General features: G+C 43.7%; 2 protein-coding genes, 1 long non-coding RNA gene and 4 other non-coding genes across 7 annotated transcripts in view; all 7 read right to left on the bottom strand.

Annotated features, from left to right (window-relative positions):
- Nucleotides 1-4,764: 4,764 nt before the first annotated feature.
- Nucleotides 4,765-5,235, bottom strand: LOC144670384 (histone H2B type 1-M-like). The gene has a single exon (XM_078532865.1). It carries the CDS (start codon nt 5,233-5,235, stop codon nt 4,858-4,860), a length of 378 nt encoding a protein of 125 aa, XP_078388991.1. The 3' UTR covers nt 4,765-4,857.
- A 2,828-nt stretch (nt 5,236-8,063) lies between these two features.
- LOC144670315 (uncharacterized) lies at nt 8,064-11,520 on the bottom strand. The gene is made up of 2 exons (XR_013573850.1): nt 11,423-11,520; nt 8,064-8,215 (listed from the first exon to the last, which is right to left on the bottom strand). It is a non-coding gene; the product is annotated as an uncharacterized LOC144670315 (long non-coding RNA).
- Nucleotides 11,521-17,599: 6,079 nt separating this feature from the next.
- On the bottom strand, nt 17,600-17,681 carry trnas-gcu (transfer RNA serine (anticodon GCU)). The gene has a single exon. It is a non-coding gene; the product is annotated as a tRNA-Ser (tRNA).
- Nucleotides 17,682-25,601: 7,920 nt separating this feature from the next.
- On the bottom strand, nt 25,602-25,684 carry trnal-cag (transfer RNA leucine (anticodon CAG)). The gene has a single exon. It is a non-coding gene; the product is annotated as a tRNA-Leu (tRNA).
- A 12,225-nt stretch (nt 25,685-37,909) lies between these two features.
- Nucleotides 37,910-37,999, bottom strand: trnar-ucg (transfer RNA arginine (anticodon UCG)). The gene is given in 2 exon segments: nt 37,910-37,945; nt 37,963-37,999. It is a non-coding gene; the product is annotated as a tRNA-Arg (tRNA).
- A 6,910-nt stretch (nt 38,000-44,909) lies between these two features.
- On the bottom strand, nt 44,910-45,000 carry trnar-ucu (transfer RNA arginine (anticodon UCU)). Its single transcript is given in 2 exon segments — nt 44,910-44,945; nt 44,964-45,000. It is a non-coding gene; the product is annotated as a tRNA-Arg (tRNA).
- Nucleotides 45,001-71,522: 26,522 nt separating this feature from the next.
- The window catches only part of LOC144670362 (histone H2B-like), a 10,263-nt gene continuing 9,696 nt past the window's right edge, over nt 71,523-72,089 (bottom strand). The window contains exon 2 of the mRNA XM_078532840.1: nt 71,523-72,089. This exon is cut by the window's right edge and continues 71 nt beyond it. Within this exon, the coding sequence (XP_078388966.1) occupies nt 71,713-72,087 (375 nt within the window). The 5' untranslated portion in view covers nt 72,088-72,089 and the 3' untranslated portion in view covers nt 71,523-71,712.

Raw genomic sequence — 72,089 nt, 5'->3', positions numbered from 1 at the left:
GAATGTTAGTGCCTGATTTGTTCTGACGGGGAATGTACTGAGAATCTCAGTTTGCTCGTTGTTTATTTACCCGGATGGCACATTCTGCACTGACACTGAAAAGTCTCTCCACTGCTTCATGTTTACAAAAGGTTTTGTTCTAGATGAATTAAGAATCGGACAGTAATGACTCCATTATTACTAATAATAGAGTATTAGTAATCCGGCGGTTCCTCTGACATCAGCCGTTTAATCCGTCAGTGGAGTTGAGGTTACAATCAGATCAGCCATGATCTCACTGAATGGCGGAGCAGCCTCGATGGGCTGAGTGGCCTCCTCCTGCTCCTAATCTCAATATTCGCACGGATGTTCGTCAAGACTCAGACCGGGAATAGGGGGAGATTCCAGCCGCTCCCTTTCCCCGCTCTTTATCGGCACGAACAGCTCAAAATGAGGACAATGGGAAGGGGTCTGATGCCCCCAGCACCGTTTCTATTTTATTACCCATTCCAGCCCTATAAGCGAGCGGGGGTTTTTAGGGTTGGTTGTGCTGTATGGAGCAATGGACAGTCCTTCAATTTTGCCTGGGAAATTCAGCACTGACTTTACACAGTTCAAACAACAGGATGGTGTTTCTGTCCAAAAAGGAGCAGATTCACCAGGATGATGCCGGGTTTAAAGATTGCCGGGTCAGGTTGAATGAACTGGAATTTCATTGGGGTTAGGGAATAGTGAGTGAGAGTGAAAAATGGTATTTTTAATTTTACAATAAGTGAAGAACGAAGTCTATTGTCGAGACGGGAAACGGCTGCAAAGAAGGCGGAATTTTTGAAACGGACAATTAAAAACACTCGACCAATGGGGACCTGAGTTGCCAGGGATTAAGTCATTGGTTAGATTTTGGATAAAACTGCCTGGGCGTAAGGCTGCAGCCAATTACTGTTCGGGGCGGTTCCTCACAGAGTTTAAAAAGGCGGATTGTAGAGCAGATTGTCTTAATAGTTCTTGTATCTCAGACTGTGGCGAATCTGTTCAGAAAATGGCCAGGACCAAGCAGACAGCGCGCAAATCGACCGGAGGGAAAGCTCCCCGCAAACAGCTGGCTACCAAAGCGGCCCGGAAGAGCGCTCCAGCCACGGGCGGAGTGAAGAAGCCTCATCGCTACAGACCCGGCACTGTGGCTCTGAGGGAGATCCGCCGCTACCAGAAATCCACCGAGCTGCTCATCCGCAAACTGCCCTTCCAGCGCCTGGTGCGAGAGATCGCTCAGGACTTCAAGACAGACCTGCGCTTCCAGAGCTCGGCCGTCATGGCCCTGCAGGAGGCCAGCGAGGCTTACCTGGTGGGGCTCTTTGAGGACACCAACCTGTGTGCCATCCACGCCAAGCGAGTCACCATCATGCCCAAAGACATCCAGCTGGCCCGCCGCATCCGCGGGGAACGCGCCTAAAACCCGGCTTCAGCACCAAGTACAACAACGGCTCTTTTAAGAGCCACTAAGTCGACACATGAAAGAGCTGCGATCTCCTGTTAAACACCAGCTCTTACTCGGCTCGATGACAATTTATTCTCCCTTGCACCAGTTCCTTTGTCTTATCGACATCGCTCTTGTAGAATTGCGAGATTACAATTTGTAGCGCAGATTAGAACTGCCGAAAAGTTCTGGGATTTTTTTTTTCATTGAATTGCGGCATTTACAATGCTGCATAAGTAAATCCCGTGCACAGGGTGAGGTGCGATTTGGAAGTTAATACCCATTGTCATTATAAGGCAACACTGTGAACACGAAGCGAGTGTCCAAGATTAACCCTCCAGTACTCAGATACAGTTGATAGTTGTCATTGGTCACAGTTATACAGCAAAGAATCAGACGGCTCGTGTTGGTAGCGGACTGGCAATCCTTAATTAATCCTTGCCTCTCCAAGTGGAAATTAATTCTGTCCTTCAGAAACTTTTTCAAAAGTTTCCCCGCCACTGATGTTAGATTCACTGGCCTATAGTTCTCCGGTTTATCCCTACAATCCTTCTTGAATAATGGTGCCCATTTACTGTCCACTAGTCCGTTCACCTCTCCTGTGGTCAGAGAAGATTTGAAAATTAATATCAGGGTCCCTGCAATCTCCTCCCTTGCCTCTCACAGCAGCCTGGGATACATCTCATCTGCCCTTATATGATGTTATTGCGCTAGAGTGGTCGTAACATTATACAGCAAAGAAACAGGCCCGTCTGCCCATCCTATCCCTGCCGGCCATCAAGCGCCTATCTATTCTAATCCTTTTCTCCGGCACTTGGCCCCTATCCCTGTCTGCTCTGGTGTTTCGAGTGTTTATCTAAGTACTTCTCAAACCCACTGAGAGTTTCGGCTTCGCTATTATATAGTGGTGCACAATCACTTTCAATTTCGGAATGCAGCGGACATATAATAGTTCACCCTTTCACTGATCCTGTGAGTGGCTCTGAAAAGAGCCTTTGGGTTATTAGATTAAAGAATTGCCGCTTCACTTGGTCTTCGAGCCCGCTGCGGCGCTGGTTTTCTTGGGCAGCAGCACGGCCTGGATATTAGGCAGCACCCCGCCCTGAGCGATGGTCACCCCTCCCAGCAGCTTGTTGAGCTCCTCGTCGTTGCGGACGGCCAGCTGCAGGTGTCTGGGGATGATGCGGGTCTTCTTGTTGTCCCGGGCCGCGTTACCGGCCAGCTCGAGGATTTCAGCCGTCAGATACTCCAGCACAGCAGGCAGATAGACCGGGGCTCCGGCACCCACACGCTCAGCATAGTTGCCCTTTCTCAGGTGCCTGTGAACACGGCCCACCGGGAACTGCAGTCCAGCCCGGGAGGTGCGAGACTTGGCCTTGGAGCGAACTTTACCGCCGGTCTTTCCTCTTCCAGACTTTTTTATTTGCAAAAGTATACTTTATTCATAAAATATCTTCAACAACATTCCAAACCATTTCAAAATCACCATCTTAAAAGTACAATCAGGTTCAACTTTTACAACATGTATCACGAAATGCATCAATACAATAAATGAATATTACAATCATTTGCAGACATTTATTTTGAGCTGTACAGCCCGAGGGGCTCTACACGGTTCCCAGTCCCTCGGTGCACTGTGGCAGAAAGGTCTTAGACAGGAACCCTTCCCCATTGCACCTTTGCGGCGGCTGCCCCAAGCTTCAGTGCTTCCAGACTTTTTTTTTTGCAAAAATATACTTTATTCATAAAATATCTTCAATCACATTCCAAACCATTTCAAAAAAACCATTACAAGGGTACAATCCAGGTTAAACTTTTACAAAATGTATCACCAGGTGCATCAGTACAAACAATATTACAATCATTTACAGCCTTTTATTTTGAGCTGTACAGCCCGAGGGGCTCTAAACAGTTCCCAGTCTCTCGGTGCGCTGTGGCAGAAAGGTCTTAGACAGCGACCCTTCCCCATTGCGCCTTTGCGGCAGCTGCCCCAAGCTTTAGTGCGTCCCTCAGCACGTAGTCCTGGACTTTGGATTGTGCCAATCCGCAACAATCGGTCGGGGACAACTCTTTGTGCTGGAAGACCAACAAGTTTCGGGCAGACCAAAGCGCGTCTTTCACCGAGTTGATGATCCTCCAGCTGCAGTTGATGTTTGTCTCGGTGTGTGTCCCTGGGAACAGCCCGTAGAGTGCTTCCAGACATTCCCACAATCTCACAAACACTTTCACAGTGAAAGAGGAAATCCTCTCACATTCGCTTCCCTTATAGCTTCGGGAGGAATGGTGCTGCGGGCATTGCTGATTGGACACTTTGTGCGACATCTCATAGTGTTGTTCATATCACCAATCAGATATCTACTGAACTCACCGATCCAGAGACTCCACGGAGTGAGGGCGGAAATTACCGGCGCCAAATTATCCGATTCCAACTGTTTTTTTTTCCAAATGCTTAAAGCCCGCCAAAATGTAATGCAACGAATAAAGGAGAGTATCGCACTAACTGGAAATAGGCAATTGAGTATTAAGAATACGAATGTTCGATGTACTTAATCTCGCTCTCTCTTTCCCTAGTCTAGTTTGTCGGTATCTGTCCGTTTCTGATTATCAGTCTGTGTTTATCTGTATATAAAACAAGCCGAAAATAACGGCGCCAAGATTACAGAATCCAAGCAATAGTTTTTATTCGACATCGAAAAGACCACCGATATATTTATAAAACAAGAAATCTATTTCATAAAGAGAAAAAAATCTTTAGTAGCTAACTCGGTCTGACGACAAAGTTTTTAAAATATCCGTCCCTGATGGGACTATTTCACATTTTATCCCAAGTTCCAGATTCACTTTTAAATTCAATTCGCGGTTAATTTCGGTCCTATTATAAATCCGCTAACTAGCGGTCTTAAAGCCTCTCCACATCGTTCTACAAACGGACGGTATAGTGTAGATATTCGTGAGTCAAAAGTGAATATTATTGGTGTAAATTTGCCAGCGTTGAGACTGAAGCTTGCTACACATCTGAGGCTGATAGGAAATGAACTGATCGATTATTGAGACCAAACTTGACCAAAATTGGAAACGGATGCATTTGCGTTCTATTCTCTCTCTCTCCAAAGCCAGGGAAAGAGGCCGAATATAAACCCGTCTGAGAACAAAGCGAAGAGGGTCAGCGGCCAGTCATTATTTAATGGAGAATTATAAACAAGACTCAATGATTGACCAGGCGATAAAGCTACACTACCTAGAATCTCTGTATTGAAGGCTGATTAAAATAACAGTTCGAAACTTATCACATTCGAAACATGACAAATTAAAAAATAGAGATGATATAGCTTTTTCAAGGAGATTGTGGGTGGCTCTTAAAAGAGCCGTTGTGTTTTTAATGTTTTTCAGTCCGTTGTGGGGTTTTACTTGGAGCTGGTGTACTTGGTCACCGCCTTTGTCCCTTCCGACACGGCGTGCTTAGCCAGTTCCCCGGGCAGCAGCAGGCGCACGGCGGTCTGGATCTCCCGGGAGCTGATGGTGCTGCGCTTGTTGTAATGGGCCAGGCGGGAAGCCTCACCCGCGATGCGCTCGAAAATATCGTTCACGAACGAGTTCATGATGCTCATGGCCTTGGAGGAGATGCCGGTGTCGGGGTGAACCTGCTTCATCACTTTGTAGATGTAGATGGAGTAACTTTCTTTCCTGGATCTTTTCCTCTTCTTGCCGCCCTTCGCGGGCAACTTCTTCTGCGCTTTCTTCGCGCCCTTCTTGGAAACCTGCGCTTTCTTCTCATCAACCATGATCACAATCAGCTTCACACAGAATAACTCAAAGCGCGGTCGAAACTCGTCTTTTATAGACTAAACCAGAGGCCTATGCTAATGAAGGATGGGTGAATGTCGTGTTCCCGATTGGCTATTTCACAATGAGGTCAATTCGTGATATTTTACATCTTTCTGATTAGTTTGTTTAAAAACACAATCACATTTATTGGTCCTTCAAGCCACAAAACCTCTCAGCAGTCAAACCTTCCTTTCCCGTTGACCGCCCCATCCGCCCAAATCCCAGACTTCTTCACTCCCTCTGCCGCACCAGCACATTCTCTCTGCTGGGAATACCACATCACTCGATAATCCTGCTGATGCTGTTCATACATTTTCCCTTCCTCATCAGGACCAACTGCTCTTCTTTATTTCCGCCCATCAGCAGGACAGAGCAGTCCCGAATATTAGAGGTCAGACAGGGGCTCATGCGGCCTTTGCTGTGCATGTGAGGTGGAAATAAGTTTGATAAGCAGCAGCCACAAGTCCCACATGTGACATTGATATCGCGGCAATAACAGCATTCAATATTTCTGGCTCAAAACTATTCAGGAAAGCCCACTCACCAAAAAGAAACAGCACGGAGGGTGAAGAGGGGATTGCATTGATGAAATAAACTATTATAATGCTGGAGAGGGATGATGTTACTGAGGGGGGTCAAACACATAATCTATTTGGTTATATTTAGGGAACAAAGCAAGAGCTAGTCCACAACAGGATCCAAACATTCTGTTAAAAATAACTTCTCTATAGGCTACGCTATTGTGGTTTTCATTCTGTGACTATCAGTTTGTGCTTTTTCAGTGAGGATTATAATCTCTACCTCTCGGTCTATGATCAGTGATATTGAGATTTAATTCATAACTTGCTATCTCTAAAAAATGTTTGTTTATTTTCCTCTATATTATTCCGTTTTCAAGTGAGTGTTGCATTTACAATGTGCCTGTCAGTCCCGGGATATTCTTCCGCATTTCATTCACCACACGCTGTTATGATTTAAAAATATTTTTATAATTCTTTTTCTCTCTGTACATCTCTAGTCTTTGGTATGCCTGTGTGTTTTTTTCTCTGCAGATGTTAATATCTGCCATGTGAGTGGGTTTTTAATCTGTCATGTCAATCTTTGGTATAGTGTGTGGCATTTTCCCATCCCTGTCATTTTATTACTTGGAGTGTGTCTCTACAACTGTTTCTGAAGGCCTCAGTTAGTTATTTTGGTCTGATCCCCATCGAGGTTGATAACCTTCATAATATCTTTGAATTCCCAGTGACCATCTCAAAGGATCACACAAGAGGGCTTTACAATATAAGACTTGTACATTAACAAACTGAAATCAATATTCATTAAACATCACTTAGTCAGTAATAAATACACAGAGATACAGAAAATATCCCCCTCCCACTTAACTTCCTAACGTGACTGAAAATCAAATGCCAGTGTATGGTCTGTACTGAATACCGGATAAGCTCGGTGAGTGATCAATGGACTATCTGTCAGTTCCTGATATTTTAATATGGATTTTAATCTGTACAAGACATTTTCTTGGTTAATATGAGGATATTATTCCCTAACCCTCTGTTTCTGGCATCAAGGATGTTTAAAAACTCTGTAGCTCTCAGCCTGTGGTATGTCTTGTGGCTTTACACTGGATATGTTACTTGCTGTAATGCAAGTGTTGTTTTTACTCTGTATATGTCAGTGTGTGAAAGATCTGGGTTGTACTCTGTACCTGTCAGTTTCTGGTATGTGAGAGCTGGATAATACTGTACCGAATATGACAGGCATGTGAATATGTGTTTTTCCCTGACACTGTCAGTTTCTGTCACATTTGTGTTGGCTTTAATTTGTAACAGGGAGTTTCTGATAAGTGAGTGTGAGTTTGGATCTGTACCTTCCCGTTTCTGGTGTGTCATGTGTCCTTGGTTTTCACTCTGTGCCTGCTCAACACTGTTATGAGAACCTGGGTTTTATTGCACATGTCACTTTCAGATGAATGATTGTGAATGATAATCTGTACCACTTAGTTTGCTATAGGCACATTGACTATTTACTTTTTGCCAATTTCTGTTAGGTGAGTGCTTCATTTCCTCTGTCCCTGTCACTTACTGCTGCACTAACTGGAGGTTTTGCATTTGATCTATCAATTGCTGATATGTGAATGTGGGTTTTCCTTTGTACTTGGCACTTTCTAACATGGAAGAAGGGACTTAACTCTGCAACAGTTAATTTCTGGCATGTGGATTTGGGATCACTGTTGAAACTATCAGAGACTGATAAGTTATTTTGGATTTGCACTTTACATGTTAGTCTGTAATATGTGGATCTGGATTCTGCTGAGTACCTGTCAGGTACAGATATTTAAGTATACGTTTCACTCTGCACAAGTCAGTTTATAGTCTGGAAGAAAGATCATTCTTCTATACCTTTTATATTCTGGCAAGTTTATTTGGCGTCATTCTGTATCTGTCAGTTTATTTTTGGTTTCACTCTGTACCTGCCTGTTTCTGATTTGATTCTGTACCTGTCAGTTTTACTATACAAGTATGTATTATTCTGTACCTGTTTTTGGCCCCAATAATAGATTGTGGATTTTAATCCCTATTTCCCTGACTCTGGGATGTGGCTGTAAATGTAAATATTACTTGGTACTTGATTTGTGAAAGTGTGTTTTTTTACTTTCCCTGCCTGTTCCTCACATTTGAATGTGGATCTTACCATGTACCTCTCAGTTATTGGAATGTGAGTAAGGGTAATTATACTTTATCTTAATCTATGACAAGTAAGTTTGCTCTTTTTTTTCTGTCAATCTGATCATCATTCAGTGATGGTTAGTTTATGATAAATGTGTACAAGGTACATTTTATAACCAGTTACAATATTACTGTGGCTTCAAAAACAGGTCAGAGCCTGTCTGCAGCTAGTGATTGACCTCCTAGTCCCCCAAAGCCTTTCCACGACCTAAAAATCACAATTCAGATCAGAGATGGAATATTCTGCACTGGCTTGGATAAGTGCACCTCCAACAACATGAAAGAATCTTGAAAACATCCATAAAGCTGTGGATTTGACTTTCACACCATTCACCAGCTTAAGCATTTACTCCCTCAACCACTGGTGAACAGTGTGTACCATCTATGAGACACACTGCAACAACTTGGTAAAGTAGAGTCCAGGACTCAGGCTGTAACTCTCAATCTGTTGTGCAGAATGAGATTAATGGTGTGTGTCTCAGATTTGGGTGCTTTATATGAAAGAAATTTGAATTGTGTATTTGGCTGTCTATGGTCAGTGTGAATGTGTGAGATGAATTGTGCACCTGTCAGAACAGAACATGATTTTGTGATTCATGGACTATGTCAGTCTCCACTACTGTATGTTAATATGGGGCCAATTCTGCCCCTGCCAGTGTCTGGAAGTGGACGTGAGTTTGACCTTGGTTCTGCAAACATCAGTCTTTGAGTGTCTGATTCATACTGTATATATCAGTCTCTGGTGCTGCCTCTGTATGTTGTTTTTCTTTTGCACCTGTCAGTCTGTGGTGCTGTTTGGGACTGCAGGATTAATTCTATTAATGTCATTTTCTGATACTGTGTGTGTGGAATACATTGTGTATCATCATTTCTCTTACTAATTGAGAAAGTGTGTTTCCCTCTGTGCTTTCACTATTCTGTGTACTGTGATTGTGTTGCATTAATTCTATATTTCTGGCATCTTGTATAGTATGTGAATGTGTGTTTTTGTTCCCTGTATCACTCAGTCTCAGTCTCTGTTACTGCTTGCAAGGGTGCAATTGATTCTACTTGTTACTCTCTGTGAGATTGAGATCCCTTCTGAATCTGTCAACATCTGGAACTAAATGTGAGCTTGAAGTTGATACTGATCCTGTCAAACACTTTGAGTGAGCTTTTTTCTGTGCCAACCTGCGGCAATATTTTGTGACTGTTGGATTGACTCTATGTTTTTCAGGCTTTTTTCTTATGTTTTTGTGTATGCCTGTGGTTTGAGCTCTACATTTCAATTGCTGGTACCCTGTATGAAGTAGGATCAATTCAGTACTTTTCAGTTTCTGGTACATTATGTGAGCGTGGACATTCTTCCAATGTGAGTGTGGATTAACTCCCTTTTCATTAGCAACTTGCTGACAGTGAGTATGTGATTTATTCAAGCTCTCTCTGTCTCTACTATTGTATGCGAATGTACTACTCTCTTTATGTTTTTCAGTGCCTGGTGCAGTGCATGATTTCAATGTTAACTTGTACCAGTCAGTATCTGGTACTTAATGTGATTGTGGGATTCTTTCTGTAGTTTCTAATCTCCACTACTACTTGTTCATGGGATTATTCTTCTATCATTCGGTTTCAGATAGTGTAAATGACTGTGGTATTTATTATATGGTTTTTCAGTCCCGGTTATTTCTATGTGAGTCATAGCTCCATTCTGGATCATTCAGCCTCTGGTACAGCATGTGGATGTAAGAATCATTCTGTATTTGTCATTCTCTGACATGTTTTGCAATTCCTTTATTTTCATCAATCTGTTGGGAGTAGGTTTTTGAGGCGTTAGTTTAACCTCTGTGATTCTCTGGTTATCAGTGTAAGTGTAGGATACATTCTGTTTCTATGTGCCTCTGGTGTTGTATGTAAGTGTCTGACAATTCTGTGCCTGGACTATACATGCACCTCAGGTATCATGTTGGAAACTATTTGTTTAACACGCTCTTAATGTATCAATGTATGTTTACCTTGACATTTAATTTATTAAATGGAATTGATATATTTTATAGCCATAGGTTATATTCAGTAGCTGTGTGGGAGTTGTCAAATGGTATTCAATTTGTAGCTCTGTGAAAACAATTGTGAATGGTGACATCCGCTTCAATTGGATAAATAGCCTGGTATGTAATTCCTGCAGCTTGTAGCAAAGGAACTGCTGTTTGAACTTCTTAATCATGGTGAGATTTTTTGGGTTGGTATGCAATATGTAGCCCTGTCTAAATTATGAGGCAATTAATTGCAAATTATTCATTATGTTACAGTCAGTTAGTTGTTGTCTTTTCTAGCTAAGGTTTTTTTTATTTAATTTGTTACCAAGGTGACTCAGTGTATTTACATCTACTGGTGGGCGTGTATTTTTTTAATCCTGTGGTTGATGTTAGCTGGGTTGGATGGGAATGAAAAGGAATTCAGCTTTGTCTGCTCTGTTGAATCTGGGATTGAAAAGTTGTCTCTTACCTTGGGAACAGTGTGGGACTGAACACTCATTTTCTTTGTGAGAGTGGATCTAATGAGCTGTCTGTGTCTTGTGCATTGTGAGTGATATTGTACCTGCTTCGTGTTGGAACTGGCTTGGTGACATTTCCCTTATGTCAAGGAATAATCTGGTTCCTCCAAATATTTGGCTGCAAGAAGCAAAATAACTCATTTAACCGAAGAATAGATTAAATAAAAGATGCAAAAGTTATCAATGTAACCTTTCAAATAATAATCATTAGGAACCATCGGATAATTAAACCTTTTAGCACAACCAATGTCTGACTCCACTGCAGTAAGACACCAATCTGCTTCTGCTGACCGGGTGTTTTGAACGATTTTACAACAATTTTGTGACATTCAGAAACAGCCCAATCCATGCACTGTTCCCTGAGTTGAGTTGTCCGATGGAGCTTTTACTCTGGTCATGTTTCTAATTCCCACTCCCATTTGAACTAAGTATCCAACCGCAAACAAGCAGCCGCTGTTTTAAATGTGTCCTTCACACGTCTCACCTGATACCTGCAATAGATTTTGTTTGTACAACTTTTCTCATCATTTTTGTGCAGTTATTTTTTTCCACTGTTCATTGTTCAATAACAACAAACAGTGGGAGACGGGAACTAAACGAGGAACCTTGACTGCGGTTTGGGGAGAGAGAACAGCAATGAGCTTCAATAGCGAGTTCTTGCCATTCTGTCTCCCTGGCCCTGTTCAGACACTGGCTGAGAATTGCCTCTCCCTTCCCCCCGCTCACTCCATGTTCCGGGACCAGATCCTGTCCCACTGGGCCGATTGCAAACAGACCCCGACTCCCCCGAACGTGCCCGGCAGTCAATCCCAATCTCTGAGCATCTCTGCGGACGCGGTCCCAAACCGATGTGCTGCTGGAAGCAGATGCTGTTTGTTCACTTACCCGCGGAGCCGCGATGTCTCCGGTCGCTGCTGAATGAAACCATCTTACACTCACTGAGTGAATGACGGTCAGGGACTGGGTTGGGGGAGGGGTGCGCATGCGCTCTTTGCCTTATGACGACTCAGTGGGGGCGGGGTGTTGGTTATTCTGCGCATGCGCAGATCTCTGCAACAATCCAGCGGCCTGAAATTAACGGGAACTTTCCCCATTTCAACCTCATCAAAGAAAGAAGGATGTTTCCGAACCTGGGGTGGGCGTTGGGCAGTTGTGGGCGTGGAGCCAATAGCGTGGGAGCTATATCGTGGGGCCTATATGCTACAATCAAAACCATCCTCCCCTGCCCTCCCCATTCTCCACACTGAATCGCCTCCGCGACCCCTGCTCCCCCGCCAATATCCCCTCCCCTTTTCACCGCGCCTTTCTATGCAAATGCAGGGAACACAACATCAGCTTTTTACCTCCTCAAAACCCAAATACCTCTTCCAAGTGAAACAATGATGCACTTGTTGTAATTTTCAGTTTAATGTAGTGTGTTTGCAGGTGATGGTGTTCCCATGCGTCTGCTGCCCTTGTCCTTCTCGCCAGCAGGAGTCGCGGGTTTGGACTGAGCTGTGGAAGGATAATTAATGTTGGGAGTGGGAATTATACCCACGACTCGAGATAAAATGGGGACCGAAAGATCGCTTAAACCACTCGAACATCCTAACTCACTTGAGCCACAAATGGTTTGAATTCTATTTTCATCTTCATTGTATTTAAAACTCGATGTGATTTTCCTTTTTTCAGCACCTGTCAGGTTCCTGTATCTGAATCCCATCCTTCCCCAAGCCGCCGGGGGATGAGGAGCTTCTCATTGCTGCATTGCTCTGTTTGCTCAAATCAACAAAAACCCAATTCCCACCCGACCTGTTCCTCACACGAAGGTGATGAGAGTGTAAGATCTGAGCGGCGTGAAGTATCCAATTGGAGAGTTACATCCTGGCGACAGGAATCTCTCTCCACAGCTGCTTTCGGAGCTGCTGAATATTCCCCGCATTTCCTGTTTCTAATTTTGTGCCTTCATTACAGGAGTTATATTTTACTGACAACCCAAAACTTGTCTCTCGGGGCAGCTCCAGCCATCGCTTTTCTGTGATCTTCTCACACACAAGTTCGCGCTTCACTTTCCAACTCACATGTTTTAAAGTCGGCTGTTTTCACACTCATCATCCTGCGCCATGGATTTCAAACCCGCCGCCCACTGACGTCTCAGGCAGTCCAAGCGTTTCTGAGGAATGCGCAAAGGCAAGCGGATCACAGAGTCTGTGAGAGAATCTGAGGCTTTAATCCACATTCACATACAGTGGCACTGAGTGATGATGAGTTAATAACACACACACACACCCCTACAGAAACGCATACACAGCGCCAATGAGAGATTCGGAATGATGAGATTTAGAAACTCCATTACAATGCTATAGAATAAAACGCACAGAATAACTGCCAGACTCATTTACAGTACCGGAAGCTGACTGTCAGAACAAATCAATTCTACACGTACAGTTTGCCTGACAGGCTCAACAAGTGACCCAACCCTCATAGAGAATCTGAAACAAGTTGCAGACTGAATAATGCGAAATAATTTGGTATCAGAGATACAGAAAGAAGTAATATCACTGGACGAATAATCCAGCGATCCCAGGCACATGCACTGAGAATATGTGTACAAATCCCACCACAGCTGCTGGAGAATTTGAATTCTGAGTATCTCAGTAATACAGGCCATGAAACCATCGTCGATTGTCACAAAAAAAAATCTGGTTCACTGATATCCTTTTGGGAAGGAAAGTTGCCATCCTTACCGGGCCAACATGTGACTCTGGACCCACAGCAACTTGGTTACATTTTATCTGCCCTCTGATAGCACTATGGGTGTTGAGACACCACATGGATTGTGGATCAAGAAGACAGCTCACCACCACGTTCTCAACGGCATTGAGGGATGGTGAAGGACTTCTGGCCTCGCCTCGCGATGACCACATCCCATGAATGAATAAAAAAAAATCCAGCCAATCAGTAAAAGACTCGTTTATGCAAACCCCTGTTTTCTGCCAGCTATCAAATCTTCCATCAATGGTAACATTTTATCCCCTACACCATGAGCTACCCCCCTCCCAACACACACACACAATAGCATTTGATGAGGCACCTTGTTAAATGCCTTCTGGAAATACAAGTTCAGTACTTCTACAGGTTCCTGTTCATCCACCGCACATGTTCCTCCTTCAACGGACGCTAATAAATTGGTTAAATATGATTTCCCTTTCAGAAAACAATGTTGACGCTCTCTTATTAACTTTAAAAAGAGTATTTGACGAACGGGTCCATGACATTGTTGGTACGACTGAGCATCGCGCAGTACTTGTGGAGACAAGGTCCCATCTTCAAATTGTGTTACGTGGAACAGACGCATTGTTAAATGGGATAAATTTTGAACAGATCTAGGACATCAAAACGGGTAATCCGTGAGTTACTAAGGTCCATCAGCAGCAGCACAATTGTATTCGACCATAATTGCTCAAACCATGGCCTGGTATATCACCCACACTAACATGCCCATCAAGCGGGGCAATCAACCTCTATACCGAGGGTTTGCCTAAAAGTAAGAAGATACCAGAGACATTTAGCTTCTGAATTAGTCCCAATTTCCCTAACAGTAATGGTGGCTGATAGATACAGAATGATTCCCACTTTGACATTCAGTGCCACTGACTGATTCAGAATTTATCCCAACGCTTAGTGTGGGATCCACCAGGGCCATTCAGCTCCTGACTGCACTGCAACCTTGGCTGAAACAGGGACAAAAGAGCTGAACTCAGCGGGCGAAGTGACAGTGACTGCCCTTGACATCAAGGCAGCATCTGACAGGGAACATCATGACTCCAGGAAGGAAATATTTTCTCACAGAAAAAAATCTTCACAGAGCAGAGAATATCTTTACACAACAGGAAACACCTTTACCGAACAGAGAAAATATTTGCACAAGGCAGATCATACTTACACAGGCGGGGTCACATTTGCACAACAGGGATGCATTTTACACAAACACAGTGAAGATGTGTCAGCGGAAGGATCACAGTTCCAAGACAGGAAGAACAGTTGCAAAGCATGAGCCCATTTACACAACAGGGAATACATTTAAAAACAGGGTCTATCTTTATGAAACAAAAAATCACCTTTTCATGAATGATCAGTTTCTCCTTCTCAGTATCTTGCTGGTTTGCTCGGTACCTTTTCCTGTCAGCCATTGTGTGTGTTCTGATAATTTCTTGCTATTTTTGTGCGTGTCTTTCTCTGCGTGTTGCATTCGAGGTGGTGTAAGTGGATTTGTGGAGCCAGGGTGAACTTCCCAATAGTTGTGCTCTTGTTTAAAAAGTACTGAGGAAGTGAATAGGTGTTTGGCTATCAAACAACAGTAATAGGCAGTAGAAACTTGTGCGTCGGAGGAGGCTGGCTTTGTAGAAGCGTGCTGACCTCCTAACCCAGTGATCGATGGATTGAAACCATAGTCAGTTTATTTATTATTCTCATTAACACCAAAAATAAACATTTGGCTGCGACATAAAATGACATTGAATTTGCTTCACAGTAAATTTACATCAGCTTCTTGCTTCCAGTAAACACTTCAAACTGTAACCAATCTCTCAAATCGTTTTATTTCCCACAGGAGGGAGCAGAAGTGCTGCAAAAATACACCAGCCGAGGATTTCCCCTTTCTCTCAGCCCATTTCAGGCCGTGGTCCGAATGGCCTTCCCTTGCTCTCTATCACTCTATGATTATCTGAGTAACAAAAAATAATCTTAACTGGAAACGATATAATGAAGTTTATGTATATGAGCTTCAGTATGTCCGATCTACAGGACAACCTGCAATAATTCCCATATGTCTTTGGACAGCAGCGTCTGGCTTGAGACATGGACCATCGAGAAGGGCAATAGTATCAGCATAGCGGAAACAGACACGTCAAAGACACAGTTAATCATTATTTGAACAGATATGATCGTTCATTCTTAATTGCTTATTTAAAATATGGAATTCCATCCCCAATATCACCATGAACTGGTAAGGTTTCGTCGCTTCAGGTTTGCATTACAGACACAGGGAACACAATACTTTTGTAAGTGTCTCTAGTCAATGAACTGATGATGCACGGAGTTCTCAGATTTTACTCATTGATCTTCGCAAGAGTTGATCGAGTTTTGACGGTTACTTGTTCACTGGTGTTGATTTACTCGAATTCCTCACCTGATTTCTCTGCTGTCCAATGAAGCTCACTCAGCAGAGTTTTCAATAATAATTTGATTTTTCCTCACAGGATTTCAAACACTGCATTTTTGGACAAATTGTTAAAAAAAATTTGCACACAGCCAGGGTCCAGGAACAGCAATGTGATAAAGACAAGATAATCTGTTTTGAAGCGATGTTGATTGAGGGGCAAATGTTGTCTCCGACACCATGGAATAGCACCCCACCCCTGTCCGAAATTGTTCATGGTATATTTTACTTGAGAAGGCAGATGGCACCTCAGTTCACCATATCATCTAAAAGCTGGCACCACTGATCACGCATTCACTCTGCACTGCGCTAGAGTGTCAGCCTGAATTTGTGCTCAGGATTCTGGCGTGAGTTTTGAACTCACAACCTCCTGATCATAAAATGCAAGACAACAACTGACTGGATGATAATCCACAGCATAGCAATGGCGACAGAAGGCATTTCACTCCAAGGACTGGTAGAAGTAGATTGTTAATTGAAGAAATGTCACAGACAATGAGAGCTAGATACCCACAGTTGAAAGAGACGGGCTTGTTATCACAGCAGGGGAGAGAGTGTAACAAGAATTTCGATTCCCAGTGCTTCTTGTCATCACCCCTGTAAAAGCTAAATGCTTTGCACACTACCCGCCAGACTAAATAACGACATAAAAACAAAAAGCTAAACTAGAATATAATTTAATCATTGTAAAATTTTCAATCAGATCAATCCTTAAACATTGATATTCAAGGTATTACAGAGAAATTCGAGACAATCTGTCTGCCCTCATAACTTGGGTCTGATATCACAATGGGAATTTCAGATTTCATTTCTACATAACGCCGTCCCATACAGAAACAGGATTTAAATTCATGCGTGGGATGCACAATGGATTAGCAGCCTTAAACTCTGGACCAACTCGTCACATGCATTATTAACGACGTCATGTAGTTTTAGCATCCATGAACTGTTGAACTAAATGATCCTCTTTGGCACAGGTCCTGAATATTCAGTCAGATGTTCAAAAATGGAAATGCAGTTTCGGTCAGCAGACAAAATTCCCATCGCTGATGTGAATGGACTAATGCGAAACACTTCAACACTATGCTCAACATGTCTCTGCTCAGTGTGAAAACCTACTGCGGAAAGACTGAAACAGACAAACATTTTGCAGCAAAAACAAACCCTTCCCAGAGTTTCCTCACAGAGGAATCCATCGACCATCGAACACACTCTTCCTGACCGACATTGACTGATCATTGAGACACATGTATAGCCTCCTGTCTGGCTTCATTCCGTGAGGGTATAGAAAGTATGTTGTTTCAGTTCCCTGGAACAGATTAACGAGAAGTTCTTGTGTTTCACTGAGATATCCTGGTTTGATTTTCTTTTAAAGTCACAGGGTGTTTGAACATTCAACAGGTCTGTCAATCACTGGACTGATGAAAGGTTCAATCAATGAGATATGCCGTCTCCTTTTTCCATCTTATTTCCTGGGATGTGAGCATCGATCGCAAGGCCAGCATGTGTACCCCATCTCCAATTGCCCTTGAACTGTGTGGCTTGCTCAGCGGGTTGTTTGGAGTCACCTGGCGGCCCGACCAGGTAATGATCGCAGATATCAGTGAACCAGCTTGCTTTTACGACAATCGATGATTGATCGTTGGGATTAGAGCTTAAATTCCACCAGCAGCCATGGTGGGAAACGAACCCATGTCTCCCGGAAGTTTCACTTTACACTTGCCTTCTGTGGATTATTAGCCCAGAGACGTTATCACTGCGCGACTGCCTCTGCAACCTGGCCTCGCAAATTTAACATCAGTGATTCCAGACACACCTTAAGCAAAATCACCGCACTTGCGAAGAAGCAGTTGATAAAGTAACGACGAGGGTGGGATTTGAACCCACGCGTGCAAAGCACAATGGATTAGCAGTCCATCGCCTTAACCTCTCGGCCACCTCGTCACGAAACTCGAATTTATTAAACTTCCTTCTATACTTTTTGCATTCATTAACTGTTGAAATAAATGCTCCTCTTTTGTACAGGTCCTGAATATTCAGCCACATCTCTAATTATGGAAATGTAGTTTGTCAATAGAACAAATTTCCATCACATCAGATCAGGAACTGTGGTAAATGGAATGATGTGAATAACTTCAATATTTCAACATGATATTCAACATGTTTCTACACAGAGTGAAAATCCACCGCGGAAAGTCCGGGACATACATTAATTTGGAAGCAAAAAGAAACTCTTCCTGGCTCACTGCAAGCACCGGAACACAGCCGAAATGCGGTAAGTTGAAATGAAACTGTGGGCCGTAGAGTTCTGCCGTTCTGTTTGACCTTTCAGTCAAGGCTGTAACTGATTAAAATCAGCCTCGGACTGAACCCACAAGGGGAGAGTTGCCTTATTTGACGAATTAGGAGAAACGTTCTCGATGCTTTGTATTCATTTTCTTCGCTTGTGTTGAAGTGATTTATTCTCTGCAATAAATTCCCGGATGTTCAAACCTGGTCCTGATTTCCCCAAATGGCACCACCTCGAGCACACCAATGCATGTATTAAAATGCTGGGGGGGCTCTTCCAGGAATTGATCCCGGGAACTCTTACATGTTAAATCAACACGGCTCTTAAAGCGAGAATCATACCCCTAGACCAAAGAGCCAGCTTTCACTTGGAAAGTATTAAACATGTTCTTTCATTGCCACCCACAGGTTATCAACAAAAAGCGAAATGCTGTAAATCTTTTGGAATGTCTTAGAAACCCCGGGTACGACTCCAAACAGTGGAGCGTTTCCCTCCTTATGTAAATTGATTTTAGTTTTGTTGGGTTTCTCAATGCCACACTCTGCCAAATGCTCCTGTATAGTCAACTGCAGTCTCTTGCACATCACGTCTCGAGTTCAGCCCTTTTGTACATATTTGGATCAAGGCTACAATGAGATCGGGAGCTGAGTGGCCCTGGCGGAAACAACATTGAACTTCAGTGAGCAGGTTTATTGGTGAGTTAGCGCCACATGATCGCTTTGTCGAAGCGAGAGCAATGTGGTTGACTCTTAAATGCCCTCTGAAATGGCCTACCAAGCCTCTCAGTTGTAATAACCGCTACAAATTCACAAAAAAGGAATGAAACTGGACGGACCACGCGGAATCGAACTCGGCACCGGCAATCTCAGCCCTATCCACCCTGCAAAGTCCCCCTTACTAACTCCTGGGGGCTAGTGCCGAAATTGGGATAGCTGCCTCACAGCCTAGGCAAGCAACAGCCAGACATAGTGATCCTCACGGGATCATAACTTACAGATAATTTCCCAGACACGACCATCACCATCCCTGGGTATGTCCTGTCCCTCAGGCAGGACAGACCCAACAGAGATGGCGGCACAGTGACATACAGTCGGCAGGCTGTTGTCCTGGGATTCTTCAACATCGACTCCAGGACCCATGAAGTCTCATGGCATCAGGTCAAAAATGGGCAAGGAAACCTGCTGATTACCAAGTACCGCCCTTGCTCAGCTATTGAATCCGTGTTCCTCCATGTTGAACACCACTTGGAGGAAACACTGAGGGTGGCAAGGGCACAGAATGTCCTCTGAGTGGGGGGGGGGCTTTAATGTGCAAATCCAAAAATGGCTCGGTAGCACCATTACTGATCAAGCTGAGCGAGGCCTAAATGACATTGCTGTGAGATTGTGTCTGCGGCAGGTACTGAGGGAACCAACAAGAGGGAAAATCATACTTGACCTCATCCTCACCAATCTGCCTGCCGCAGATGCATCTGTCCACGACATTTCGGTCGGCATGACCACTGCACAGATGTTGTGCAGACAAAGTCCCGCCTTCACGTTGGGGACAGTCTCCATCGTGTTCTGTGGCACTACCACCGTGCTAAACGGGATAGGTTGCGAATAGATTTAGCAACACAAGGTTGGTCATCCATGAGACCCTGTGAGCGATCACCAGCAGCAGAATTGCACTCGAACACAATATGAAAAATCATGGGCTGGCATATCCCCCACTTTATCATTACCACCAGGCCAGGATATCTACCCTGGTTCAATGATGAGTGAGGAGGGCATGTCAGGAGCTGCACCAGGCATACCTAAAACTGAGCTGTCAACCTGGTGAAGCTATAATACAAGACTATTTGCGTGCCAAACAGCATTAACAGCAAGTGATAGAGCTAAGTGATCTAGCGGAACTGATCTAAGCTCTGCAGTACTGTCACATCCAGTCACGAATGCTGGAGAACAATTAAACAAATCACTGGAGGAGGGGAATATCCCCATCCACAATATTGGAGGAACCCAGAACATCAGTGCAAAAGATAACATTCGCTACAATCTCCAGCCAGAAGTGCCGAGTGGATGATTCATCTTGACCCCGTCCAGAGGTCCCAAGCATCCCAGATGCCAGTCTTCAGCCAGTTCAATTCACTCCATGATTCTTTACTTCACTTCTTGATATCAAGAAACAGCTGGAGGCACGAGATAGTGCAATGGCAATGGGCCCTGACAATATTCTGGCAATAGTATTGAATGCTTGAACCCCAGAACTTGCCGTACCCCTAGCCAAGCTATTCCATTGCAATTGCCACACTGGCACCTACCCGGCTATGTGGAAAACTGCCCAGGTATTTCCTGTACACAAAAAGCAGGACAAATACAACCTGACCAAGTACCTCCCCACCAGTCAACTCTCGATCATCAGTTATGTAATGGAAGGGGTCATCAATAGTAATATCAAGCGGCACCTGCTTAGCAATAACCTACTCACTGACGCCCAGTTTGGATTCTGCCAGAGCCACCAAGCTCCTGGCTTCGTTACAGCCTTTGATAAAACATAGACAAAAGAGCTGAACTCCCGAGCTGAGGTGAGAGTGACTGCCCTCGGCAGCAAGGCCGTATTTGACCGAGTGTGGCATCAAGGAGCCCTCGGAAAACTGGAGTCAAAGGGGATCAGGGAGAAAACTCCACTGGTTGCATTCATAACTAATGCAAAGGAAGATGGTTGTAGTTGTTGACAGTCAGTCATCTCAGCTCCAGGACGTCACTGCAGGAGTTACTCAGGGTAATGTTCTCGGCCCAACCATCTTCAGTTGCTTCATCAATGACCTTCCTTCTAACATAAGGTCAGAAGTGGAGATGTTCGCTGGATCGGGTGCTGGAAAGTGGGTTTTGACTGAGAAATTAGAATTTTTCATCTTTTTTTCTGTCCAGGCAAGATGTGCTGAATGGCCTCTTTCTGCGCAGTAACTTTTCTCTGGTTCTATCTGCCGCTTATCCGCCCATTCCACCAACCTGCCTATGTCTTTTAGAAGTTCTACTGAATTTCTATAGCTCTTTTCGCAACCACAGGACATTCAAAATATTTTACAGACAATGAGGACTTTTAAAATATGGTCACTGTTCAAATTGCTGAAGTTTTGAACCGTCTGTTTGACAATGTCAGAAATTCCCATTTCATTGGTGTAAATCATTGGTGTAGATCTTTGACGCAACAGATAGCATTAGACTTGCAATCGGTCTAAACAGAGGCATTTAAAAGATGGGGGTTCGAATGCTTTAGATAAGCATTGAAGAAAGTCAGCAAGAGGTTAATCAATATTCTCAGAAAATAGAAACTGCCGTCCCCAACTTCCTTCTATACAGGTCACTCCCCACTTTCCCACCTAAACCACTGAGCAGACGAAAATTCATCACCATCTCAGGACAAAAGAAAAATATTTGAAAGATGCTGATCAGAGTCAGTCTGCTCAGCCCTCAGACAGACTTCAACTGGACATATACAGCCTCCTCGGTAACTGCTCAGTCATCTTTCAAGACTGTTTCTGGCAGACAGCACTAAACACGGATGATGTGAACCTGCACCACTGAATACCAAGACCAACGCGGTTATCACAGCTGTAATGAACAACGCCTGTTGCAGCTTCAGTTCAGGCAGTGGGAGAATATCACAGGCGCTCTGTCAGGATGCATGTTCCTTCAGACAGGTTTCCAGCTGGCAACATGGAATGAGCGGCTGTGTGAACATTAGTGGTTCAGGGGGAGATTTCTCACTGGCTGGACTGGAGTTCCAGTTCCATTCCCAGACATGCCCCTTTCGCTTTCAGATTCCAACTCTGACCTCTTGATCCTTTAAACTTTTCATTTTTTCATCATTGGCGGCCACGTCTTCAGCTGTCTGAGCCATTAGCTTTACAATTCCTTCTAGAAACATCCTCACTCCACTCTCCCCCTTAACACCCTCTTTAAGTCTGTCAATTTTACGAAGGTTTCATTCAGTTGTCCAAATATGTGACTTGGTGGCGAGTGTTGCTTGATAAAGCTCCATTGAAGCGCTTTGGGGAGTTTTATTAAATCACGGCGCTGTTGCTGAAATCACTCGAATTTGGATAACTTCGCATTCGGCTTCAATCTTCTTAAAGATTCGCGTGTATTGTCTCCACTTGCTTTGCATCGAAAAAAACATCTGCCATGAGGTGTTCAAAATGATGACCAGTTTGGTAGAGTAAATAAGGAGAAACTGTTTCCACTAACAGAAGGGTCGCTAACCAAAGGACACAGTTTGAAGCTGATTGGGAAAAGAACCAGGAGCGGGATGAGGAGAATATATTTTACAGAGTGGGTTGTTGTGAAATGGAAGCTACCTGGGAGGGTGGTGGAAGCAGATTCATGATTAACTTTTAAAGAAAATTGGAGAAAAAAAGTCTTGAAGGAAGGAAAGACAGGACAATGGGGACAGGGCACGGATCTAAGAGTAATTATATCACACAACCAAATACCCACCACAGGCGGGATGAGCTCTTTCTGTCCTTAATAAAAACAAAAAACTACTGCGGATGCTGGAAATCCAAAACAAAACAGAATTACCTGGAAAAACTCAGCAGGTCTGGCAGCATTGAGGGAGAAGAAAAGAGTCGATGTTTCGAGTCCTCATGACCCTTCAGCAGAACTGAGTATAGTTAGGAGAGGGGTGAAATATAAGCTGGTTTAAGGTGGGGGGGGGGGGGGGGGTGGGGGGGTGGAGGGGAAGGGGGGGGAAGAGAAGTTGAGGGGGGGAGGTGTTTGTAGGGACAAGCAAGCAGTGATAGGAGCAGATAATCAAAAGATGTCACAGACAAAAGGATCAAAGAGGTGTTGAAGGTGGTGATACATTACATGGACTGCAGCGACTAAAAAAGGCAGCTCACCACCAGCTTCTTAAGGGCAACTAGGGAGGGGGAAGAAATGCTGGCCCAGCCAGCGTTCTGTCCTTTCTGTCCTTTATCATTCTATGTTTCATGGATTGAAATCAGTCCTACATTCTGTAGAGCAGGAAGGGTGTGAGAAGCTGGCATGGGAATTGATCCCGTGGGCACACAATGGAAGCCGTAAAATGTTGTCTTTTGTCAGGGAATCGAAGCTGTGTAAATATGACTCTGTCTGTTTAAAAGTGGTTTGTTACCAGTTCCAGATAATTCACGCTGTCCTTAAAAGGGATGTGTTATCAGTCAAGGAGCAGACTATAATATAAAAACGGAAAATGCTGGAAATATTCAGCAGCATCTGTGGAGTTAAAACGAATTAATGTTTAAGGTTGATGACACTTCATCTGAACTGAGGAAAGATAGAAATGTAAGAGGTTTTGAGCAAGTGAACGAGTCCCGGTTTTGGGAATAGGTTGAAGAGAAGCGAAGATCTGTAATGGTGTGGGAGCCCAGGGAGATTAAATTTAAAAAAGGTTTCACAGTGCCAAATCCAAAGGGAGATTTACTGGAACAGGCAAAGAAACAAAAGGTGGGTCCAGATGAGGTGAGAATGGCTAGAGAGCAGGCTTCCAAGTGCAATGTATGTATTTTTATTCATACACGAGATGAGGTTTTCGCTGGCTGGGCCAGCATTTCTTCCCCCTCCCTAGTTGCCCTTAAGAAGCTGGTAGTGAGCTGCCTTTTTTAGTCGCTGCAGTCCATGTAATGTAGGGACACTCACAGTGCTGTTAGGAAGGGAGTCCCAGGATTTTGACCCAGCGACGGAACGTCAATGTATTTCCAAATCAGGATGGTGAGTGAAGTAGCTTGGATGGAAATTTCTAGGTGTTCCCACCTATCTACTGCCCTTGTCCTTCTAGGTCGTAGCAGGTGCTTTGTTGAATTCCTACAGTTCATTTTGTAGATGCTACACACTGCTGCTACTGTGCACCGATGGTGGAGGGAGTGAATGTTTGTGGATGTGGTGCCAATCAAGCGGATGGTGTCCAGCTTCTTGAGTGTTGAAGGAGTTGCACTTTCCAATGCAAGTGCAGAGTATTCCATCCTTGTAGATTCCTAGCCTCTAACCTGCTCTTGTAGCCCTCCCAAATGTATGCCATTGTGCTACCTCTGCTCAGTCTATTCTGCCGGTGGGACAGGACATACCCATTGATGGTGATGGTGGAGACTGGGACATTATCTGCAAGCTATGAGTCCGTGACGATGTCAGACACGCTGTTGCTAAACTAATCTATCACACAGCTCCCCCACTGTTAGTAAGGAGGACTTCCCAGGGTCGGACAGAGAGCTGTGATTGCCATTGTCGAGATCGATGGTGGGTTTCGTTTCTTTCTTCTTCTCTTTGTAAGACCTTGTTACAACTGAGTGGAGAAGGTGTTTGAAGAGTCAACCACATTGCTGGGGGTCTGGGATCACATGCAGCCGGACCAGGTCATTAGATTTCATTGCCCTAGCGAACAACAGACATTTATTTCATGGTCATCATTAGGCTTTGCATTTTTGAATTCTACTGAATCCAAATTCCATTGTATGCCGTGGCAGGATTCGAAACCAGCATTATTCTGGAATATCAGTACAGCAGCAATTCCACTACGCTACTGCCTCACCAAAGTAAGGAGGTTAAATCAGAAACTAAAATTGGAAAAAAAACCTGAAAGAAACAAATGAAACAAGAGGGAGGCTGAGTTTACAATCTAAAATTATTGAACTCGATGTTGAGGCCAGAAATGCGTAGGGTGAGGTGTTCTTCCTCGAGCTTATATTATTCTTCACCCTGGAACACTGCAGCAGACCAAGGACAGAAAGGTCAGAGTGGGAGCAAGGTGGAGAATTGAAATGACAAGTGACAGGAAGCTCAGAGTCAGGCTTGCGGATTGAACGGAGATTCCTCAAAGCGCTCACTCCCCTGAAGCAGATGAGAACATATTGTGGCAGCAAATGCAGCACATTAAACTGAAAGAAGAACAAGTGTATCACTGTTTCACTTGGAAGGAGTATTTGAGGCCTTGGATATTGAGGTACAAAGGCAAGTGTTGTGCGTCGTGCACTTGCATAGAAAGGTGCCGTAGAAAGGGGAGGGGATATTGACTGGTGATTGGCTTCCTTGCTGTTTGTCAGCTGAATGATTGAAAGAGAAGGAAATGGTCATATCACAGACCTGAATTGCTAGTTCTGTTTTTCTCTCCACAGATGCTGTTTAATTGTTGTGTATTTCCAACATTTTCTGTTTGTTATTATTTCTGATTTTCAGCATTCGCACAATTTTGCTCTGGTATCAGTGAACTTTCTGAGCTGTGTTCCGGTGGCCAAGAGTTTTTGTTTTATTCTTTCACAGGATGTGGGCGTCGATGGCTCGGTCAGCATTTATTACCCCAACCAAAATTGCCCTTGAGAAGCTGGCGATGAGCTGCCTTATTGAACCGCTGCAGTCCATGTGGTGTAGGTACACCCACAGAGGGATTTCCAGGATTTTGCCCCAGCGACAGTGAAGGGACAGCGACACAGTTCCAAGTCAGGATGGTGTGTGGCTCAGAGGGGAGCTTGCTGCTGGGGGTGTTCTCATGCATCTGCTGCCCTTTTCCTTCCAGCTGGTGGAGGTCCCGGGTTTGAAAGGTGCTGAGAGAAAAATTATTGTCAGGAGTGGGATTCGAACCCACGCCTCCAGAGGAGACTGCGACCTGAACGCAGCGCCTTAGACCGCTCGGCCATCCTGACTGCGGTAATGCAGCAGATGGGCCACTAATCCATTGCGCTCTCCCCACAGCTGCTTTGGATCTGCTAAATGTTCCCAGCATTTACTGTTCCTGATTTTGCACCTTCATTATGGGAGTTTTTTTTTTTTACTGACAGCCCAAAACTTGTCTCTAGGGGCAGCTCCAGACACCGCTTTTCTGTGAGCTTTAAAGTCGGCTGTTTGCGCACTCATCACTCTGCGCCATGGCTTCCATCCTCCGCGCCCCCCGCCCCACCGCTTCCCCCAAACAGCATCAGCACTATCCACCCCCACCCTCCCCACTCGGCCTGGCTGCGGTGTCTGGAACATGCTCCCCCGGCGTCACGAGCCAGCGGTTGCTGTGCTGCTTCCTCCCCATTTCCATAAAGTGTGGTTGTTGAGAGCGAGTTACTGGATCTGTGCTCATCTTGGCTGTTCTGAACCACAGTGAGTCGAGCCTAAACTGGCAACTGGTCCCGAGGGGTCGATCATCACTTGGCATTTGATGGAGTGATCTTCGGAATTCGACTGGCCGAGATCAGCCTTTAAGCCTGAGGTCTGTCAAACACCTAAAAAAGGGGAGGTTCCATACAACGGAAAATACTCTTTCATAAATGGTCAATCTCTCCATTTTAGTACCTTGCTGGTTTGCGTAACTTTTTCCTGTCTGTCACTGCGTGTGTCCTGATAGTCTCTAACTGCTTTTCTGTGTCTTTCTCTGCTGCATTCGGAGTTGTGTGAAGCGCAATTGCGTAGCCAGGGTGAGCTTCCCAACACGTGTGCTCTTGATTTAAAAAAAGTACCGAGTAAGTGAATATTTTCCTGTCTAACATGCAACACTACGAGGCAGGAAGGAATCCGTTTTTGTAGGAAAGTAGCGCTGCGAAAGCGTGCTGGACCCATAACCCATGGATCGAGACCTTTTTCTGCTAGTTTTGTTCTCATTCACACCAAAAGGAAACAACTGGCTACGATCGAAAAAAAAAAAGCTTAATTTTCCTTTACAGTAAATTTGCATTAGCTTCTTACTTCCAGTAAACAATTCAATCTGCAACCAACCTCTCTAATCGCTTTTATTCACACACGGACACAAGCAGTAAGTGCTGAAAAAATTCACCAGCCGAGGATTTCCCCGTTCTTCGGCCCATTTCAGCCCATGGTCCGAGTGGCCTTCCCTTGTTCTCAGTCACTCCATGATGACTTGAATAGAAAAAGAAAATGAGACAAATCTCTTCTGCGGAAGCATTTGGTGCAGTTTCTCGTATTAGCTGCTGTAGGTCCGATCCATACGACACCCTGCAGTAATTCATCATGCTAATTTGAACAACAGCGTCCTCCCTGCTACATGGACCATCGAGAAGGACAAGAGTGTCAGCAGAGCGGAAACAGCATCACGTCAAAGACACAGTAAATCATTATTTGGACAGATATGATTATTCATTCTTAATCCATTGTTCAGAATATGGAATTCCATCCCCAATATCACCATGAACTGGGAAGGTTTCGTTCCTTCAGGTTTGCATTAGAGTCGCATTGTGCAAAACACTCTGTGAGCGTCTCTGGTCAATGAACTGATGATGCGCGGACCTTTTAGTCATTGATCATCGCAAGAGTTGATCCAGTTTTGACGGTGACTTGTTCTCTGGTGTCGATTTACTCGAATTTCTCACCTGATTTCTCTGCTGTCCAATGAAGCTCTCTTGGCAGAATTTTGAATATTCGCTTGACTTTTTCTCACAGCATTCCAATCCCAACCCTTTTGAACAATTTGTTAAAGGATTTGCACACAGCCAGTTTCCAGGAACAGCAATGTGATAAAGACTATGGAATATGTTTTGAAGTGATGTTAATGGAGGGACAGATGGCTCCGACACCATGTAATAACTCCACCACCGCCCCCCCCCTCTCCATAATTGTGCAGGGTATAATTTACCTGAGAAGGCAGGTGGCACCTCAGTTTACCATATCATCTAAAAGCTGGCACCACTAACAGTGAAGCATTCACTGATTACTGCACTCGAGGGTCAGTCTGAATTTGTGCTCAGGATTCTGGAGTGAGTTTTGAACTCGCAGACCCCTGATTGTAAAAAGCAAGAGAACAACTGACTGAATCATAACTCACAGCAAAGTAAAAAATGGAGAAGAGATTGCCCTCTGTAAGGAAAAGCAGATATAGATTGTTAATTGAAGAGGTGTTACAGAAAATGAGACACAGACACCCACAGTTGAAAGAGATGGGGGAGAGAGTGTAGCTGGAATTTCAATTCCCAGTGTAGATAATAGAAAATATTATCTTTGGATCAAATATCGGATCTGATAAGGGGTCAGATGTTGACTGGACTTAATGATAACACTTGTCTCAGCCGGATTCAGGCAGGGAGGAAGTGATGATCTCTGATTACCACATGTTCCCAGGAATGAATGAGGCAGCATTACAATACTGAGAAACTCAAAGTGACAAAGGAAGGATAACTCTTCAATCGACTCTCCCTGAGGGAAATAAAACAACATCTGCTGTGGTGTGTGAGTATTTTTGGTGTCCATATTACATCTCCACTGACTGGAAGAGTTCATGATTTATTATCACAGGTTGCGTGATTTCGTAAAGATAGAGCCACGACTTCAGTGTTTCCAGCTGCTTGAGCTTCTATAAGAGGAAAGTATGTATCGCAATATTGTGTAATACCCCACAGAGGGGTGATTAAGATACTTCACTATATCCAGCTACAAACCACAGTGGAAACCGAAACCCCATCTTCTCCTCTCGGACGGATGTGAACAATCCAACCAGACTAGTTACAACAAAAGAAGCGGATTCTTACCCGGAGCCCTGGGATCAATATTAATCCATCGGAATCTCTGAAACAGATTATATAGCCATTGATCAGGTTGCTGTGGTGGCATGTTGCTGTGCACATTGAAGCAGCAATCTCACTTACCAAGACACACCTCCGCTCCCGCACCATTGGCCGTGAGGTTTTCGGTGTGCCTGAGGTTGAAAAATGTGGTGGAAAAATTCCAGTTCCTCCTATCACTGCCTCTCTTCTTCAAGCTCCGTCCCTCTCTTCCTCCCTAGTTCTCTCCCTCGCTTCCTACTAAGCTGTTCCCCCCTCCCCCCTCCCTCCTTGGATCTCCCTCCCTGACTCCCCACAACTCCCTCTCCCGCCCCGCCCGCACCCCTCTCTCTTTCAAATCTTATTTCCTTTCTCTGGGACCTGTCTTCTCCCCAGGCTGCCGCTGGCCCCGGGCTCGGGGACTTTCAGGCCGGCCAGGGCTCTTTAACCGGCTCCATTCACAGGAAAAGCGACTTCAGTTTCCACAAAAACATCTTTACCCCCAAAACTGAAATTCAGGTCAACGTGAACGTGAAGATTGCGGACTGCGATTTCCTCTCCTGCTGTTTAATACAAATCGCTATGTGTGTGTACAGTGAGCAGAAAGAAATTGCTGTTGTTTGTAAACATTTCTTACTGAAATCACTGTCATTCTGCTTTAACAGGACGAATTTGAATCTCTTGATATATTGGAAAAATAATAACGCGTGATTGTAGCTTACATAATAAAATATTAACACCGCGCTCTCACCCAGTAACTGACTGAAACGACTGTATAGACGGAGGCGGTTGTGGTTTTAAACTCCACGATGGACAGTTTGTGTTTTAATTCTGATACTGGGCAACAGAGCAATTGCAGAAACAATAGACACACCACATCCCTGAAACATTGATATAAAACTGTGCAAAATAAAAACTGAGTGTGTATTTCGCAAGCAGCTGGAAAAGATGACTTTCATCATGCTTTTGAAACGCATCATTTCGTCAATATCCCCAAACAATGATTATTTTCCACATCTAAAATTCAGGATTTCAGTAAAACCCTGTGATCTGAACACAGAATCTTCTACTCTACAGTCAAAAGCGCTACCGTTTTACCCACCAGCCCAGCCACAAGGACGGGTTGAATCATAATCTGATTGAGGCCACGGATGATCGAGTTTTGTTTTGTTTTGTTTTAATTGGTGAGATGCTGCAAACTGTGGAGGAGCCGAGGCCCAAATACAAAGAGTGAAAGTGAGCGGAGAAGTTGATAAAATAATGATACTGGATTTGTGAGAGACCATTAAAGAATGATCCAGCGCGGACTCGGTTATTCACGTCAAAAATATAAATAAAATGCTGGAAACACTCAGCCCATCAGGTAACATCTGTGGAGAGAATAAAACAAAGTCAACGCTTGAAATTTGTGACCTTTACTCCGAACTTTTGTATTCGATAAACAACAATTCGATGTCACATATCAACAATTCGCTGTTTGAGCAGCAACATTCAGAATAATTTCCCGGCCCCGCTCTCTGGTATCAGGTCTGGCAGTATCTCTCGCAAAGAATCAAACATTAACTCTGTCCCTCTCTCCACTGATGCTGCCAGACCTGGAACAGGGTGAACGTTTCGATTCCAATGTGACTTCTTCGCCAGTTCCGGGAGGCTCTGTTTCACTCGCCGCAGATGCTGCCGGAGCTGCCGAGTTATTTTCAACAGCTTCTTTGTTTTTATTTCAGAATGTCAACAAAGCCGGGCCATTCAGGAGAGACTTTAAAAATATTGTTTCACGCAAAGATAGAGGTGAGAAACTGTCTTCCCTAATAAGCAGTAAATGCGGCCTCAATGAATAATTTCAAATCCGTGAGTGATAGGTTTTTGCGAGGCAACAGTAGAATAGGATATGGAATCAAGGCAGCTGGATGGAGCTAAGGCACAGATCAGCCATTGTCTAACTGAGTGGTGGAACAGGAAGGAGGGGCTGAATGACCTTCTCCTGTCCCCCGACAGATACCCGGAACTATTGGCTCAGACACTCTCTGTCTTCATGGATCCCCGTCATTCTAGACTCGGGCACTCGCGTCAGGATCACACTTCACACTTCACCTGCATGATCGGATTCTCCCGCCTTTATTGCTATATTTTCAGCTGCAGTACTTTTAAAACTCCTGTTTCATAATTAGAGTGAATTTTACTGTTTTTATAAAACGAACAACTTTGAACTTGCGCCTAGCACAGGGATCCAGGCAGGGATGGAAAGTCCAACTTAGAGTGAGTGAAGAAGAGTCTCTGAGGTTGAAAAGTGCGCCGATGTCTTCAGCATCTCAGGAGGGCTGGTCCGGGAATTAAACCTGACAACTCGAGCAAACTAATTTAAAGAATACCCCTAAATGAGAATAATACCACTAAAGACTGGAACAACGAGGCAGCCAGGGACGCTACATCAACCAAAGATAACTTTCATTGTCTCCCCAATCCTTTTAACCAACCTGTCACATCACAATTGTTAAGTCAGAAAATGTAAAAGTTACACCACAGCTCAGGTAGTAACAAAGAATGTGAAACTGGGTCCATGTCTCACATCAATGACCTTTCACCCGAACTGGGAAAAGTTAGTTTTGTAATTAGTTGTAAGCCTGTTTGTGGGAAAAAAAATTAAAAGCGACAGCCTGTGATATGTTGGAAATCGGTTAAAAAAATGAGAAAATAGTTTATGCTGCATGGCCAGAGAGAGGGAAACATAAGCTCTTAGATTTTCAACAGCACAAAATGAGGCCCGTGGTGCCCCTGAAAACTCTCTGTAAGATCAATGGAACAAGTAAAGAAACAAAGGATGTTTCTGGAGGAGGAGTGAATGGCAGATTGATGAACAACTGCCATCCGAAAATAACAACACGTGGAAAAGGAATCTCGAAATAACCTCTGTAAACAGGAAAAGCGAAGTCAAAATGGGGCGCGGGAGGGAGGGAGAATGGGTGGTTGGGTTGGGGACACTTTTCCAGAGCGATATTGTTGATCTCAATGATCTCACTGGAAAGCTGTAAAGTGTCTAATTGAAAGATGAGGCGCTGTTCTTCGAGCGTACCTGAGCTTCATAGGAACATTGCAGGAGGCCGAGAGCCGAGTGATCTGCGGAAGAGCCAGGCCGCCAGTCATTTTGTTTCACCAGCTTGACTGTGTGGATGAGTTGGATCGAGTTCCTGCTGATTTACCGGCGGAACTTGGGTATCAATTCTGTCACGAGAAACTGACACCCCGACACCTTCTGTCCAAAGACACTCCAACTCCAACATTTACTGTCCTACTGTGTCCCTGAGTCACATTCTGCTGAGTAATTTATTTCATTCCTGCTCAAATCCCTGATTGTTAATTCCCTCTGAACCGGATTGCTCAAACACAAGAAAAGGCTCAAACTCGTCTCAGTGTAAATACCACAATACAGTTAAAGTGTGGATAAAATCAAATTAAACTGCGGGACTCCAGTTCTGTCGGTTTCTATGTTCATTCAGGCACGATTGAAACCGACTGATTTCAGCATCAGGATCAATCCAGATTCCCGTTACATGGACAAACCTTCTTTAACATTTGTGTTCATTTTCGTCACGTGTGTTGCAGTGATATACTGCCTGCAATGATTTCTCGGGCTCTAAAACATGCTCCTAATTTCAATAAATGTCACCATCTCGAACGCAAAGACGTTTGAAAAACCTCTTGGGCAACGCACCCTGATCCGGCCAAAACAAAATCAAACTGTAGGACTCTCAGGCTGTGTTTAAACTTAAGAAAGTCTCTAGGACTGAGGTAATGGCAATCAGCACGTAAATGCATTGAATGGGTACATTAATGCTGATAAACTTCCAGCAAACTCTGGTGAACTCACTTCGGTGACTCTTCATGCTCTATCCGGACCTGGAAAAATATATCAAATTTGCTTCCAATTTCCACCCCTCCATCACCGTCACTTCGTCCACCTCCAATACTTCCCTTGCCTACCTTGACCTCTCTGTCTCCATTTCTGGTAATAGACTGTCCACCAATATTCAATACAAGCTCAGCGACCCCCACAGCTACCTCAACTACAGCTCCTCACACCCCGCTTCCTGTAAGGGCTCTATCCCATTCTCTCAGTTCCTTCACCGCCTTCACATGTGTCCCGATGATGCAACTTTCCAAAACCGCGCTTCTGACATGACTTCCTTCTTCCTTAACCCAGGTTTCCCACCCACTGTGTTTGGCAGTGCCCTCAACCATGTCCCTCCCATTTCCCGCGCCTCTCTCCTCACACCTTCCTCTCCCTCGCACAACCACGATAGGGTCCCCCTTGTCCTCACTTTCCACCCCACCAACCTCCATATTCAAAGGATCATCCTCCGCCATTTCGTCCAACTCAATCATGATGCCACCACCTTCCCCTCATCCTCCCCGACCACCACCCCCCCAACCCGCCAGCACCCCAGAGGGACCGTTCCCTCAGGGACAACCTGGATCACTCCTCCATCACTCCCAACACCTCATCCCTATCCCATGGCACCATCCCATGCAATCGAAGACGGTGCAACAATTGCCCCTTTACCTCCTCCCTCCTCACCATCGAATGGCCAGAACACTCCTTTCAGGTGAAGCAGGGCTTCACTTGCACCTCTTCCAATTTGGTCGACTGCATTTGTTGCTCCCAATGCGGCCTCGTCTACACTTGGGACATCAAACCCAAACGGTGTCACTGCTTTGTGGAACACCTTTTGTCTGTCTGCAAGCATGACCCAGACATGTCTGTCGCTTGCCATTTCAACACACCACCCTGCTCTCATGCCCACATGTCCCTCCTTGTCCTGCTGCAATTTTTCAGTGAAGCCCAATGCAAACTGGAGGAACAGCAACTCATCTTGAGATTAGGCAGTTTACAGCGTTCTGGACTTAACTTGAGTTCAACAACTTCAGACCAGGAACTCTCTCCTCAATTCGCACCCCCTTTTTAGTCCCCTTTTTTACTAAATTATTTTTAAAAACTTTTTATCCACTTAGTTTTATTTTTATTCATTTATCCACAGTTTAATACGCTTTTTACCCCCCTTCTGTCCCATTTTCTAATTTTTTTGTTCTTCACCACCGCCCCCATCCCCACCCCATCCCCCAAAGGGTCACCTGTTACGTGTTCCATGTTGTTCTTTCACACGATGCTACCCTTGTTTCCCATGATCACATTCTGCTTCCTTTCCTTTGCACCACTATCAACATCTTTTTTCTTAGCCCTTATCACTGCCATTAAAACTCCCTTCATCCTTTAATTTGTGGCACCCTTGTCAATCTGTCATTTGTCCCCACTATCGCTGACCTTCTATCCAGCTTCACTTCCTCCGCACTCCACCCCCCCACTCCCCACCCCCACTCTGCCCCCAACCACCTGATACAATATAAATGTCATCACGTTTGCGCTTCTCTTCAGCTGTGAAGAAGTGTCACACGGTCCTGAAACGTTAACTCTGTTTCTCTCCCCACTGATGCTGCTAGACCTGCTGAGATTTTCCAGCATTTTCTGTTTTTGTTTCAGTTTTGCAGCAGCTGCAGTATTTTGCTTTAATCTACGGCATTTAACAAATCGACTCATGTACTTTGGCATCCATGAGCTGTTGGCACATGCCCTGAATATTCAGTCTGGTGTTTAATGATGGAAATATAGTTTCAACACCATGTCCAAAATGTCTATGCGCAGTGTGAAAACCCACCTCTGAAGGACTGGAACAGACAATCATTTGGTAACAAAAACAAACCCCTTCCGGCTTCACAGAGGAATCGATGCAATAGGAAAACAAACTTCATGAACGACATTTGAAATTTAACCATATCAGAAATTGCTCTAATATTCAGTTGGTCTGTCCGCCACTGGACTGATGAAAGATCAACTCCTGTGTCCAATCGGTAAGATATGCAGCCACCGAGAAAGAGGTTTAACAGAGAGGGAAAAGCCCGGTTGATTGGATTTGGTTATTGTTAACAAAATCATCATCGGACTGATTTTTCATGGTTAATATTCCCCAAAACTGATGGAAGAATTTGCAGCTGGGGAAATATAGAGAATGCAGGGTTACAGGATTCTTTGTGTATCAGCAGCAGTTACTGGTAACTGACTGGTGGATGGGGTTCTAGTGTTCAACAGGAAATCGTTAATCGTGAGAGGAAAATGTTCTCAATAAAGGAATGAGCCTCGTTTCAGTTCCCTCCAGGTTTAGTTTTTCGTTATGAAGATGGGGAGGAGAAATTAACTTTGACTGTCAAAAAAAAAGAGAGTGGGTGATGATTTGTTTAGTCCAGGAAGATGTGAATATAGGAACGGACGGAGACTGTCCTCCACTCAATCCTGTTCAGCTCGTGACTGATCTGTATTTGAACTTCATCCATCCACCGTGTTTTTGTAACCCTTAAAATACTTACTGAACAAACAAAAACTATCAGATGCAGTTTCTAAATGTTCAGTTTGACCTCCAGGTTCAAAAGCATTTTGCGGGAGAGGGTTGCAGATTTGCACGATCCTTTGTGTGAAGATCTTCCTGATATCACCCTTGATCGACTTAGCTCAAATTTTATGTTAGGCCCACTTGTCTTGTAGAAATGGGGATCGTAAACTAAGCCCCTATTGCTCGTTTTCTCTCCTCACCATTCCCCTGAATTTTTCTGCTCTCTGTAACTCTCGTTGGCCCTTGAGCTCCCTCCAGGAGCTTCTTAGTTCCAGAAATTAAATCACCACTCAGTCCCTTCATTAAAACCAATGACTGATTCTTTAAGGAAGTTCTTCATCCCGATTTATCAAGTAATTTGATGGAACATGCGAACAAAGAGCAGGGGTAGGCCAAGAAGTTTTCCGATGTTGCAGGGATGGGGTCAGACTGAGAAACCATGCCTGACGGTCGGGAATACAGGTCGACGAGGCCGCGACGGATTGAGACAGATTAGACAGTGAGGAACAGTTTCTCTTTGTGCAAGGCACCGGCTTTAAACGAATCAATGGGAACATGAGGATTCATTTTCCATGGTGGGTGGTAAGGATCGGGAATGCCCTGTCTGGGGCAAGTGGGAGAGGCAGGTTAAAATCGGTGCTTTCAGAGTGGAACTGGACAACTGCCTGAAGAGAAACATTTACATGGCTATGGAGACAGGGCTGGGGACTGGGGTAGCTGAGTTCCTGTTGAAGAATCTCAGGACAGACAACAGGCCGAATGGTCTCCTTCTCTGCTGTAACTTTTCCACTTGTACGGGTGTGAGGTTCACTCTATCGGGGATCTGTCAGTTTCTGATGATGTGCCCGTGTGTATGAATCATTCTGTATCGCTCGGTCTCTTGCACACCGTGAGAGTGTGCGATTCAATGTGTATCAGTCAGTCACTGATACCAGGCCTGAGTTAATGATTCATTCTGGATCTCTCTGTCTTTTACTCGCAGTTTGAGTGTGGGATTCATTACATGTCTGTCAGTCCCTGAGACACTTTGCAAATCTGGATACATTCAACCCAGAACATACCTCACTGAAAGTGGGCCATTTGTTCTAACAGGTAAACTGCCCGACAAGATCCTCCGCCTAGAATACTTCATGTAACATTCTCTGTTTATCCCTGAAATTCATTTTCCCTCCTATACTAATCTAGACTTCCTTTAAATGCAGTTTATCTAATCGTCTCAGTTGCTTCAGGCGATAGTTGTCCTGTAACTGCTGCCGATTCAATGGGAATAAATTAATTAATCATGTTTTCTAAATTGTATTTCATATTTGCATTTCTTTGTCTGCCCCATCACATCACATCACAAATTCCTCACATTGACCTGTTCCCGCGACACCGACAATGTGAATTTCTACCGCTGCGTTGCGGCCAGTAGATGGCAGCACATTCTGATTTAATGAAGTTGACAGATCAGAGACAATAGAGAATATTTGTTCACATTATTTGGAAAGGGACAGTTTTAGAAATACTACGAGAGTGGAGATGACCTTTTCTTATATGTATTTTGTAACAAGCAATAGTTATCGTCTGTTCCTCGATACGATGATGACATCCACTCAGGGCCGTGAGTTTCTGCCATGGGTCTTCATGTGAGTGAACAGGTCAATTCTTGGTTCACAGATCTTTGGACACATGGGACAGGATGTCCCAAGAGGTAGTGAGATCCGGAGTGCAGGATTTGCTTCCTGTCACTTCTCCTCAGCCGCCGTTCTGCCTCATCATTGAGACCTTGTGACTCAGAGTGTGCTGCAGCTTGTGGGATAAGTTTTGGTCATTTTGAATGATGAGAAGCAAGCTCCTCGCAGTCATTAATATGAATGCTGCAGCGCCTGAATGAACCTTTCAGAGAATCTTTGAAGCGTTTTATTTGTCCTCCCCTGGAATGTTGGCCATTTGAGAGTTGAGAAAACAGGACCTGGAGGGTGCAACACTTTTCGACCATCCGGACACAGCGTGCAGTCCATCCAAGTTAATGTTTCAGGAGTTTGGCCTGAATGATTGATGAGCTGCCTTCAAGAACGCCACTCCAGTTTGTTCGGCAGCGCTCCCATGGAATCTGGAGAGTGCCGCGGAGACATTGCGGATGGAATTTATCCAACACTCTTATGAGTCGCCGATGCACAGTTAAGTAATTATAATGTTGTATTCGACCCGTCAGCCGTTGTCTTGTGTGTGAGAGCGAGATACAGGCTTATCGTCCCTTCTCTACTCCATTATTGTTGCATTCAGCCTCCCAAAATCTTTCATAAGTTTAAAGACCTGTATGAGACCACCCCTCAGCTTTCCTTTTTCAAGGAATATGGGCGCTTTTTGCAAGCTCAGCATTTGTTGAGCATCTCACATTATCCTCGAAGTGACGAGTGAAGCAAATTACTGTGGGTCTGGAGTCACATGTACGGCAGGCAAGGGAAGGGCGGATGATTTATTTCCGTAAAGGGCATTCGTGAACCGGGTGGGTTTTTACTGCAATCGATGATAGTTTCATAGCCGCCATTACTGAGCCTAGGTTTCAATTCCAAATTTAGGAAATATTTTAATTTAAATCTGCTCTGGTGGGATTTAGACCCGTGCCCACAGAGATTAACCTGGCCCTCTGTATTGTTAGTCCAGTGACAGCAGATTCAGCTAATTCAGATTCATGCGAACATTGGAAATATCTCAAAGCATTTTATTAAACCGATTGATGCAAAGATTTTTGTTCCAGTTGGACAAATCAATAACTTAACGAACATGATCAGATATTGTGGGTCTGTTAGGAACTACACAAAATACAAAGTTGAGTTTGAAATTAATGCACAAATTAACAAAAGCAGAGAGTGTGAGAAAGAGCCCTGAAATGTTTGGAAGGTAACGCAGAAACTTCAGCTGACGAATGAGGCCGCGGTGTTCAGTAAGTTTGACAGATTTCTGTATAAAACGACCGCGGCAGGACTCGAACCTGCAATCTTCTGATAACCTCAGCCAACACCACCGAAGTCAGACGCCTTATCCATTAGGCTACGCGGCCAGCTCTCGCACTACATCTCGTGGCCTCCCCTCTACCGTTGCTAAATTGCCGAAAATAAACCACAGAACTTTCCTTTCATATAAACCATTACCAAAGGAAGCCGTTCTTCCCGAATTAATGAGCAATTTTATCTATGTTTCCAACATGTTAAGACGATAGTGTCAGAGAGAGAAACTTCTGCCAATTTCGGCATTGGGGGAGTGGGAGGGGTGTGGGGGCGTTGGGGCGCAGTCAAAAAACATGATGTTTCCTGAGTGAAATTAGGAAACATCTCTCCCAGCAAAGGGGACTGGAATTTCAGAGATCCCGTCGGGAAACAGCACTTTAATTTTAAATCTCAGTTTGATAGAATTGTATACATCAAATATATGATGGATCAGTAAGAAAATGGGTATTTCTCTGTATCGGAAATATGTTCTTTGAAACATTATTGAAGACATTGAGTTATGCATTCACTGCAATCGAACCCAGGTCTCTATGACGATAAATAAGAATTTCACTCCTGAATCACCAGATATGCTGAAATCAATTTATTTACCGAACTACAAGATCACTGCCCTAAAACAGAAAGCAAACTGAAAGTAACCTGACCTCGAAGAAAATGAAATAATTTAGGGACTGTGATGCTGTAACAAAATAGGCAACTTGTATGTAGGCGTCGAGAATCTAATCCGAGTTTCCCACGCCCTAGTGACGCATTATGCTCCTGAACCAGCAATGCACAGGTTTGGACGGATTTCATAACTTTCAAACTATTTCCTAATGTGATTATCAAAGTATCACTTCCCTTATCATTGATCTACAGTCCCTCATTGTTCAAATCCCACGTCTGGCTTTCGGTATTTTTAATCACTCCACAGACAGAACTGTCAAGAGGGTTTAGAGAAAGTAAATAAAGATGAACTGTTCCCACTGGCGCAAGGGTCAGTAACCAAACAGGGCAGATTTTATTTCATTCAAAAAGGATCCAAAGACAACGTGGGGAAAAGATTTTCTCGTATTAAATTGTAAGTATTTGGGTGGACTGCCTAATCGGCAGGGAAACCCACGACTGTTACCATCTAGATGGACATTAATTCGGGAAGAACGGCTTCCTTTGGTAATAGTTTAAATGATGGGGCTGTTCTGTGGTTTATTTTCTGGAATTTAGCTGCGGTAGAGGGGAGGCCACGAGGCAGAGGGTCAGAGAGCTTCAAAACGTTGCAGGAGAATGATGACATGTTAAGACGATAGTGTCAGAGAGAGAAACTTCTGCGAATTTCGGAATTGGGGGAAGGGGAGGGGTGTGGGGGCGTTGGGGCGCCGTCGAAAAACATGACATTTCCGGAGTGAAATTAGGAAACATCTCTCTCAACAAAGGGTCCTGGAATTTCAGAGATCCAATCGGGAAACAACACATTAATTTTAAATCTCAGTTTGATAGATTTGTATTAATCAAATATATGATGGTTCAGTGATAAAATGGTTATTTATCTGTATCTGAAATTTGCTCCTTGAAATATTATTGAAGACATTGAGTTATGCATTCACTGCAATCAAACCTAGGTTTGGGATAAATTAACTTTTACACTTCTCTTATTAGGATAAATTAACCGTCCGATTACATGAGCAACAGTTTCTTCATTTACTCCACGTGTTTTACAGAGATAATTTCGCTGTAGTTACTTCTCAGCTATTGAAACCTCGCCCCGGTTTAAATAAAATCCGCCTTTTCGCTCGCAAAGAAATTTGGATTTTAAGTGGTGAAACACGAGGGATCGTCGGGGATTTGAACCCGAGATGCATAATCATTTAATGAAAACCCCGAAGCGAGAATCATACCTCTAGACCAATGAGCCTTCCACAAGTAAGCGAGATAACCGCTATGTGCATTCATTGTCCTCCAGAGTGCGTCAACCCTCCTTTTGGGTTTCTGTCGTAACACCAGAAAACAATTAAGAATTACACCTCATGGCAGGCAGCAGCGTGGTCAGTGAAAGGGTGTTCACGTTTCAGGTCGATGACATTTCATCAGAACTCAGCAATGCTAGAATTGTGATCAGTTTTACACTGTAACTCCTGACACCGAGCTGGAACAGGAACTCGGCACCCACTCAATCTGCCGGTGCGTGCGCCCTTCCTCCCACCGCTGACGTCCTCGTTGTTCAGCCATTGACGGTCGCCCACTTGCTGCCTCCCACTCACTCCCCTGCTCCCGAATGCCAGGTGCACAGACCCCAGACCCTCGCCGCCTCGCTTACTGCGCTACACGCCAACCCTTATACCGCACCGCTCGATACCCGACTACCAAGCCGCTCACCTCCCACTCGGCACCTCCCTCCTGACCCCTGTCGCCGCCCATCTCACCACAAGAACTGAGGAGATGGTGACAAGCAGAACAGCAAGTAAGGCGGTGAGGGGTAGGGAGCAGGCCGGAGAGCGGGAGCTTACTGAGGCGCCGAGCAGTGCGGCATGCGAGACGGTGAGCAGGACAGGGACAGCAGAGCCGAGAGAGGCACACAAGAACAAGAACACGAAAATCAGGAGCAGCAAGAGGCCATTCAGCCCCTCGAAGCTGCTCCAGCATGGCTGATCTGAATGTGGCCGCAACTCCACTTTCCTTTCTGCCCCCCATAATTCTTTACTCATTCCTTTGTCAAAAATATCTCCAACTCAGCCGTGAACATTTTCAATAACCCAGCCTCCACTGCTCTCTGGGGAAGAGAAATCCACAGATTAATGTCCCACTGAGAGAGATAGAAACAAAACAAATTACCTTCTGTCAGTCTGAAATGGGAGAGGCCGATATTTTTAAACTGAGTCACCTGATTGTAGAGTCCCCCACAAAAGGAAACATAGTCTCAGCAGCCACCCTGTCAAGTCCCCTCAGGATTTTACATCTTTCAGTAAGATCACCTCCCATTCTTCAAAACTCCAATGGGTATAGGTCCAACCTCCTCAACCTTTCCTCATAAGGAAACCCTTCCATTCCAGGAATCAGTCGACTGAATCTCCTCTGACCTGCTGTAATGCAATTATATCCTTTCTAAACTAAGGAGGCTAAAACTGTACACAGTCTGTACACAGAAACTGCTTCACCATCTCACCCAGTCAGTCATGTATTCGCTCACCCACAGTCAATGACTCGATATTTAAACTACCAGAATAAGGCAGCTAATGCTGTAAACAGGGGCCACGTCCTTTCGTTCCATGACTCTGCCGCTGGGTTGAGATGGGGGAGTTAGATGGGAGCGGGACTGTTCATTTCTCTGACATCAGGACGGCAAGATCCTTGGAGAAATGTGCAGGAACATCGGGGAGGCAAAATCTTTATGTGAGGTGGTAATTGTTGCTGACCGGGAAATGCGGATTATTGTGTCCTGTGTAAGTTGAGCGGAGTTGATTCAGTGGCGCTTGTTTTCACCGTCCAGCCCGCCCGTTTCCATATTCAACACATTATCCTCCGACATTTCCACCACAACCAACATGATATGACCACCAAAAACACCCTCCCTTCTCCTCCACAATCACCATTCCAAAGCGACCATTCACTCGACGACAGCTGGTGCTCCCCCAGTACACCTTCCCTTTTCTAGGGCACAATCCCAGGAAACTGCATGAATTGAATGTCTTCTTTTACCTCTTCCATTCTCAACATTCAAGGCCCCACACACTCCTTCCAAGTGTAACAGTGATACACTTGTCCTGCTTTCAATTTAATATAATGTATTTGGTGTTCACAATATGGCCTCCGCTACTTGATAAGGCCCCACAGACTGAGTGACTGCTTTGACACCACCTCCTTTCAGTCCGCAAGCCTGACTCCGACTTTCCTGTCACTCGTAATTTCAATTCGCCACCTTGCTCCCACTCTGACCTTTCTGTCCTTAGTCTGCTGCACCGTTCCAATGAAGATTAACGTAAACCAGAGGAAGAACACGGTCATCTTTCAACTCGGCACCCTACAGATTTCAGGACTCACACTGCGTTCAATATTTTTAGATTATAAACTCTATCTCCATCTTGTTTCATGTGTTTTTTGCTGTTTCGTCTTTTCCCTCATTCTCTATTCTTTCTCATTGCAATTGGACGGCTGCTATCCAGCCATTCACACCTCATCTGAGCCAATCGTTCGTTTCTTTGTCTGTTCCCTTTGGCTTTTGCCCCGTGATACTTTTTTTCTGTAATTTCATCTCTCCGGGCGCCTACACCATCACAGACCTGCGCTTTTCTTCAACCTCTTCCCAGCCCCCGAATCATTCACTTCTTCAAAACCTATTACATTTCTCTCTTTCCTCAGTTCTGCTGGAGTATCGTTAACTTGAAACATTAATCCGTTTTCCAATTACAGTTGTTGCTGAGTGTTTCCAGCATTTCCGGTTTTTATATCATAGTAAGCTCCTTGCCTGATAACACAACCCGTTAAATTCAATAATCTGGAACTGGTAACAAACCACATTTAAACAGACATAGTCATACCTGCATTTCAGTTTGTATTTCCTGAAAGAAGACAATATTTTACCGTTTCCATTCCGCTCCCAAGGGATCAATTCTCATGCCAGCTTCTCACACCCTTCATGCCCCAAAGGATGTAGGACTGATTTCTATCCATGAATCATAGAAGGATACAGGACAGACAGAGGTCATTCCGCCTGTGCTGGGTCTTTGGTTGAGCGATATGATTGCTCCCACATCCAAGTCTCTCCCCATATTCCTGTATTGTTTTTCCTTTCAGATATTTCTCCAAAAGTCTTTTTAAAGTTATTATTGAATCTGCTTCCACCACCCGTCCAGAAAGCTTCCATTTCACAACAACGCTCTGTGTAAAATATATTCTCCTCATCTCTCTCCTGGCTATTTTCCCAATCAGCGTCAAACTGTGCCCTCTGGTCAGCGGCCCTTCCGTCAGTGGGAACAGTTTCTCCTGATTTACTCTATCAAACTGATCATCATGTGAACACCTCATGGCAGGAGTTTCACAACGCGAAACAATTGGAGAAAATTCGAGGAAAATTTTAACAAAATTGATTCTGAAAATTAATTTATCCAAATTTGAACAATTTCAACAACAGCACTGCAATTGAATAAAACTTCCCAAAGCTCTTCAAAGGAGCTCAGTCAAGCAACATTCTACACTGAGTCATAAATTTGGGAAGCTGAACAAAACCTTGGTCAAAGGGGTGGATTTAAAGAGGGTCTTAAGCGGGGTGGGGGTGGGGGTGGGGGTCGGGGTGGGGGTGGTGGTTGGCAATTGGGGGCGTTTCTAGAAGGAATTGCAGAGTGAAAGGCTCAGACAGATAGAAACGTGGCCGGTGATGAAACAATGAAAAGTGGAAATGAATAAGGGACCAAGTTTGGATTCAGAAAGAGAAAGGGAAATGTCTGGGAATGGAACTGAGAATCCAGTCTGGCAAAAATGAAATCTACCCCTGGACCATTAATATCCACACAGCCGCTCATTCCAAGTGTCCAACTGGAAATTTGACTGAAGTAAAACATGCAGTTTGACAGAGCGCCTGTGATAATCTAATGTCTGATCTGAAGCTGCAACAGGAACTGTTCATTCCAGCTGTGATAATCGTGTTGGCGTTGATGTTCAGGGCTGTAGACTCACATCAATCTTGTTTCGAGCTGTCTGTCAGAAACAGTTTGGAAAGATGACGGAGCAGTTATGGGAAGTAGTGTTATGCTGCATGTCACTGATGCTCGTTGGCTATATATCAACGAAAAACTACATTGTTACAGCACAGAAAGAGGGCATTTGGCCCATCATGTCTTCACAGACTCTCCGAATGAACAACTCTTGAACCATTCCCCTACCTTCTCCCCGTAACCCTACACATTCTTCATTTTCAGATAACATAATTCCCTTTTGAATGATTCAGTTGACCCTGCCTCCATCATACTCTTAGACATCAAAATAATAATTTTTTTAAAAAACTTCTGAAAACATTCCACTTTTTTTTTACTAATCAAATATCATTTTCGATCCTCTCACGAGTGAAAAGAATTTCTCCCTATCTACTATGTCCAGACTTCTAATGATTTTGAACACCTCTATCAAATCTCCTCCTAACCTTTTTTTTCTCTGAGTAAAACAGCCATATCTTCTCCAACATATCCTCGTAACCGAAGCTCCTCGTCCCTGGAACCATTCACGTGAATCTTTTCTGCAATTTCTCCAGCACCTTCACATCCTCCCTAAAGAGTGGCGCCCGGAACCGGACGCAATACTCTTGTTGAGGCTGAACTCATGAATTATACAAATTCAACATAGCCTCTTACTCTTGCACTCTATCCTTTTGTCCATAAAGCCCAGGATACTGTATGGTTGATGGAAAAACTCTCTCAACCTGTCCTGCCACCTTCAATAAATTAGGTACATAAACATCCAAGTCCCTCTGCTTTTCCTCTTCCGTTAGAGTTGTACCCTTCATTTTATGTTGTCTCTCCATGTTCTACCAACCAAACCTCTCTCCATTGAACTTCATCTGCCACCCGTCTCTCCATTTCCACCAAAAGGTCCAAGTCCATTTGAAGTTCTACACTATTCTCCACACTCTCCACAATGCTTCCAAGCTTTGTATCCTCCGCAAACGTTGAAATTTTGTCCTGGGCACAAAGGTCTCGGTCATTGATATTTATCAGGAAAAACAAAGGTCCCAACCCTTCCGCCAGGCCGAAAAACATCCATTTACCACCAACCTCTGTTTCCTGCCACTCAGCCAATTCTGTATCCTTGTAGCGGCGAAGCGGCTCTACTCCTTTTGCCACTCGTTTCATTGTTAGGTGGCGAATTTTCTTCTGTTAAGTGGTTCAGGTTGGAAAGCGGGGAGAGACTGGATTTACCTGTACAGAAGGAGGTTGGTGACGGCAACTGAGAACATGGATGAACCAGTTGCTGATTTGCTTCAAACCTTTATCTAAAAATCGACTCTGGTGGGACTCGAACCCACAACCTTTGAATCTCTTATATGACAACAGCTAGAAGTCCAACACGCTATCCGTTGCACCACAGAGCCAGAGACATGCAAGTCCTATTTGCCATTCGACACAAGGGAATTTCAGAGACTGCAGAACACAAGGTTCAAACGGTCAGCAATTTCCACCATTTGAACAATGGCGACATTTCAAAAGCACTCATGGCCTGTGAAGTGTTTTGGACGTCCTGTGGCTGTGAACAGAGCTATAGAAGTTCGAAAGAAATAGCAACTTCCTTCAAAGAGACATAGGTTGGAAAGCAGGGAGGACAAATGGTGGCTAAATTTTGTTTACAGAGAACTGTGAAGTGATTCATTTTGGTCGGAAGAACACGAGGAGAAAAGACAAAATAAAGTTTAAAATTCCAAAGACGGTGCCGGAATAGCGGGAAATGATGTACATCTGCTTAAATCATTAAAGGAGGCAGTGCAGGTTGAAAGAATCGTTCACGAAGCATACAATATCCTCGGCCTTATGGCGAGGAACATAAATTACCTCGACACATTGTAGCGGTAGGGGATATTTACCTTGGAGATGAGGAATTTGAAAGAAGATTTCTTAGAGTTCTTTGCAGTCCCGAGTCTTCTGGACAGAGGGTGGGTGATGATTTGGACATGGGCTGTTTCAGTATCGGAGCTGTTGAAAATGGTGCTGAACATTGAGAAATCATCAGCGAACATTCCCAATTCTGCTGGAAGGAAGGTCAATGGTGAAGCAGCTGAAGATGGTTGGGCCTAGGACACCACACCGAGGAACACCCGCAGTGATGTCCTGGAACTGAGATAATTGGCCTCCACAACCACAATCATCTTTCTTTGAGCTGGGTTTGACTCCAACCAGCAGGGAGCTCCCGCACCCCAGCCCAACACCAGCCCCGCGCACCCCCCCACCCATCCCCCCCCCCCGCCACCCAACCTCCCCCCGATTCCCATTGTCTCCAGGTTTGCTGGGGATCCATAATGCCACACAGTCAAATGCTGCCTTGATGTCAAGGGTAGTCACTCTCACCTCACCTCTGGAGTTCAGTTTGCGTTGGAGGACGAGGGGAATCAGGTTGTTTTATTTGCCCAACCAAGCTGAATGTTGGGCTTGAGGTGGCGATCAGATTCGGACGGGACGGTGACAACCTTTCACTGAGTTTCAAGGTTGCAGATCAGACCTTGGCGAGATTGCTGCTGTGTTCCCAGGACGTGGTGATCTCATTCTTAGAGGAACACAGTTACATCGAGGAGAAGTTGTTCCTTTTAAAATAAAATGGAGTTGAGGGATGTCAGAATCTGTTCAACACTGATTCACTTTTATTCATTTCTGCATCCTAGAGTAACAAAGTGGTTTGTAACTGGGTGAAAAAAATCAAATTCAGAAGGTTCAGGCCAGTACTTTCACAATTTCCACCAATACAACCCTCAACATTATCAGATGCATTCCATTTGGTCCCACTGACTTATCAACATTAAGCACAGCCAGACCTTCTAGTACCTCTTCTTTAACATGGGTTACATGTAAAATAAGTAATTTGCAAATTGTCGATGGAGGAAGGGACACTTTTATTGTTGAGGGTTTAAAGGAGAGGAGCGAAGCATTTGTGCTGAAGAAGTAGGATTGTGAAAATAAAAATAACAATAAGTGGAATGAAGAGGGCGGGCTGTTCATGGGTTGATTGGAAAATTTCATTAGGGCTTATTCATTGGAGATTGGAAGGTCGTTTTTCCACAACTTTAAGGAGACTAATGTTGAAGGAAGCTCTCATCTATAAGGAATCGTTACCTTAGTTTATAAAAATAACGCAGATAAATGGGTTGAAAGAATTGGAGGGGTATCACGTTGTAATGTGGAATAGAAGATCGTGGTGAGGGCTCGGGCAAACATTTAGCAAGAACACAAAGACCCTGGAGAGCGTGCAGTGGAAATTTACTGCAATGGGATCAGTGGTGAGGGATTCGGTATGTGGGTGGACTTAAAAATAAAAACTGGAGATGCTCTTATCAAAGGAATGTGAAGGGGAGTTTTAGTACAGGTACTTAAGATCAGCCCAAGTCTTTGTTTGTTATACTCATTAAACAATATTTTTTCCCATTGATGAAAAGTTTGAAAGCCAATGAATAAAAAAAAAAATCTTCAGGAAATGTTTCACACTGCTCCATTCTAAACAGTTCCTGACTTGATGAGATAGATTTTTAGTTTTGTTTACAGTAACCGCATTTCCAACATTGCACACCTGGCTGCAATTTCAGAACCTTCTTGCCAACTCTTCATGGCTGGAAAAAAAAAAGATATGAGACCATGACTTAAAGCTGAGATCGGTGCTGAGGGGAGGGAAAATGAAACAGTTGTGCTTTTCACACGTGGGTTAGAATCAAGTTGTTGGGTATTTTTAGTTAATTGCTTTTTCCTGTTTGGGTACGTTTTGCATAAAAATGGCTTGGAATCGGATGCTTATCAATGTCTCACTGGAGATGACAAGTGACAAGTAAAATTCGCGCCACACAAGTGTCAGGCAATAATCATCTCCAAGAAGTGAGAATCCAAACATTGCCTTGATGTTCAGTGGCATTACCATAACTGAATCCCCCAGCAACAACATCCTGGGGGCGACCATTGACCATAAACTGAACTGGAATAGCCATAATGGCTATAATAGAAGGTCAGAGGCTAGGAATCGTGAGGTGAATAACTCACCTCCTAACTCCCCAAACCCTGTCCACCATTTACAAGACACAGGTCAGGAGTGTGATGGAATACTAACCACTTGCCTGGATAAGTGCAGCTCCCACAACACTCAAGATGCTTGATACCATCCAAGACAAAGCAGCTCGCATGACAGAGACCAATTCCACAAACATTCAATCTCTCCACCGCCAACGCACAGTAGCAGCAGCGTGTACCATCTACAAGGTGCACTGCAGAAACTCACCAAGGCTCCTTCGGCAGTACCTTCCACACCCTCGACCACTACCATGTAGAAGGGCAAGGTCAGCAAATAGATGGGAACACCATCACCTGGAAATTCACCTCCAAGCCACACACCACCTTGACTTGGAAATATACCGCCGTTCCTTCATTGTCGGTGCTAAAAATCCTGGAACTCCCTTCCTGACAGTACTGTGGACGTAGCTACACCACATGGACTGCAGCGGTTCAAAAAGGAAGGTCACCACCACATTCTCAAGGCGAATTAGGGATGGGAAATCAATGCTGTCCAAACCAGCGAAGCTCACATCGCTGGAATGAATTTTTTTAAATTGGAAATTTTCAGACTTAATCAAAATTGATACTGAGCTATTACAGTCCTTTCCCCAGGTTTTATTGGAATGATGAACAAATAGGATTCAGGAAAGGGAGCAGGACTTTTCCTTCCCTTTCATTCTCCGGATTTACAGTGGCTGAAAGAGCAACTGGAAAAGTTAATGGCGATGGAGCAGAGAAAAAAAATAACATTGTCCTTGCTGAAAACATTTAGTTTGACATTTTCTTGATAAGTTCAGTGAGTGAGCAAGTTTTAGCAAATGACATTTAAAATGAAGGGCCACCTAATTAAACCTATAATGTATTGAAAAGGCTGTTTATTTTTGTGGTGAGATGCTTGAAACTGTGGAGGAGCCGAGAGAGATGTACAAACATCATTAAAAGCTAGTGGACAGGAAGGTAAAAATAACCTCTAAGGCTAATAGAATACGAAGTATTGGGAATCATATTACAGGTGAATAAAACTCTGTTTTGATCAATGGGTTCTATTCCTGACAATAGACGGCAGGAACGATTGTCCTTGGAGTGGGAGCGGCAGAATTTCATCAGAGTGATACCAGATTCAAACGACGAGGACAGATTGTAAATACTAGTATTGTAATACCTTCAATATCAGAGACTAAGGGGTGATCCAACTGAGATGTTTACAGTGCTTGAATGATTTGACAGGGTAGATAGAGGGAAACTATTACCTCTGGTACGACAGGGAATGGGATGGGTGGAGTTGTCCTCATCAAGGGGAATTAACCTTTAAATTAGAATGAAGCACTTCAGAGGTAACTTCAGGAAGCACGTCTTCACACAAAGGATGGTGGAAACTCCCTCCCCCAAACAACTGTAAACGCTGGGCGTCAACTGAAAAGTTCCAAACTGAAATCGATAGCTCTTGTTTGTTCAGTGTTTTAAGGATTATGAAACGAAGAGGGGTAAATGGAGCAAAAATGCAGACCAGTCATGAGTTCATTAAATGGGTAAGTCAGAGTTGGGGGAAGAATAGTTTACTTCTGTTCCTCCACCCCCTCTACATAAAGAAAAACTAAATCCAGAAGGAACTGAAATGAGGTGTCATCGCTTGTTGGTCCCATTATTATCTCAACATTGACGATCTATACTGCTGAGCTACATTTCCACACACAACTCATCTCCCAGAAAATTCTACAAAGAGGGAAATTTTCCTCTCCTACCTGCATTTCCCACATTTTACCAGCTTCCAATCCTTTGATCAGCATTTGGGAGTTTACATCCTTAAAAATCGGTCTATTGACCCACTTCCGTTGTGATTTTGGGAAAAATCAGCAGGGGAGCGTAATTAGAAACCAATTGTTTCCCTCTCTGTTAATATCCCCCAAATGTCTACATGCCTCACTGATTGGATGGAGGAGTGAGCTTGTATTAATCCTGTGATGAGCAAACCTCTTCCGTGTTACAAGCATTTTCTGTGATTTTTAAAAAAAATCAGGTGACAATTCCTCATTGAAACACAGGAAATGCTGTTCAAACTGCTCCCATGTACTTTCATGAGCTGTGAAACAAGAAAATTCCAATTTCCACACATAATGAAGCCAAACGGGAGGAGACACCTGTTTCTCAATGATCTGATATTGGAGTTGATGAAGATGGTTTTCTGAAGATCAATGTGTTCCTTTTTGAAGCCCGGGAGGGGTTTGGTTTTCTATATTAAACTTTGACCCTTCAGTAAGTTCTTTGTGTGCAGCTGTTTCTGGTGGTGTTACTGATTCAGGGATGTTGGTCAGGGCAGCAGGAGAATTCACTGTGCTTCTTCAATAGCGCTAGGCAATTTTTCATCACTTTAAAAATCTGCCACCAGTTATTGCTCAGGATTACACAGAAGTGGTACACCGAGGATATTTATTTACTGAAATCAATACTTTACACAGAAAGAATTACTTCTTGTCATGAAAGTATAATAGTTTTCACAATATTTTTCTGCCTTATTGTTAAGTAATTTCATGGGGTAAGTATAGTTGGGTCTGTCTGTGTGTAATGTAATTACATTTGGAGACAAGTAGACTGATAGATTAAACTCATCAAAAGAAGTTAGGTGCTTGACATGCGAATGAGTAAACATGGAAGCTGGATTAGCATGTAAGGTGTGAAGGGAATTTGCATTGTTGGATAAATGAAGGGATGTTTGATTTCAAAGGGATCTCAGTCAGTTTACAACTAGCCAGATAAGCAAGGCTAAGGAATATGTTTACTTTTCCCAAAGGTTACTGAAAATAGTGACGACATGGGAGTTTTTTTTTATATTGTGAACAAGATACAATTTCAACGACATAAGGGACTTTAGAATTTACATATTAAAAAGAGAGGAACATATATAAAGGAGAATGAAATGTTATGTTGGAAAAGGACATTTAAAACCTAACAGGAGTGTGTGAAATGGCCTCAATGAAGCCTCCAGCATTTTTGTGTAAGTCTGCTGTCTAACTAAACGGGAGTTGGAGAAAAGCCATAAGGCATTCCACTGTCCAGGGTATTGTGTTAACTTGCTGAGCCTGCTTTAATTCTAAAATCTATTTCAGACCTTAAGATCAGTGTATCTGGGGGGTCAGGTTAATTAGTAACTTGAGGAGTTTTTAATCGTAGTATTTGTAGTCTTATGTATGTGCTTGACATCTTTTACTTTTAATAAACATATTAATTTAATTTTTCAAATTTCGAAGTGTCCTGTCAGGCATATTGCTCCTGAATTCAGTGCACACATCTCGTAATACATATAAATTGCAAAACCTTTGAGGTTACATGACCGGGAATCCCTCGACGAATGGGTCTGCCTGGTACACATCATCTGCCACGTCATAACAGTCCCTCACACACTCTGATCAATTAATGCCTGTGCCCTTTATTGCTGATGGATTTCTTTTCATTTTGAATCCCACCTGAGTTGAGTTTTAAGTCAGATTTCATGTTTTCTGGAGCAAAACTGAAACTGATTCAGGAAAAATGAACAGACACTTTCTGTCAGAAAGGGGCAGCTAATTTCTGCGCAGGAAACACCCACAAACAACAATGTGAACATGTTTTGGGATAATGATTGAGTGCTCGGGGGCATAACTCCACTGCTCGTGTGCCTCCGGCACAGCGCCATGGGGGTCACTTATGATAAAATAAGAGGTTGGGCAGGACCTTGGTTTATCATCATTATTTGAGGACAGCACCAACAATAGTGCAGCCCTCCCTCAATACAGTACTGGAGTGTCAACCTTCTTTGTTACACACAAATTCTGGCACGGGTTTCGGGGACATTCACTTATGTTTCAAAGCCAAATGCGACCAAATCAGGCCCACTGAAAGTTTTTAACAAATCACCGAATCCACAGCTACAGGACTGGGGTCTGTAACGTGACCTGCCGGGACATCCCCTGACAGGTCACGTGACAGATGAGGCCACAATGCATCACAACCAGATTTGTGACTTCATTCAAACCCAAAATCCTGTCACAATAACGTGTCAAATAAATCTGTCATCTGCTTGGCAACACAGCAGTAACACCTTCTGCATGACCATGTGGAGAGCTAGGGAGACATGCACAACACAAAATCCTTGAATAAAATAGTTCAAAAATCATTTCGACTGAAATTCTGAGAGGAAAAGTGAAGTTCAGAGAGCTTCATTGGACAGGAGAGAAATCAGTTGAAGAATCCGAGTAAATCAACACCAGCAAACAAGTTGACATCAAAACTGGATCAACTCCTGTAAACATTAATGTGTAAAAGCTGAGACTTCAGTGCAGCATCAGTTGAACAAGTAGAGATGTTGCCTGGATAAAGTATTCTGACAGGGTTTATTGAACTGAGTGGAATAGACAGATCTTTGCAGAACAACTCAATTATCTCTAGATTTTTAATTGAAAACTTCCAGTTTGTTGAAAAATGGAATCCATATAAATTATAATTACAGTACAAATGAGTTGATAATTCAAACACAAACGTTACTTTCAGGTAAATTAAGTGGGACAATTAAATTACATCCAAAAACTCGATTAACCTGGGAGCTCAAACACAGAAAAAGTAAATTGCAGAGTGAAGAGTTTATAATGTGGATTTGTTGAAAGTGGGAGTTAGGTGCAGAGGGGGAATGAGCTGCTGTGTAAATTAAACTGAGAGACAACAGCAAAGGTACAAGCCAGAAGGAGCAGAACATTCTAAATAACGAAAACTTTAATTAAACAGGCAGCTCATTTCAGTGTAATTTTGGGTAAGCTGAGAGCTGTTGCCTACACATCCTGTGCTTTGTGGGACATCAGAAAAAAGGCTAATGATAAATGTCAGATTCATAATAAATTAGAGAACCAAGCAGAATTCAGAAAATACAGAAGATAGCTCAAAAAGGAAACTTGAACAGCAGAGACAGTGTATGAAAAAAGATTAGCAGGTGACACTGAAGACTATTACCAAAAATGGGCAGTCAATGAAAGGGAGGCTGTGGGGGCAGAGGAGATGGCTGAAGCTCTACGTGGCAGAAGATATTAAATTAAGAAAGAATTGGTGCTGCAAGGCAAAAGGGACAGTTAAAGGAACACGTAACAAAAAGCAGAGATGTATCGAAAAGAGGTGTGAATGGAAAAATGAGGAGCAGCTGCCACCCAAAAGCAAAAACAAACGACAGAAAAGTGATTTTAAACCAAATGTGAAAACAGAATCAAAATAGGGACAGAGGGTACAGTACAAAGAACGTTAGAGATTGGAGCAGCAATAGGCCATTCAGTCCTTCAAGCCTATTTTGCCATTAAACACGATCATGGCTGATCTGATTGTGGCCTCAACTCCACTTTCCTGTCTGTGCCCCACAACCCTTGACTCCCTCATAGAATCTAACTCAGCCTTGAATATATTTAATGATTCAGCCTCCACCGCTCTCTTGGGAAGATAATTCAAAGACTAACGATCCTTTGAAAATAAATTACTCATCTCCATCGTAAATAGGGGACCCATTACTTTATAAACTGTGTGCCCTAGTTCACACTGCAAGTGTAATCCTTAGCACAATTGGGATTGTTTATTAAGTGTTGTCCAATTGTGGAATGAGAGTGTGGAGTAATGAACTGCCTGGTGGAGTATAGGGTAGGATTTGCCCTCATGGTTCACTGTGTCCACGTATACATGGGCTACCAAAGACTCAAAAAAGTGATGTCCCTTTACATCCTATCTCATCTCTGACTGATTCGTCACAACATGAATTGGCCAAAAGATTGAGTGACTTGCTGCAAACAGTTCTGAGCGAGTTTTCCACATACACGGTGAAGGGATTCTTCTCCTTTGTGAAGCCCATACAGGACTTGCATATCGATAGCAATGGCGTGTGCATGTGCTTGTTGCTTGTTTGACGTTGCTAGCCTCTTGATTAATGTACCACTCAAGGAAGCCATTCACATTTGAACCAGATCATTATTTCATGATCTAGTCTCACTGCCGTGGTCTGAATCTGTATTCATTGAACATATGAACTCAGCAACTCATGAAGTTGATTTCAGTTTTAATTGCACCATGTATGCCCAAAGAGATGATGTTGCCATGGGATACGGTCTAGGCCCAGCTCTTGTAAACATCTTTGCCCATTACCACAAGAAACATGTCTTCAATGAAATGACCCCTAACATCCTATCCCTTTCATGTCTCTGATACATAAGTTACACATTTTCTATATCTGCACCTGCAGCTACATGTAAAAAAAAAGTCCTGTGACACCTTAATGGGCTCTAACCTGCTCTATTCTCATTGAAATTGACCCGCCAAAGGAGCCCCCTTTCCTCAATGTACTACTTGAGAAATCTGCCAATGTGTCCTCTACTACTGTCTACTGCTAGCCCACCGCCACTGTTGGGGATTCCTACAGTTCCATGAGGTATAAGATAGGTCTTGTCGGCAAACTGATAGGTAGGGACCAGGCCATTTGCTAATAATGCAACATGGTGCCAAAATCAGGCACTTCAAAGTTATCCCGCGGAATAATGGCTCCATCGATCAAATAATTGCTCACTGTATATCACACAAACTCAACAATGGGCCTAAGTCCACCACTTTATTTTCTGAAAAGTGTCCAGTCTACCTCAGATAATTCTGGAATGGTTGAGGTATCTCAAAAACGTGAACAACTAATAAAGCTTCCCGTTTCACAATGCTGCTATGCAGTAGCAACACGAGTGACATTCTCCACTAACAGGATGCTGCTGTCAAGACTAAAACTATGTTCTGCCGACAAGACAAATGACTAATATCACATATGAATTTCAGTGCCAGTGTGATGTGAGGTCTGTGACCATTTGCCCCAATGACTGTTGGATCGTACCAAACAGCTTAGGCCTTCAGCTCTTCACAACAGGCAAAGTACTGAGCATACTCAAGATCCTGCTTGAAAAGCTCAGAACATAGTGTCCAACATTCGATGTGTTTCACAGAAGGACAATACTTACTGACCAATCCTGATTGTGCTAAGAATTACAGTAACAACTGTTACGATCCCGGCTGATGGTAAAACTGGATAAACCAGTTCCAGGAGTGAAACCCGGCTTGATAGAACCCAACATTTGAAGGATGTGACAAAAGCTGCTGAAGAAATTCACATGTTTCTGCTCATGACCTTTGAACACAAATAATAAAATATTTATTAAAACAAGAAAAACAAAGTACATTAACCAGACAAAACAGTCAGAAAGATCTCAATACAAACAAAAGAAGGTGATTCAATTTCCCAATATTCCTTTGCCCAGCAATATCTTTACAGATGGACAAACCAGTGAAGAGTTACCACGGGCTTGTCACAAAGGCTTCTTGCTTGGGGCTGGCACACGTGCAAACTGTTTTCTTGTGGTGAATTCTTGAGCATTCACTTGATCCTTCTCAACCAAGAGTTATCTCACCCAAAATAACTGCACTTTATACTCACTGTTTCAGTAGCAACACCACCGAACTGATGACGACAATGAGTCCTATAACTGACTCTGCAGTTCACTATTGTCCCAGTAGCCTTGTACTTATCTCTTCTCAAGAGCCTAAAACATCCCTGCTTAACTCTTTGATGCACATTGAACTCGTCCGTGTTTTTCTCTGTCTCTGTGTCACTTGAACACTGTCAGTAGGTAGCAGCCCAGATTTTTTTTTTCTATTGTGTGTTTCTTTTTTCCCCAAAATTACTAAACATCTAACCCCTTTACTGACATGTCAGCCAGGGATCCACCCCAAGGCTCATTAAAAAAACACTTATGAAACTGGAACCACTCTACATTTCTGACACAAAAAATGCACATACACTATCTATCTATACATAACATATATACATATATACACACACGCATTAAAATTATACATAGTTCCTAACAACCAATTAAAGATTATCTGTCATGCTCACTGTGCGCCTCACTTACACATGCACGGGGATACATTTCTTCACGCACAGGGCCACTACCTTGGCAACCAAAATGGACATGTCCACGCATTGCACTTCCTGCAACTGAAGAAAAACTTGGTGGACAATCATTCCCTGATTCCTTCCCAGGGAAATGGCTGGAGCAATCAGAGTTGACTTGGTTGTTTGAAATAAGACAAAAGCTTGGCAGTTAACTCTTCCCTGTTGCATTCCCATGGCAAAGCCTCTACCAATCAGCAAATACTTGTCAACCAATCAGCACCTCCTTCTCATGCAGTATAAATTTTTGTTCCCTTCAAGATTTGGTATACTTGTATCTGCTCTGAAAGTTAATGCCTTTTCAATTAGTTATTTAAGGTTTGTTAACATAATATCAATTACATTGCTTAGCTTAGGAAAAGATGGTATTATTTGTCGTTGAGCACATATACATAGAGGTTAGCTGGGAAATAGAGTTGTGAAGCAGCAGAGCTGTGAGACTAAACAAGTAAATAAAATCTCTCGATAAATACAAACTATGTGACTTGGCTCAGCTTCTTCAACTGGTTTGGATCCCATTAACACTGAAGAGGGGAAGACAAAAAATTTCGACATCATGTCCCTTTTATTCAGGAACACTCACGTTCTGTATTCTTAAGTGACAATTTCCACATAAATCTGTTACATTTATCACCATTCCCAGTTCCAATAAAATGTCATGACCTGAAGCCACAGGTGCTTCCAGATCTGCTGTGCATTTCCAGCATTTCCTGTGTTTATTTCAGATTCCCAGCATCCAGAATATTTTGCTTTTATATTTCCATTTTTTTATTGGTTGTTACTATGGGATAAATTTTATATCTGCCTGGCTCTTGCACTGTGTCTGTGTCGGATATGAGGTGCACATGTCAGTCTCTAACATACATGTGTGCCTATGGAAAAGGGCTGTCTGTGCAGACAGTTACTACCCTGATCCTTACAACTCCTCCCACACCAAGTGAGATCAGACAGATACAGGCCCCCTTGCACAGATACAGAAAGATGTCACACAGACACTAATATTAGTCTAATTTTCAGCACCAAACCTTTGGAAATACGTGAAGGTTTTAGAAAGAGTGCAGAAAAGCTTTACAAGAATGGTTGTAAGGGTGAGGGGCTTTAGTTACATTGATAGATTGGAGAAGATGTGGTTACTCTCCTTCAAAAAGAGAAGGCTGTGAGGAGATTTTGTAGAAATGTTCAAAATAACGAGTGTTCTAAACAGAGTAGATAACGATAAATTGGTCCTGTGGGCAGTAGGCATCGATTTATGGTGGTTGGCAAAAGTACAAATGGAGACATCGGGAAAAATCTATTTATGCAGGAAGCCATTAGGATCTGCAACTCACTGCCTGAGAATGTGCTAGAGACAGGAGAAACTGGGGTTGTCAAAAGGGAATTGGATAAGCACCTGAAGGGAAAAGGTTTGCCAGGCTGTAATAAGAGGGCTGGGGATCAAAAGTAGCTGAGTGGCTGTGGTGGAGAATGACAACAGACACGAAGGGCCGAATGGCCTCTTGCTGTGCTGTACCTATTCTAAGCTTGTATGTATTTAAGTGTAGGATTCATTCTGTCTCACTATCTCTCTGGTAAAGGATTTGAGTGTCTGATTCATTATATATCTGTCAGTCTCTAGGGATGTGTGTGAATGTATGATTCACTCTGTATTGCTGTCTCTGGTACACTGTGAGATTCAATACGTATCTCTCAAACTCTGAAACACTTTGGAAGTCGGTGTTTATTCTACCCAGAATATACTTAATTGGGCATCTGGTCGAATTGGTACATTATTCCACAAGATGTTCCACCCAGAATACTTCATGCACCATTATCTGCTGATCCATGAAAGTCATTCTCCCTCCTATACTTAGCTAGCTTTCCCTTAAATACAGCTGTGCTCAGCTGCTCAAGAGGACAACAACTTCCAAATTCTACAGATTCCATAAGTTATATTGAATTTTTTTATCGGATTCCAATACTCATATCTTTGTGTCGACCGTATCACATCCCATCACTTGTTCCTCATATTGTGCTGCTTCTGCAACACCAACAGTTCATGTGAATTCCCTCCGCTATGTTGCAGTTCTCGGTTCTGGCCAGCAGAGGTCAGCACACTCTGCTAGGTCGAAGTTTACAGATCAGGGATGGACACAACAGGCAAGAATTGTTCACATTATATTGGGAGGGGAAGGGATTTATTCTGTATCTGTCACTCACTGGTGCTTTGTGAAAGACACTCTGAACCTATTAGTCTTGTTTACCGTATGTGAGTGTGGATACATTCTCTGTGGAACTGTAGATGAATGTTGAATTCATTCTGCTTCTGTTGATATCTGGTACAATATATCTGAGTCACAGTCAGTCTGTATCTTGCATTTCCAGGTGCTGCATGAGTGTTGGGTCACGTTTTGAGCCTGGCAGTGGAATGGTGCGTGTGCAATGGATGTGTTCTATCAGTCACTTTCTGGTATTGCAAGTGAGCTCGATACTCACTCTGAATTTCTTAATGGTGATGGTGGTTTGTGAGTGTGCATGTGTTTCACTCTTTGCCAGTCAGTGTTACAGTATGTGAATGTGGAAACCATTCGGAATCTGATTGTCTCTGGCATTCCTGGGAGTGAAGTTTCAGACTACATTTGTTATTCCCTGGAACTGTGTATGAGTTTGGCAGGCATTCTGATCTGTCACTAGGGGAGTAGGTGAGTGTAGGATTCATATTCCAAATTTCATTGTCTGGCACTCTCTTGGAACTGGGGATGATTTTGTACCTGAATGTCTCTGGTGTTGTTTTTGAGCATGACAATCATATATATCTGTCAGGCTCTCCGAATGTGTGGGTGGGGGTTTAATTCTGGACCTGTCAATGGCATTCTATGTCTGTGGTATTGTTATGTAGGTTGGGAATCATATGTATCTTTCAGTCCCTCATGCTGTTTGTGAGCATGAGATTATTCTGTATCTGTCAGTGGGATTAATTCTGTATCTGTCAGTGTCTGCTACTGTATGAAATTGTGCGATTCATTTGGTATATTTCATTCACTGGTAATGTATGCGGAAGTGGATTTATTGTGTGTTTGTGCATGTGTCTGTGTGTGTGTGCGTGTGGACTTCCATTTGTTTCTGTCAGCACTTGTTACTCTATGTGACTCCTGGACCCTTTCTACAGCCTCTCAGTGGTATCATTGGTGTGTCAGAAAAATTTTGTATCATGCACACTCAAATATTGTGAGTGTGTGCAGTGAACAGCTTGTGTCTCTCAGCATCTGGCACTGAACATGTGTTTGAGAATTATTCTCTATCTGTCAGTCTCTGGTACTCTGGGTGGGAATGGGATTTATCATGTAACCTTCAGTGTCTGGGACTGTTTGTAAGATTGGGTTATTTGTATATAAATTTCCAGCACAGCCACAGGCCCCTAATGTGGTCGGCTGAAGCAAACTATATGTGGGAGTTTTGGCCCAGTATTAAATATCTGTCACTTTGAACACAATTGGGAAAGATAATGCATCCTTCAATCTGATACTGGATGGGTGTGTAAGTGTAACTCAATTTGCACTAAACAAGTTGATATGTGACATTCAGTCTGATTCTGAGTAAGAACTTTGACATGGATGTAAAATGGAGCTCAGTCTGGAATTGTTACAGTATTTCCATTTGCCACTGTGTGAGGATGGAGGATTAGTATGTAATCTATAGCTCAGTTCATATTCATCAAATTGATACTGTCTATTTTAGTTTCATAATCAGGGTGAGTTTTAAACTAGAATCTTAATTTCCGTCTCAGGTTATACTAGCTTTCAGGATATCTCAAACTGATAATGTACTTGGGATTTGAACTTGTATCTCAGATATATGTCAGGACACATTATGGGAATTAATAGTGCAATTTACAAACTCATGACATGTGCGAATACTGGACTGGTAATTAACATGAATCTCAGCGTGCATCATTAACGTTAAGCCTGTGAGCTTGTAACTGGAAACATGTCAGTTTCACCTGATATTTAACTTGTAGCGAAGGCAGCACTATTGTGGGATTGACCTAGTGATAATTTGATAGCGGGTGAGAATTTGGGCTGGGATTTATGGACACTCCCGTCTGCGGGTGACATGGATACTACGTCTATCTCTCCTGCTCTGTTTGATTCGTGGATGGAAAATGACTCTGGAAGTATTTATGCTGTCTGAGACTGTGAAACTGATGACCTGTCTGTGTCTCTGTGCTCGGTTAGTGATAATGTACATACTGTGTGTGAGAAGGAACTGGCGGGAATCTTCATTCTAATTTGGCTGGAGAAAACATCACATTTATTCTGGTTCTTTCAATTATTTGCCTGCTGGAAAAAGGATATTTTAGAATTCATGTACAGGTGAGGTATAAGATACTGATTCCATGAGTTTAATCTCTCTATCAATAATCATATTAATTGGTCTGGGAAGAGTGTTCTCTGTAGTTACCGTCGCCGTGAAGCAGTCTGGGAAGAGTGCCCTTAAATTTGGCCAGTGGTCAGGGACAGGAGTGTGTGACTATGAGTGAGGCAGGTAGACAAATCCAGGAAGTAGCACTGCAGGAGCCTCAGTCCTTGTCCTTAACCAACAGGTTTGAGATTCTTGCTCCCCGTGTGGACAAGAGCGGGGACTGTAGGAAGGATGAGCAAACTGACCATAGCACCATGGCACAGGGAGCCATTCAAGTCGGGGGAGAAAAGAGAAATGTAGCTGTACTCGGGGATAGTATAGTTAGGGGAATGATACTGTTCTCTATAGCCAGGATCGAGAGTCCCGAAGGCTGTGTTGCCTACCTGGTGCCAGGGTTAGGGATATCTCATCTGGGCTGCAGAGGAACTTGGAGTGGGTGGGGAAAGATCCAGTTGTCATGGTCCATGGAGGCACCAATGATATAGGTGGAACAAGGAAAGAGGTTCTGCTGAGGGAATACAAGCAGCTAGGGGCTAAATTAAAAAGCAGAACCAAAAAGGTAATAATCTCCGGATTCCGACCTGAGCCACGAGCTAATTGGCAGCGGGTCAATAAGATTAAAGAGGTGAATGTGTGGCTCAAAGTGTGGTGTGGGAGAAATGGGTTCAAATTCATGGGACATTGGCACTAGTACTGGGGAAAGAGGGAGCTATTCCATTCGGATGGGCTCCACTTTAATCAGGCTGGGACCAGTGTCCTGGCGAATTGTATAACCAGGGTTGTAGATAGGGCTTTAAACTATATAGTGGCGGGGGCCGGGGGGGTTCAGTTGCATGGAAATATAAAAAATCAAAGTTTAAGGAGAGGGTAAGAGTGCAGGTTAGTGACGAGGCTGATTGTTCCAAAAAGTGAAAGGAAGGGACAGAGTCTGTGAACAACATATTGCACCAAAGATTCAAATAAGAGTAGGGAAAATTGACAACAGGGCAAACTTAAAGGCTTTGTATCTGAATGTGTGTAGCATTCAGAATAAAACTAATGAGTTAAAAGCACAAATAGAGATAAATAGGTTTGACTTGGTGGCGATTACTGAGACGTGGTTACAGGGGGAACAGGTTTAGGAGCTGAATATCCAAGGGTACTCAGTGTTTCAGAAGGATAGGCAGGAAGGAAAAGGAGGTGATGTAGCTTTGTTAGTAAAGGAAGAGATCAGTGCTATAGTGAGGAATCAAATAGGCACTGGAGAGCAAGATGTAGAGTCAGTCTGGGTAGAAATAAGAAATAGCAAGGAAAAGAAATCCCTGGTTGGAGTAACCTTAGGTCCCCAAACAATAGTTCAGCAGTAGTGCACACTATAAACCAGGAAATACTAGGAGCATGTAAGAAAGGCACGGCAATAATCATGGGTGATTTTAATATGTATATAGACTGGGCTAATCAAATTGGTAAGGGTAGCCTCGAGGGAGAGTTCATAGAGTGTGTTAGAAATTGTTTCTTGGAGCAATACGTTGTGGAATAGGAAGCTTTTAAAGATCAACAACGGGTTACTAAACAAATACTAAAATGAGTAAAGGTAAATTATGAAAGAAAACTAGAGCAAAATGTGAAAGCTGATAGCAAAAGCTTCTTCAAGTATATAAAAAGAAAGAGAGTAACTAAAGTGAATGTTGGATCCTTGGGGGATGAGGCTGGGAGTTAATAGTGGTAAACGCAGAAATGGCAGAGACACTTAAACCATATTTTGCCTCAGTTTTCATGGAGGAGGAAGCTAGTACCACCCCAATAGTAACAGGTAGAGCAGAGGGTATAGAGAAGGAGGGGCTTAGAACAATCACCATCACTAGAGAAAAAGCACTGGGCAAACATTGGATTAAAGGGTGACAAGTCCCCAGGACCTAATGGTCTACATCCCAGGGCCTTAAAGTAAGTGGCAGTGGAGATAGTGGATGCATTGGCTATAATATTCCAAAATTCCCTGGATTCTGGAAAGGTTCCAGTGAACTGGAAAAATGCTAATATAACACCATTATTCAAAAAAGGTGTGGAAATGTAGGAAACTATAGACCAGTTAGTTTAATGTCTGTCACTGGGAAATTGTTGGAATCCATCATTAAGGAAGTAGTAATGGGGCATTTGGAAAGTCAAAATGCAATCCATCAGGGTTAGCATGGTTTCATGAAGAGTAAGTCATATTTGACTAATTTGCTAGAGTTATCTGAAGATGTGACAAGCAAAGTGGATGCAGTATATCTGAACTTCAAGAAGGCCTTTGATAAGGTGTCGCACAAAAGATCAATACACAAGATAAGATCACAGAGAGTTAGGGGTTATATTAGCTTGGATATAGGATTGGCTAACCAACAGAAAGCAAGGAGTCGGGTAAATGAGTCTTTTTCTGGATGGCAAGCTGTAACTAGTTGGGTGCCACAGGGTTCGGTCCTTGGGCCCCAACTATTTACAATCTACATGAATGACTTGGATTCAGGGATAGAAGGTACTATAGCTAAATTTGCAGATGACACCAAAATAGGTGGGAAAGTAAGTTGCAATGAAGAAATAAGAAATTTACAAATAGATATGGACAGGTTAGGTGAATGGGCCAAAATTTGGCAGATGGAGTTTAAAGTAGATCAATGTGAGGTTATCCATTTTGGTCAGAGGAATAAAAAATGGTGACTTATTATTGAAGGAGAGAAGCTTCAGAATGCTTCAGTGCAGAGGGATCTGGGTGTCCATTTGCATGAATCGCTGAAAGCTAATATACAGGTACAGCAGGTAATAAGAAAGGCAAATGGATTTTTGGCATTTATTGCTAAAGGAATAGGGTATAAGAATAGGGAAGTGTTGTGGCAACTTTACAAGGCATTGGTGAGACTGCACCTGGAGTACTGTGCACTGTCTTGGTCCCCTTACTCGAGGAAGGATGTATTTGCATTGGAAGCAGTTCAGAGGTGGTTCACTAGATTGATTCCAGAGATGCAGGTCTTGTCTTAAGAGGAGGGATTGAGCAGTTTAGGCCTATACTCGCTGGAGTTTAGAAGTCTGAGAGGAGACCTAATTGAGGTATATAAGATGCTAAAGGGGATAGACAAAGTAGACGTGGAGCACACGTTTCCCCTTGTGGGACATTCTAGAATGAGAGGCCATTGTTTTAGGCTGAGGGGTGATAGATTTAAATCAGGGATGAGGAGGAATTACTTTTCTCAAAGGGTTGTGAAACAGTTGAATAAATTTAAGGAGGATTTTTAATTAGTAACGGGTTGAAAGGTTATGGGGAGAGGGCGGGAAATTGGAGTTGAGGCTGAAATGAGATCAGCCATGATCATATTGAATGGCGGGGCAGGCTCAAGGGGCTGAATTGCCTACTCCTGCTTCTCATTCTTATGTTCTTATGAATGGTTTGAGAGGCTGTAGCCAGATTCTAGCTCTGATTGGACAGACCCTTCTCAATCCAATTCTCAACTAATCAGAGAGCCAGGTAGAAGAAACTGCAAGTTCTGACCGGCTTATATTTTCATATTTGAAAAGCCTGCCAATTTCAGATCATGTGGGAATAATTCTATTTCCAGCAATTTCTGGTACTGAATGCAACTTTGGGGTTCATGCTGTACCTTCTAATTCTGTGACTTGTACATGAGAGAGGTTTGTTCTGTATCTGTCAATCTCCATTTTTCTTTATGTGATGGTGGAATTCATTCTCTATCTGCTAATCTTGTACCATGTGAGAGTGTAGGATTCTCTCTGCATCTGTCACTTGCTGAACTGCTTGTGTGTGAGAGATTTATTATGTGTCTGTCAGTCTCTGCTTCTGTATGCAAGTGCTGATATCAATCTGTACTGCCCAGTCTCTGCTCTGCTCTGTGAGTGTGTTCACATTCACTGTCTGTCATTGTTGTGTGTGACTGTGGGATTCATTCTGTGATCATCAGCCCTTGGGACTCAGCCAGTGTGAGAGTCAGTCTGCATCTCTCCATCTCTCATCCATTGTCAGGTTAATTCTGTAACTGACATTCATTGGAGCTGTGTTGTTATGGCCTTAATTCTGCATCTGTTAGCCTCTGGTTTGGGATGTGGATTTGGGACATATTCCATATCTGACAGACTCTGGTGCTGAATGTGACAATCAATTTAACATTCTACCTGTCAGTCTTTCTGCAAAATAATTTGTAATTATGTATCTGTCTGTCTATGGGACTGTATGTGAGCACGGGATGAATTATGGACCTGTCAGTCATGAAACTGAATGTGATTTTGTGATCCATTCCATCTGTCAGTCCCCAGAATTACAAGTGAATGTGGAACTCATTCAGCAGCTGCCAATATCTGGAAGTGAGTGTGAGTTTGAGGTCAGTTCTGCAGTCATCAGTCTTTGACTACATGTGTGCTCCATTCATTCTGTATGTAACTGGGCGTGTAACCAAATGTTGATTTCTCTCTGTATCTGTCAGTTGTGGGACTGAGTATGAGTGCAGGATGAATTATATCAATGTCATTCTCTGATACTATGTGAGTGTGGGATTCGATTTGCTTCAATATATCACTTGTGAAATAAAAGTGTTCTATTCCATGCTTCCTTTCAGTTGCCTGTAAAGTGCAATATTGTTGCATTCAATCTGTATGTGTCCAAGTCTTGTCTTGCATGTGGATGTATTATTCTTTCTGTATGAGTAGGTCCAGGGTAATTTACATGAGAGTGAGATTAATTCTAACCGTAACATCTGTGAGTGCGGCATTCAGTCTTTTGCTGTCCATATCTGGAAATAATTGTGTCACTGAAGTTGATTTTACTTTTTTCTTCATCTATTACTGTCTGTGAATGAGATTTGTCTTATGCCTGTCAGTCGGTGACACTTTAAATGACTGCTTTTGGTCAATGCCTTATTGTCTTTTTCTGGGTGTAGTCCTGTGGGGTTTCTTTTCTGCATTTCAGGGTTTGGTCCTCTGCATAAAGTGGGACTAATGCAGTGTATGTCAGTTTCTGGTGAGTGTGGACATACCTCTGTATTAGTCAATCTCTCAAACTGAATGTGAGTGTGCATTAATTCAGTTTTCATCAGCATCTGGCAGACCCTGAGGGTGGGAATCATTCAATATCTGTCAGTTTCTGGTATTGTATGTGAATGTGTTGCTCATTCTGTGTCATTACCTTGTAAAGGGTGTGAGTGAAGGGTTTATTTGTACCTGTCACTGTGCAATACCGAATGGGATTATGAGCTTCATTCTGTATTTTTCAATCTCTACTGGTCAATGTGAATGTGTTTATTTTTGGCTGTCAGTCTCAGGTACAATAAGAGACTCTGGAATTTATTATACCTTTGCCAATCTCTGGTAGGGTATGTGACAGTGAGCTACATTCGACATCTTTCAGTCAATGGCAATGCAAATGAAAGTGCAAATTGAAGTGATAATATATGCATGGTAATCTAATGCATGGTCCGTTATGTAATTCCTGCAGTTTGAAAAAATGGAATTCATACTTTAATTGTACATTCTAGTCTAACACTCCTTGAGATTTTGGAACTGGTATTTAATGTGTAGCTCACTCTACATTCTGTGGTGCTTAGTAGCAATACATCCTGCATCTTACAATAAGGTAAATGTTGTCTGATGTAGTTAATAACTGGTATTTAATTTGTGGCCAAGGTGACTCCGTGTATTTAAATCGAATAGTGGCTGTGCTTTTGTCCTGGGATTGATGTACCTAGTCCTCAGGGGTACTGGGTTGGAGGGAAATGGAAACAACTTCTCCAACTAATTATCTGTTTGACTCTTATATTGAAAGGGCGCCTCTCAACCTTGATGGCTATGTCGGTCTCTATATGATATATTTTGGTCTAAAGTCCTGGCAGTATCTCTGTGCTTTGTGAATGATATTGTACTTACTGTGAGTTGGAATCATCACGTTGCACTTTTCCTTGTTACGAGGAATCATCCGGTTCCTTCAATTCTTTCCGTGCACACAGAAAATATAACTCCATTACCTGAAGAATAGATGAAGTAGAAGATACAAAAGTGATCAATGAATTTTAAAAATAACTGTTGTTATAATGAACAATCAACAAAGCAAAACTAGCAGCATATCAGTGTCTGACCACACCACAGTACTGGAGCAATCTGTTTCTGTTCATCTGCTATTTTGAGCGGTTTTACAATAATTTTATGACATTTAGAAACAACCTGTCCTGTGCACTGCTCCTTGAATTAGACTATCCGATGGAGGAGTGACTTTCGCAAGGGTCGGATTTCTCTTTGCTGTTCCCTTTCAACTAACTGTACACCCGGAAACAAGCAGGTACAGTTTAAAATGTCTCTTTCACACTTCTCACCTGGTGCCTGAAATTGATCTTCTTTGTGTAACTGGAAACATTGTTACTGTGCGGCTATTTTCCCCGCCATTCTCTGTCCAATAACAAGGGACAGTGGGAGCCGGAACTAAGCCAGGAAGCTTCACTCGGGTTTGGGGAGAGAAAGCAGCAATGATCTTCAATGGCGAGTTCTTCTCACTCTGTCCAGACACTGCTCGAGAATGGCCTCTCCCTTCCCCCCGCTCACTCCATGTTCCGGGAGCAGCTCGTGTTCCAGGGAGCCCATTAAAAACAGCCGCCGCCTCCGCCTCAGCTGCCCGGACACTCAATGCCAATCTCTGAGCATATCTGCGGACGCGGCTCCAAACCGATGCGCTGCTTTAAGCAGATGCTGTTTGTTCACTTCCCTCTGGGGCGGTGATGTCTCCGATCGCTGCTGAATTAAACCCTATTCCGCTCACTGAGTGAATGACGCTCTCGGCCATTGTTGGGGGAGGGTTTGCGCATGCGCTGTTATCCTCATGGTGACGACACCGGGGACGTGTTTAAACAGCGCCTGCACATACCTTCTTCGACAATTAAACGCTAAAATCAATGGGAATTTTCCCCATTTCACTCTCATCACAGAGAGAACAAAATCTCCGAACCTGTGTCGGCGCGGGGGGCAAGGGGCGTTGGGTGCGAGTGGACGTGTGGCGGGGGTACACTGGTGGGTAAAGGCCGCTTTACAACATCAATTTTAACACAGGAGATTCCCCCAGACAGCTTGTAAAATGCTGGAACCGTGTGTGTATGAGGATGGTGATGTTACTGAGGATGATTCCTGTTTTAGAATAGACTGTGTTTAGGTCGGAATATTACTGAGTGTTAATTATAACGAGAGCATATTTCAAAGCTCCGGGTTTGCGGAAACTCCTGACTGTGAAGCCCGGGTCTGTCCGGGTTTGTGTCTCGGTTCCATTGGTAATAAACGGGTTGAAATTGGCGGTTGCAGAAACTGGAGGAGTGGCTGAAAGATCAGGGGCTGTTCTCTCTCTGTCTGTCACTCCGGCTCTCTCCCCCCTCCCGCTCTGTTTAATCTTCACTCTGTCTCCTCCCCTCCCTGCTCTCAAACCGCGTTTTTCAGTCAGGTCCGGGCGGGCTCTTTAAAAGAGGAACGTGAAGCAGCTCGTCTCTCATATTCTGCAGTGATTTGAGTGAAGAATCATCATGTCTGGCAGAGGGAAAGGAGGCAAAGGACTGGGGAAAGGAGGAGCAAAGCGGCACCGCAAAGTGCTTCGTGATAATATCCAGGGCATTACCAAACCAGCAATCCGCCGCCTGGCTCGCCGTGGCGGTGTCAAGCGGATCTCGGGTTTGATCTATGAGGAGACTCGCGGGGTGCTGAAGGTTTTCCTGGAGAATGTGATCAGGGATGCGGTCACCTACACTGAACACGCCAAGCGCAAGACGGTCACTGCCATGGATGTGGTGTACGCTCTGAAACGCCAGGGCCGCACTCTCTATGGATTCGGCGGCTGAACAACTCGACCCTTTCTACCAAACACACAACAAAGGCTCTTTTAAGAGCCACCCAAAACGTCACATTAAGAGCACTGACCTGAATTCGAAAAGCCCGCCAATTCCAATGTTGTAAAATATAACATAACCTTAATTTTCAGGCAACAATTTTTAATCTCACTTTGTGATCTGTTATATTGCACTCCTTGTCACAAAATCTTGGCGCTATTTTAGGAACAGTCTGAATTTGTCAATTTCCTTTAAGGAACCGGGATCTGTCAGGCCGGGAACAGCGGGAGAATCGAGCCAGTCCCTTTCCCCGCTCTTTATCGTCATGAACAGCCCAGAATGAGGGCAATGGAAAGGGGTCTGAAGCCCCCAGCACCGGTTCCATTTTATTACCCACTCCAGACCTATAAGCGAGCGGCGATTTTAAGTGTTGGTTGTGCTGTTGGGAGCAATGGACAGTCCTTCCATTCTTGCCTGCAAAACAAGCACTGACTTTACACAGTTCAAACAACAGACTGGTGTTTCTGTCCAAAAATGTACAGGTTCACCAGGATGATGCCGGGTTTAAAAATTGTCGGAATACGTTAAATGAACAGGAATTTCATTCGGGTTAGGAAATAATGATTTGCAGTGAAAATTTTTAATTTAAAAAAATGGAGGAACAAAGTCTTCTGATGTCGAGGCGGTAAACGGCTGGAAATAAAGGCGGAATTTTTGAAATGAGCGATTAAAAACAACTCGACCAATGGAGACCTCTGAGTTGCCAGGGATTAGTTCATTGCTTAGATTTTGGATAAAACTGCCTGGGCGTAAGGCTGCAGCCAATTACTGTTTGGGGCGGTTCCTCACAGAGTTTAAAAAGGCGGGTTGAAGAGCAGACTGTCTTAATAGTTCTCACATCTCAGATTGTGGTGAATTTGTTCAGAAAATGGCCAGGACTAAGCAGACAGCGCGCAAATCGACCGGAGGGAAAGCTCCCCGCAAACAGCTGGCTACCAAAGCGGCCCGGAAGAGCGCTCCAGCTACGGGCGGAGTGAAGAAGCCTCATCGCTACAGACCCGGCACTGTGGCTCTGAGGGAGATCCGCCGCTACCAGAAATCCACCGAGCTGCTCATCCGCAAACTGCCCTTCCAGCGCCTGGTGCGAGAGATCGCTCAGGACTTCAAGACAGACCTGCGCTTCCAGAGCTCGGCCGTCATGGCCCTGCAGGAGGCCAGCGAGGCTTACCTGGTGGGGCTCTTTGAGGACACCAACTTGTGCGCTATCCACGCCAAGCGAGTCACCATCATGCCCAAAGACATCCAGCTGGCCCGCCGCATCCGCGGGGAACGCGCTTAAAACCCGGCTTCAGCACCAAGTACATACAACGGCTCTTTTAAGAGCCACTAAATCGACAAATCAAAGAGCTGCGATCTCCTGTTGACCACTGCAACACTTACACATCGCGAAGATACCATTTACCTCCTTCCATCAGTTTATTTTTTCTTGTCTACAAACCTCTTGTGGGATTGATAATCACAGACGATGCAGTTGTAAATTGTAGCGCAAATGGTGTCTTAATTTCAGCAGAAAATTGGGACTGCGGTCACCTTAGTGCTCTAGAATACTTCCAATAAATGGCGGCGCTGATAATGTATTAAATACTGCGAGCAGACATCAACCCCGGGCAAAGGGTGAGCTGCGGGTAACAAGTCAGTGCTCATGATGTCAATAAAGGCAACGCCCTGAGCAACAAACGTGTATCCTCCGGTGCAGATTTATCATAGAATCAAAGAATTTGTACAGCACGGGAGGCCATTCGGCCCATCGGTGCCTGCATCTGCTCTCCAAATGAGTGTTATGACCGAATGCTTTCCCCCCGCCCCATCCCTCCACTTTGTTTCTATTCAAATTATCAGCTAATACCCTCTTGACTGCCTCTATTGAACCTGCCTCCACTACTTCCAGAGAGTGCATTCCAGTCCTGAACCACTCGGGTGGAAATGTAATTTCTCTTTTAATGCGAGTTGGTTGTCCTTGCGGATCATTAGAAACGCTTCACCATTACTGAAATTCGGCACGTAGCAGTAGTCAATAGTTCACCTTTTCACAGACTCTGTGAGTGGCTCTGAAAAGAGCCTTTGGGTTATTAGATTAAAGAATGGCCGCTTCACTTGGTCTTCGAGGCCGCAGAGGCGCTGGTTTTCTTGGGCAGCAGCACAGCCTGGATATTAGGCAGCACCCCGCCCTGAGCGATGGTCACCCCTCCCAGCAGCTTGTTGAGCTCCTCGTCGTTGCGGACGGCCAGCTGCAGGTGTCTGGGGATGATGCGGGTCTTTTTGTTGTCACGGGCCGCGTTACCGGCCAGCTCGAGGATTTCAGCCGTCAGATACTCGAGCACAGCAGCCAGATAGACCGGGGCTCCGGCACCCACACGCTCAGCATAGTTGCCCTTTCTCAGGAGCCTGTGAACACGGCCCACCGGGAACTGCAGTCCAGCCCGGGAGGAGCGAGATCTGGCCTTGGAGCGAGCTTTACCGCCGGTCTTTCCTCTTCCAGACATTTCACAATCTCACTAACACTTTTACAGAGAATGAGGAAATGGACTCGCATTCGCTTCTCTTATAGCTTCAGAAGGAATGGTGCTGCGGGCATTGCTGATTGGTCACTTTGTGTTGCGTCACATAATGTTGTTCAGGTCACCAATCAGATATCTACTGAACTCACCAATCCGGAGATTACACGGAGTGAGGGCGCAAAATCCGGCGCCAAATTTTGAGATTCCAACCGATCTTTTTTTTCAAATTTTAAAAGCCCGCCAAATTTGTAAAAAAAAGCCAAAAAAGAACGGATCGAACATAGTACTAATTGGATAAAAGCAAAATACTGCTGATGCTGGAAATCTGAAACTAAAACAAAAATACCTGGAAAAGCTCATCTGCGGAGAGGAAGAAAGTTGACGTTTCGAGGACTAATTGGAAATAGTTATTCAGTATTTAGTATTCGAATGTTACATTCTCTTCATCTCTCTCTCTCTCTCCCCGGACTGCAGTTTTTTGTATATTTCAGTTTCTGATTTTCTGTCTGGGTTTAGGTGCATCTGAAAACAAGTCGAAAATAACGGCGCAAATTTACGGAATCTATTTTTTTATTCGACGTCGAAATTACCGCCGATATATTTATAAAACAAGAATTACATTTCATATAGAAAACCAGTTAATAGTGAACACGGTCTGACGTCAAAGTTTAACAAATGTCCTTCTCTGATGGGACTATTACACATTTTATCCATTTTTAATTTCAGATCCGCTTTAAGAATCCGGCATCAATTCGAGATAATCTCGATCCGTCATGAAACCTTCTTAGCAGCCGGTTGAAAGTGCCACTTACATCGTTCTGCTGATAGACGGTATATTGTAGATATTTGGGACAGCCAAAATTGAACATACTTGGAGTAAATTTGCCAGCGTCGAGACTGAAGGTTGCTACACAACCGGTGCTTATAGGAAATGAACTGATCGATTATTGAGGCCAAACTTGAACCGAATTGGAACGTGAAGAATTTGCGCTCTATTCGCGCTCTCTCCAAAACCAGGGAAAGGGGTCGAATATGACGCGTCTTAAAACAAAGCGCAGAACGTGAGCGGCAAGTCATTAATTTATGGGGCATCATTAACGAGATCCAATAATTGAACGAGGGTTAAATCTACATTACCGAGAATGTGATTGAAACGTGATCAAAATAACAATTTCACAATTCGAAATGCTTCATAGTAAAATCATAAATTAGAAGTAATGAACTCATATAGCTTTTTGAGAGAGATTGTGGGTGGCTCTTAAAAGAGCCGTTGTGTTTTGAATGTGTTTTTGAGTCAGTTCGGGGGCTTTACTTGGAACTCGTGTACTTGGTCACCGCCTTTGTCCCTTCCGACACGGCGTGCTTGGCCAGTTCCCCGGGCAGCAGCAGGCGCACGGCGGTCTGGATCTCCCGGGAGCTGATGGTGCTGCGCTTGTTGTAATGGGCCAGGCGGGAAGCCTCACCCGCGATGCGCTCGAAAATATCGCTCACGAACGAGTTCATGATGCTCATGGCCTTGGAGGAGATGCCGGTGTCAGGATGAACCTGCTTCATCACTTTGTAGATGTAGATGGCATAACTCTCCTTCCTCGACTTTCGCCGCTTCTTACCGCCCTTTGCTAGCGGTTTCTTTAAGGCTTTCTTGCCTCCCTTCTTGGGAACTGGTTTCTTCTCATCAACCATCG

This window comes from Cetorhinus maximus, chromosome 31, assembly GCF_964194155.1.
Source record: "Cetorhinus maximus chromosome 31, sCetMax3.hap1.1, whole genome shotgun sequence".
NCBI lineage: Eukaryota > Metazoa > Chordata > Chondrichthyes > Lamniformes > Cetorhinidae > Cetorhinus > Cetorhinus maximus.
Note: the sequence above shows the minus strand (reverse complement) of the source record. Positions and strands in the feature narration are given on the sequence as shown.

Excerpts from the sequence above, each read along its gene's own strand:
- LOC144670384 (XM_078532865.1), bottom strand. The coding sequence starts at position 5,235 with ATGGTTGATGAGAAGAAAGCGCAGGTTTCCAAGAAGGGCGCGAAGAAA.